The sequence below is a fragment of the Hippocampus guttulatus genome, chromosome 8 (genome assembly GCF_054856545.1).
Source record: "Hippocampus guttulatus isolate MCC_2025c chromosome 8, RoL_Hgut_1.0, whole genome shotgun sequence".
Lineage (NCBI taxonomy): Eukaryota > Metazoa > Chordata > Actinopteri > Syngnathiformes > Syngnathidae > Hippocampus > Hippocampus guttulatus.
In genome coordinates, this window is record NC_141268.1 from 5505020 (window position 1) to 5577108 (window position 72089).

At 42.6% G+C, this 72089-nt stretch overlaps 4 protein-coding genes across 8 annotated transcripts in view; all 4 read right to left on the bottom strand.

Moving 5' to 3' along the window:
• Positions 1-17844: 17844 nt before the first annotated feature.
• LOC147200923 (proto-oncogene tyrosine-protein kinase Src-like) lies at positions 17845-52930 on the bottom strand. 5 transcript variants are annotated; one of them, XM_086117290.1, is made up of 13 exons: positions 52661-52930; positions 42555-42833; positions 38115-38214; positions 36878-36895; positions 34160-34258; positions 33966-34069; positions 29814-29963; positions 29586-29741; positions 27347-27526; positions 26818-26894; positions 26581-26734; positions 25542-25673; positions 17845-22857 (listed from the first exon to the last, which is right to left on the bottom strand). In XM_086117290.1, exons 2-13 carry the CDS (start codon positions 42823-42825, stop codon positions 22649-22651), a joined length of 1650 nt encoding a protein of 549 aa, XP_085973416.1. In that variant the 5' UTR covers positions 42826-42833; positions 52661-52930; the 3' UTR covers positions 17845-22648. The 5 variants fall into 5 exon arrangements, with proteins under 5 accessions (XP_085973416.1, XP_085973414.1, XP_085973417.1 ...); XM_086117288.1 differs by adding an exon at positions 45743-45809 and having other exon boundaries at positions 33966-34258; XM_086117291.1 differs by lacking the exon at positions 36878-36895.
• Positions 52931-54853: 1923 nt separating this feature from the next.
• On the bottom strand, positions 54854-57659 carry manbal (mannosidase beta like). The gene is made up of 3 exons (XM_086118954.1): positions 57512-57659; positions 56787-56955; positions 54854-55154 (listed from the first exon to the last, which is right to left on the bottom strand). Exons 2-3 carry the CDS (start codon positions 56934-56936, stop codon positions 55044-55046), a joined length of 261 nt encoding a protein of 86 aa, XP_085975080.1. The 5' UTR covers positions 56937-56955; positions 57512-57659; the 3' UTR covers positions 54854-55043.
• A 1541-nt stretch (positions 57660-59200) lies between these two features.
• nfatc2b (nuclear factor of activated T cells 2b) lies at positions 59201-68233 on the bottom strand. Its single transcript, XM_086118497.1, has 10 exons — positions 68009-68233; positions 65690-66584; positions 65446-65617; positions 64757-64959; positions 64376-64548; positions 62888-63028; positions 62093-62148; positions 61831-61963; positions 61126-61701; positions 59201-60194 (listed from the first exon to the last, which is right to left on the bottom strand). Exons 1-10 carry the CDS (start codon positions 68100-68102, stop codon positions 60076-60078), a joined length of 2562 nt encoding a protein of 853 aa, XP_085974623.1. The 5' UTR covers positions 68103-68233; the 3' UTR covers positions 59201-60075.
• A 2406-nt stretch (positions 68234-70639) lies between these two features.
• cyp24a1 (cytochrome P450, family 24, subfamily A, polypeptide 1) overlaps positions 70640-72089 on the bottom strand; it is a 9406-nt gene continuing 7956 nt past the window's right edge. Inside the window, exons 11-12 of the mRNA XM_086118210.1 lie at positions 71246-71357; positions 70640-70978 (exon numbers count right to left, since the gene is read on the bottom strand). Coding sequence (XP_085974336.1) covers positions 71247-71357 — 111 coding nt within the window. The 3' untranslated portion in view covers positions 70640-70978; position 71246. The remainder of the gene's footprint in view (positions 70979-71245; positions 71358-72089) is intronic.

Consider the following 72089-nt stretch of genomic DNA (forward strand, 5'->3'; position numbering starts at 1 on the left):
TGCTGGACACAAGTGGTTAAAAAAGACCATCCATAAAAGTCAAGCCCCCTGCCACGAGCATCAACAGAGAGTCCGAATGGCTCTTAACGGCAACACTGGAAATTGAAGATGAATCGTGGTCAACTGAGGAATGTGATATGGAAGATTTCCCTCATCCCGGAGCTCCCCAGTAAGCATCCGCCCACCCCTCTTTGTGTATGTGTGCGCTTGTGTGTGTTTGTGTGTAAAAGCGCTGTCGGGAGGAGCAGGATTCAAGGACTGAGTCAGATCCTGAGCCACCTGTGTTATCCGGGGCTGGCCCCCATAATCCCCTCTGCCCTGTGTCTGCCCCCGCGACTAACTCGCACACATGCAGGCATGCACTTTCATAATTCAGACTTGTTCTCCGAGGTCAGGCGCTCACTGTGATCGATTTTCATGCTGTTTCAGCACCTTGCGCCTGACTTGTGCATTAGATAAATTCGCAAATTCCGAGTGAAGCAATTCAGATCTCAATCATCTCCGATTTTGACCTAAAATTCAAGGAATTGGTAATTTGCTCCATTAGTCATCTCTTCTGTAATAAGACATTTTAGGCTTTTTCATTCGGGGGAGAACGACAGAATATTATAGCGAGAATATTTTAGTGTCGGGCGGCCCGGTAGTCCAGTGGTTAGCACGTCGGCTTCACAGTGCAGAGGTACCGGGTTTGATTCCAGCTCCGGCCTCCCTGTGTGGAGTTTGCATATTCTCCCCGGGCCTGCGGGGGTTTTCTCCGGGTGCTCCGGTTTCCTCCCACATTCCAAAAAAACATGCATGGCAGGCTGATTGGATGCTCTAAATTGTCCCTAGGTGTGAGTGTGGGCGTGGATGGTTGTTCGTCTCTGTGTGCCCTGCGATTGGCTGGCAACTGATTCAGGGTGTCCCCCGCCTACTGCCCGAAGACGGCTGGGATAGGCTCCAACACCCCCCGCGACCCTAGTGAGGATCAAGCGGTTCGGAAAATGGATGGATGGATGGATATTTTAGTGTCATTTTGTCCTTACAGGGGTCCTTAAACAATTAACGTACCGAGAAATCTTGTTTGATTGCTATCAAATGTAAATCATGTATGCTAGCCAGATGGATTAAAACAACAGAAAGGAACATTTTAATGAGTTGCCAAATTTGGTAGGCATGTCTATCATGATTCATCCATCCATTATCTAATCCGCTCATCCTCATGACGGTCGTGGGCTTGCTGGAGCCTGTCCCAGCTGTCCCAATCGCAGGGCACACAGAGACAATCAAGCATCTGCGCGCGCACACTAGGGACAATTTAGTGTTCCAGTCATGCATGCTTTTGGAGTATGGGAGGAAACCGGAGTACCCGGAGAAAACCCACACAGGCACGGGGAGAACCTGCAAACTCCACATAGGAAGACCGGGGCTGGATATGAACTCCGGACCTCTGCTCTGTGAGGCGGACATGCTAACCAGTCGACCACCGTGCCGTTGTCTATAATGAGAAATTCTCAGGAATCAATGTCCGAAAAGACACAAAGTCTGTCATTTCAGTTTTAAGCAGCAATTTCCATTTCAGGTCTCTTGCCTCTCTTTCCTTCATACTGTGGATGAACGCGATGAGATTTTGTCCAATCGAGACCAAATTTGAGCCGGATGGCCAATGCTAAATTGTGAACATTAATAGTTTTTGTCATTGCGTAATAGCAAAGCGTGGCTGCAAAGTTGTGGAGGATTCACTATAAAAGACCTCATCCAAATGCATTGAAATGCAAAACTGCAAATGGGCCTTTGTGTCATAAAACACAGAGCTGACAAATGTTATGCAAATCCCTGGACACTAACTCGTTTCGTCCGTAACTTGTCATCATTGTTTCAAATATTTTAGAAAAAATATCATCGGCTCTGCAGTTATCCCTCATAACCGATTGGGGAAGAGTGCCTGGGTTAGGATTAGAGCAGGGGTGTCAAACTCATTTTTGTCGCGGGGCCACTTTGGAATTATGTCTTCCCAGTGAAAGCGAAAAAAATGTTTCATCATCATATCGTATTATTGTACACAAAAAAAAACATGCCTCACTAGTTTTGAAATCAGTCAAGTATTTGTTCAAGTGAGTGTAACTCAAAGTTATTGTTATTAAAGTTATTTATTAGTTATTAGTTAGTTATTAAAAAAAGTTATTGCAAAATCTCACAGTTATTTATTACATATGGCAATTTGAGATTTTCGTATAGATTTAAGCAAGGGTCATGGAAGTTGACACATGATTTGCTTTCACGGGCTACATAAAATGATGTGGCCGGCCGGATCTGGCCCCCTGGCTTTGACTTGGACACCAGTGGATTAGAGCCTGCATTTGTGCCATACTGAAGCATATTGCAGCGACGTACGTTTAAAGGGATGATGTGTTGTGCAATTCACATTAGTTTTGGCAGCTACATCCTCTGATGGATTAACCTGCAAAAAATTGCTCCTAAAATAAAATAATTGATGAGCAAAGTTGCTGCTCAAAGAAAACCTGTTATTTCTAGCCTTGAGCCCCCATGGCCAATTTCACTTTGCAAAATGACATTTGGGAGATATGTCTATCCCAAGCAGTACCACAAAAAGTCTCACTAAGCCATGCCTGAAAAAACACAGGAAGTCTGCCATCTCGTTCTAAAGTGGCCATTTTTATTTTTTTTTTGCAATTTGAACTGACATATTCAAAACAGCCAGAGAATGGTAGTTTTCGAAGAATACGAGTTTTTGTTATTGTGGGTGAAACATGGCTTCCAATTTTGATGACTCACCATAAAACACAAAATTCTAGGAACTAACATGGAATTTGGTTGTCTTGTCTGTTATGTGTAGACCCACAAAAGCCATTCTCAGAAAGACACACGAAGCCTGACATGTTCGTTTGAGGTGGCCATTTCAGGGTCTTTACTCGAGGGTTCCTTCAAAGAAGAACTTGCCCAAGTGATTTTATCTGTCTGATCGCAAATTTGAACCACGTTGCTGTATTAGACCTATGTGCAACACCGAATAAAACAACCCTCAAACATATTTTGTCTTGTCATGTCCGCAGCAGACTAATTGTTGGCGACACTAACCTGCCCGTCTGTGGCATCCGCCGTCTGGTGCTGGTGATAGAAGACAGATGAAAGTGCAAGAGTAGAAGTCGCAGAAGAAAAGGGAGGGGAAGGTTCCCAAAGGTCAGGAGCCAAGCAGACGACAGGTCTTGGCCGAGTGATTAGACATTATCAGCGTTGGACGGGAATCTTGAACACAAAGATTAAAAAGGGGAAAAAAATGAATAATGCATCTTGTGGGCGTATTCATATATTCATTTGGATTGCAGAGCCTCTTTTTGGTATAATGGAGGCCAAATGCCTTTTATCATCATTGGAATGTGCTGTTTGAGCGCAGCGCATAGACAGAAAGACAAGGAGCAGCCAAACCTTTCAATCACACGTAATCATTTCCATTCGCTTCATTTTGCTGCGGGCAGGCGAGGGGGTGGAATCTTTGGATGCTTATCTTCACACAGAATCTTCCCTCGACGCAGCCAATAGCTTGAAGTCACCAACAATTTGTTTCCAAGCATTTCGGTCGGCGTGAACAGACGCACGCTGATATTGAGTGCGATACAGTTTCCGTAAAAGTGCTTAAATTGAATCTTTTTCCACACAAAAACCATTAAAAGTGATTTGTGAGCTCTAATTTTTCAAAGAGTCTTACTTGTACTAATTGGATTGGACTGTTGTTCTTCGAATTGTTCATACTTGATATGTTATGATTAAGTTTGACTAACTTTCGTTGAATATTGTACCAATGTAAAAGGCTTGATTTGCGCTATTTTGGGAGCAGCGTGATCGCCACTGAGCATGAGTCCCAATTAAAAACTATCCAGAAGCCCCATGTTTAACCATTAATATAAATCACATCATATACAGCAGTGTTCAAATGCCCACCCATTTTCTGATCCGCTTCATCCTCACAAGGCTCGCAGGGCATGCTGTTGCCTATCCCAACCGTCTTCAGGCAGTCGGCGGAGGACACCCTGAACTGGTTGCCAGCCAATCGCTGGGCACACAGAGATGAACAACCATCCGTGCTCACACTCACACCTAGGGACAATTTGGAGTGTTCAATCAGCCTGCCATGCATGTTTTTGGAATGTGGGAGGAAACCGGAGTACCCAGAGAAAACCCACGGAGGCGCGGGGAGAACATGCAAACTCCACACAAGAAGGCCGGACCCGGGATCGAACACACGACTTCTGCACTGTGAGGTCGACACGCTAACCACTGGAATACCCGGCGCTCGGGATTGAAATTGAAATACAAATAAAAATGACATTCAAACAAACAAACAAAGTAGTTTTGCTTTTGCAGGTCTCCTGATAAAAAAAAAATATATATATATATATATATAGAATAAAAATAGAGAGGAAATAACGAGAATGTTTTTCATTAAAAGATAATAATAAATAAATAAACAAAGGTGGTCAAAGTATATCCATCCATCCATTTTCCGAACCGCTTAATCCTCACTAGGGTCACGGGGGGTGCTGGAGCCTATCCCAGCTGTCTTCGGGCAGTAGGCGGGGGACACCCCGAACCGGTTGCCAGCCAATCACAGGGCACACAGAGACGAACAACCACGCACGCTCACACTCACACTCACACCTAGGGACAATTTATTGTGTTCAATCAGCCTGCCATGCATGTTTTTGGAACGTGGGAGGAAACCGAAGCACCCGGAGAAAACCCACGCAGGCCCGGGGAGAACATGCAAACTCCACACAGGGAGGCCGGAGCTGGAATTGAACCCGGTACCTCTGCACTGTGAAGTCGGCGTCCTAACCACTGGACTACCGAGCCGGCCTGGTCAAAGTATAATGGTAATAATTATAATATACTACTACAGTGGCGCTTTGAGTTATGAAGCCACAGTGTCTTCGTGAGCTACAGCCTGGCTCGTGGAAAACGTGGACAGTAACGATTGTAAATGTTCTGACTTTGAGAGCTTAGAAATCTGACCACATGCCCACATCCTGGTGTGAGGCAGTCTGTGCCATAATCATTCCTAAAAGTTGCTTCATAACTCAACACTCTCTTCGTATGTGTGCTCTTGTTTAAACAGAGAGGAGCCGGGGGAGGTAAGACAAAAAAAAAAAAAAGACTGATATCTAAAAAGCTACAGCTGAACATCTGCTGTGCTTGGCTGACCCAGGATGCCTTCCCAGACTTCCACTCTTTGACTCCCACAGACACTTTTATCCACGTCTGGAAGGGGCGACATCCCTGACCTGAGGAGGAGGGAGAGAAGGAGGAAGAGATCTCGAGAGGATCGAAGCAAAAAGTAAAAAAACAAAACAAAACAAAACAAAAAAACAAGGTGGAAAAAGAACAAGGTTATGTGTGAGAAGCGGAAAAGGAGAACATGGGAGCTGGTCGTCTCCAAAAACAACAATGTTTGGGCCTCATGAAATGTTTATGATAGCTGAGCACTGTGCTGATTCAGTGATGAGCTCACACTGTTCTGGCAGCACATTATCTTCTACTTCTTGGTCGTCTTCGTCTTCTTCCAGGAGGGCCTTAAATAGCGGCTCAAGTTCTTGCAAAAGCAAACTCATTTAGGCTTCCAATCCAAACATTTCATACAAGCCTGTAGGATTTTTAAGGTCTTTGAGGAAAATACTGTACAGTACTCCACTTCTGGAATATTCCATCCTCCTCTTGCGGTGTGGCACTTCCATTTGCGCGGGCAGAAAAAAAAAATGTTTGAATTGAATTCATTTAATATTATGTGCGGCGGCGAGGACTTCGACTTTTCAGCGTTGCAATAAATTCAGCTTCCCAAATAATACCTCGACGCCAACGCAATAGCCTTAGTAGTCTTTTATTTTGAAGTTGGCTCAAGTGGTGGCGTGCCAGCAAGCTTGACTTTTCTTTTCCACAGTTCGGCTTGCCGATAATTCCCACCGACAGGCAGTGTAATTTATATCAGGGCGTGGCCAGGAATGGGACCAGTGCGACAACATTTCCGCATTGATTGAGATGTATGGAATGAATTCGTTTGAATTCATGCGTACACACAGATTCATGCAGCTGGATTTTTTTTTTTGTGCGGTATTTATTTTTTTTCGATTTGGCCATTCGCCATATTTTGTGTGAAAGTTTTGCTAGGTTTTCTAAGAGCTCAGTTGATTACAAAAGTGCAAAAAAAATATTGTGGTGTTAATTGATATTTTTATTGTGCTCCATGTAAAGTATTAACAAGTGGAAGGCCAATGACAAGAAAACGGATGCTGATGGAATCATGTTTGGTCACCACTTAAACAAAATGCCTCAACAATACCATGTGACTTATCCTACATTCATAGCTTAAATAAGGGATATTACTATTATGATTGTTGTGAAGAGGGACAGTTTTTTCAATAAGGCGCTCCCATTCCTCAACAGGCTCCAATGATGCTGTCATAAGCTTGTCATCCATCCATCCATTTTCTGATCTGTTTTATCCTAACAAGGGTCGTGGGGCGTGCTGGAGCCTATCCCAGCTGTCTTCGGGCAGTAGGCAGAGTACACCCTGAACTTGTTGCCAGCCAATCGCAGAGCAAACAGAATCACTCACACCGACACCCAGGGCCATTTTTGAGTGTTCAATCAGCCTGCCATGCATATTTTTGGAATGTGGAAGGAAACCCAGGCAGGCACGGCGAGAACATGCAAACTCCACAAAGGAAGGCCGCAGGCGGAATCAAACCCACAACCTCTGCACTGTGAGGCCGACATGCTAACCAGTCGACCACCGGCCTGCCCATTGTTAGATTTTTTTTTACTTCATTTTTATGCTTTATTTTATTTAGTAATGTAACATACACACACACACACACACACACACTGTTAAAAAAAAGGATATTTTTGGCGTGTGTACGACAAAGTGCTGTTGACAGTGAGGTTAGGCGTGAAATATCCTCCAGAAGTCGTCTTGTTTGTGTTGCTCTCCAGTTTCCATGTGGTCTTTTTTAACACAAATTAAAGCAATTTCAAAGTAGCTCTTTGTTGGATTGGCCAGGAATAAAAAAAATAAATAAAATAAATAAATCCGCTTATTATGTTCAGCTCTGGCTCCAGGCATCCTTATAGATTTGCCGATGTGGTGAAATAAGAATGATAAACTTCCTCCACTGCAGCGTTTCTTTTATCTAATACAGATCTGAACAAAGTACGGCCCGGGGGCCACATGTGCACCCCCCCCCCCCCTCACAGTCTCTGACCGGCCCTCACAGCGACCATGATGTCAAAGTAAAGCATAAAACATGCGGTGCTTTTATTTGAACTTTTGTGCATTTATTTGATGTGGACACGTATGGATGCTAGTGCACGTCAGGTGGCAAGCAGGCGTTTCATTTTGTGTCTTAAGTTTTTGCAACGCGGCAAAGTTTTCACCACATTTGGTGACTTTTCCTAACCCTGTAGCATCCAAAAAAAAAAGAGACGAACAAAAATGGCAAAAGCATTTAGCAGCATGCACAGTGGTGGGCCAAGAAGATTAGGCCTGATAATACTGTACGCAAATCTACAGTTTCATAGTCTGCACATTTTTACAGCATTAGACGTTAAGAATGTTTGTGTCGTGTTTTTCCTCCTACAATAACCATATTAAAACATCTTTTTCCATTTTCATACATTTTTGAAAAAGCTTCGGGGAGCCACTAGGGCGGCGCTAAAGAGCCGTATGCGGCTCTGGAGCCGCGGGTTGCCGATCCCCAGTCTAAGCAATAATATCGCCAAAACTGAGGTTAACGTTTTGGCTTCATCCTCAGCCAGCTTTCCTTTGGAAAATGGCCCATCCCTGATATCAAATGTCAGGAATGTATTTATTCATGTTTGTGTTTTAGTGGTTGTGAATGGCTGGCAAACAGTTGATTGTGTACCCAGCCTGCTGCCTGAAGACAGCTGGAAAAGGCTCCAGCACGCCCGCAAGACTCGTAAGGATAAGAGGATTAGAAAATGAATGGATGTTTTAGTGGCTAAGTAAAGGAATAGACCAATCTATTGAAATGAGGTTTTCATTTTCCTAAAATATTGACTTGTTTTTGTGCACTGCATTGTGGGCTGATGACATTTTAAATTAGGTTTGGACATACCGTACATTTTTTTTGCCGACCATGGGATGATGCCCTCTAGCGAAATGATAAATGCAACAATGGGGTTCCAGCTGCGTGATAAGTTGACCAATAGGATTCTAGCAACGTGATAAATTTAACCACTGGCACAATTGGAACAATAATGTTTTAGCTTCTTGATAGCATTTCAAACAAGGAACAACAACCTTTTCGTGAGGTGGGAAGTGGACCAATGGCATTCAAGCTGTGATTGCGGTTCAAGCTACGTAATAATTTGATAGCTGGCATTCTATCTGTGCGCTAAACCTACCAATCAATGACCAATAATGTTCGAGTTATGAGGTATTTTAACCAATCATTCTTTCGCTCGTTGATAGCAAAATGATGGGTGACCCAATAAACTTTTAGTTATGTGATGGCTCGTCCAATAGCATTCCAGCTATGTGAATGATAGTTTCGTGGTGTTCTCGCTGCGTTATAAATGGACCAATGGTGTTCCAGCTCTGTGATGGATCGACCAATGGATAATGACGCATAGAGAACAGATGGTCTGAAATGGTCATGTAGCAACAGGACATAAAAATGATGGAAAGACGGCAAGCGGATGGGGAGCAGGATGAAAGATAACACAAACAGGTGGTGTGTGCGTCCTTGCGGGTGACAAGTGAGGAAGGGAGGTGGAAAAAGGAGGATGAGCGGAAAGGAGTGGAGTGGTCCTGACAAATGGAGGGGAAATATTTAAAAAATAAAAACACCAGGCGCAATAATTGGACTGTAAAGAAACATCTTGACGATCACCTTGCTGCTGCAAGTTAGTCAACTTTTATGCCTTATGATTACGGGTGCACTAACAAGGACAATACTTTGGATGGACGGACGGACTGATGCAAAACAAACAGATACACTAAATATGCGTTTTGTACATCTGTGCACACATGCTTTATGCTCTGCGTGTGTGTGTGTATGTTCTCCATCCGCTATCACTAAGGCAATGAGTCAGTGTGTGTATTTACTGTTTTCACAGATGGAGCTTTGACACGGTCTGGATAACTGAGATAAATGACTCGTACCGCGACTCGGCAAATGGGGAAAGCACACACACATATGTGCACATACGCAGGGGATACACGCACACACACACTGATGCACAAATGTAGCAATAGTCAGCTGTTGCGCCTTGTAGCTCGCTAGGAGGGAACCTTTGTATTGATCCTTTTGAAATCATGACAAATATCATGTGACGATTGTATAAACATTAAACATGTCCTAAAACTCAACAATAATTGCAAACCTGTGTATTCTGGTGAAAATCTATGTATGTATTTTAGGAATCACACCATTGACCAAAATTCACTCACCAGAATTCTCCCAGCGACATGAAATTGTTTGGACTTTCCTAACATGACACATGAAGAAGTCCCAAGGAAAAGTGGCCAAACAAAAAAGATAAAGGCAACACTTTTGGTTTGAAGCAGCCATTTTCGGCAAATTCCATGATTTTGAAAAACTTTGACAAGGGAGTTTTTCCAAATTAGCCCCAATCAGAAGCAGGCATAGCAGGCCCATGGTGACATAACTGTGAATTGGAAAGCTTTGCTACAGTGGTTCTGAACCTGGGTTCGATCGAACCCCAGGGGTTCGGGGAATCGGTCTCAGGGGTTGCCATGGAGGTTAAGACACAGCCGACTCAACATGTCAATTAGTTATGACACGCCCGCTTGGCAAACACCGGCCGATATGATCACATTACATTGCTTGTGCAATCAGTGCAGCAGGAAATTTACTTCGCTCCGTAGTCAACGTGTGACTGTCGTGATAGTACGTCGTGTGATTTCTTTTTTCATGTTTTAACACATGCTAACTGCAAAAAAAAAGTGGTCGAGCAAAAAAAAAGTGGTCGGACAAATATGTACAACATGGATTCACATGCATCACGGAATGTGACGGGACTCAGCGTCCTATCTGCATGATTTGTCATGCCAAGTTGCGCAACTCTTGTCTCGCACCAGCAAAACTGAAGGAACACTTTTCGAATTATATTTTTATTTTTCATGAAGGGTTCGGTGAATCTACATATGAACCGGTACCTCTAACAAGTTAAGAACCACTGCTTTGCTGCCTGCATCGTCTCACGTGGTCGGAACATGGTGTGAAAGCTTGAAGATCATTTTGAAGGAGTTTCTATGAATATGGGCGTAAAATCAACCCCAAACACCAGTTTTGCCAGCTGACACTAAATTGTGGACATGTCCATCATAACTGCCCTGCAACTGTCCGGCAACCATTTCAGGATGTTGTGCAACTTTCGTCCTAACTCAGGTGGGATAGGCTTCAGCACCTTCACGCAACCCTGTTCAGGATCGGTATTTTTAAAAAAAATAGTTGGATTGATGTCTATCATAACATGATGAGCCAATATTTGTGTCAAGCAGCCATAGCCGAAATTGAACAGGAAGTTGGTCATTTTGGTTTGAAGCAGCCACTGCATCAAACCAAAGAAAACTCAATGGAGCTTCCTCAGGAACTGGTGCAGATGAGCCCCACTTAACAGGACGGGCTTCTCTAAATTTCAAAGTATGGCATTAAAGTTTGAGGATCATTTTGAGGAATCACCACAAAAAATAAAAAATAAAAAAAAGCGCGGATTGCTTAGCAAATGCTGTGTGGCTCACCAAAGCATGACATAAAATCCAACTGAACGTAAAATTACTCAACCGCAGCGTCCTCGATGCTCAGTAGTGGCTCTAGCGGGGCAGTCGGTGGAGTGAGGCGAACATCTGTGATCAATTAGCAGGCGTAATGAATGAGTTGACTTTAGTGTGATATAAAGCAGGTGGACGGGCACAATTCTCTCCCTGATTAAAACTCATCCTCCCAACTTTGACTGCCCCTTTGTGGACAAAATGGTCACAGCAAGCTAGGGTATATATTTGTCATGAGACAAAAACAGGATTGATATTATTCACTTATTCGGAAATAAAGTCTACTCTCGACATTGTTAATGTGGTAAAAGCAAAACAAAGAAATAAACTAACCAACTGACGCAGCAGCATATACTAAAATGATGATTTGGTCTCAATTTACTCGCAAATTTCATCGTTCAGTATGAAATCTGTGGGCCTGCTTTATTTATTCTGTTGGATGGCAACAGGTCGACATGTAGGTTAATAGCACCTTATCCCTTCTAGTGGAATAGCATTGTTCTTTCTACCTTATGTTGCTGCATGCTATGGCAAAACTGTACATGATGTATATTTGTTTGGGTAAGAAATTAAAGTATATACAGTATATATATATATATATATATATATATATATATATATATATATATATATATATATATATATTCATATATATATATAAAAAGCCTGGAAGGTAAAGGTGACAGTCGTGCCTGTGGTGGTCGGAGCACTCGGGCAGTGACCCTCAAACTCGATGAGTGGTTGCAACAGATCCCGGGAACAACATCGGACATCTCAGTCCAGAAATGTGCAGTGCTGGGAACAGCAAGGATACTGCGCAGAACCCTCAAGCTTCCTGGCCTCTGGTAGAGGACCCGAGCTGAATGAGGGATGGACACCACCGAGGGGGGGTGAGACGAGGAATTTTTTTTATTTTTATATACTGTATATATATATATATATATATATATATATATATATTGTTTGTGTAAGAAATTAAAACGTGAATATATATATATATATATATATATATATATACTGGATATATATATAAAAAAAAAAATCCTCGTCTCACCCCCCCTCGGGTGGTGTCCGTCCCTCATTCAGCTCGGGTCCTCTACCAGAGGCCAGGAAGCTTGAGGGTTCTGCGCAGTATCCTTGCTGTTCCCAGCACTGCACATTTCTGGACTGAGATGTCCGATGTTGTTCCCGGGATCTGTTGCAACCACTCATCTAGTTTGGGGGTCACTGCCCGAGTGCTCCGACCACCACAGGCACGACTGTCACCTTTACCTTCCAGGCTCTCTCCAGCTCCTCTCTGAGCCCTTGGTATTTCTCGAGTTTCTCGTGTTCCTTCTTTCTGATGTTTCCATCACTTGGGACCGCTACATCACTACAACGGCTTTCCTCTGCCCTTTATCTATGATCACAATATCTGGTTGGTTCGCCATTACCATCTTGTCAGTCTGGATCTGGAAGTGCCACAGGATCTTCGCTCTGTCATTCTCCGCCACCTTCGGAGGTGTTTCCCATTTTGACCTTGGGGTTTCCAGTCCATACTCCGCACAGATGTTTCGGTAGACTATGCCAGCCACCTGGTTATGGCGTTCCATGTAGGCTTTCCCTGCCAGCATCTTACACCCTGCAGTTATGTGTTGGATCGTCTCAGGTGCCTCTTTGCACAACCTACACCTTGGGTCTTGTCTGGTGTGGTATATCTGGGCCTCGATGGCTCTGGTGCTCAGGGCCTGCTCCTGAGCAGCCAGGATGAGTGCCTCTGTGCTGTCCTCCAGGCCAGCCCTCTCTAGCCACTGATAGGACTTCTTGAGATCGGCCACTTCAGTTATGGTCCGGTGGTACATCCCATGTAGGGGCTTGTCCTCCCATGATGGTCCCTCTTCCAGCGCCTCATCTTCTGTTCCCCATTGTCTGAGACATTCTCTGAGTACGTCATCCGTTGGAGCCTTCTCCTTGATGTATTAATGGAGCTTGGATGTTTCATCCTGGACAGTGGCTCTTACACTCACTAGTCCCCGGCCTCCTTCCTTTCGGCTTGCGTACAGTCTCAGGGTACTGGATTTGGGATGGAACCCTCCATGCATGGTTAGGAGCTTTCGGGTCTTAACGTCCGTGGTATGAATCTCTTCCTTTGGCCACCTTATTATTCCTGCAGGGTATCTGATCACTGGCAGGGCATAGCTGTTTATTGCCCGGGTCTTATTCTTGCCATTGAGCTGGCTTCTTAGGACTTGCCTCACTCGCTGGAGGTATTTGGCCGTAGCCTCTTTCCTTGTTGCCAGTTCGAGGTTGCCATTGGCCTGTGGTATACCGAGGTACTTGTAGCTGTCCTCAATGTCTGCTATTGTTCCTTCAGGGAGTGAGACCCCTTCAGTGCGTACTACCTTTCCTCTCTTAGTCACCATCCAACTACATTTCTCCAGCCCGAATGACATCCCGATGTCGCTGCTGTAGATCCTGGTTGTGTGGATCAGGGAGTCTATGTCCCTTTCGCTCTTAGCATACAGCTTTATGTCAACCATGTAGAGGAGGTGACTGATTGTAGCTCCATTTCTGAGGCGGTATCCATAGCCTGTCTTGGTGATTACAGTGATCCCTCGCCACTTCGCGGTTCACTTATCGCGGATTCGCTATTTCGCGGATTTTCATAATGCATTTTTTATTTTTTATTTTATTTTATTTATTATTATTATTATTTTTTTTTTTTTTGGTGCATTGTGTTCTGCATTCTGATTCGCTAAAAACTCACTCCCGCTTCTTGTATCAAAACATGCTACGAATTGTGCTATCATTTTGTCGTCTCGTGCAGTTATGTGTACGTACATAAAACAGCTTGGCAAATTTACATTAAGTTGGCCAAATTATCTTGTAATTTCGAACATCTCCTAAACCCATAATGTCGACGAAACGGCCTGGACCGACAAAAGCACCTGCGGATGGGCCCAAACGGCGGAAGATGCTACCTATCTCAGATAAAGTTAAACTTCTGGACATGCTAAGGGAAGGTAAAAGCTATGCAGCCGTTGCTCGCCATTACGGAATCAATGAATCTTCCGTTCGTTACATAAAGAAGGAGGAAAAAAACATAAGGACGACAGCAGCAGTCAATTTTAATACGAATGCAAAAAGGGTTGTAACTGTCCGCAACAAGACCATGGTACGGATGGAGACGGCATTAGCTCTGTGGATTAATGACTGCAGGAAAAAAAACATAACCCTGGATACAAACGTTATCTGCACAAAAGCGAGAATGCTGTATGAAAACTTTGCTGTCAGTGACGGGGAAGAGGGAGAGGATGCCGGGCCCTCAGCAAGTGCTGCTGACACAGTGGGAGAGGATGCCGGGCCCCCAGCAAGTGCTGCTGACAAAGTGCCAAGCGCATTTAATGCAAGCAAGGGCTGGTTTGAAAAGTTTAAGAAACGCTTTGGACTTAAAAATGTTTGTCTGCACGGTGAGATGGCGTCTGCGGATACCGCTGAGGCAGAAGCCTTCGTGAACAATAAATTCAAGGCGATCATTGAGGAGGGGGGATATAAGCCCGAACAAGTTTTTAACATGGATGAGACTGCCTTATTTTGGAAACGAATGCCCTCCCGCACCTTCATCATGCAGGAAGAAGCCAAAGCCCCAGGATTTAAAGTTCACAAAGACCGTTTGACCCTGGCTATGTGCGGAAATGCCGCAGGTTTCATGATTAAACCGGGGCTGATTTACAGGTCTAAAAATCCCAGGGCGCTGAAAAACAAAAATAACGATGATTTGCCTGTTTACTGGATGTACAATGCAAAGGCTTGGATGAGCGACGATGAAAGAGAAGAGGGAGAAGAGGACACGAGAGATGAGGAGGATGGACTAACGCTTGGTGGCTTAGCAACCATGGTGCGAATGGCCACTGAACTTAAGCGAGTAGCTGAGGAATGGGACCCTTTGATGAGCCGTTCATTACAGTTCTCCAACGTAATCGATGGTGGCATGTCGGTGTACAAGGATCTTTTTGCAAAGAAGAAAAAAGAGCGACAACAGCTGCCTATCACTATGTTCTTCTCCCGAACAAACACACCTGCACCGCGGGCTTCAGAAGAAGAGAACACTGCAGAGCGCAGTCAGGATGCAGCGGCCCAGTCTGAAGAGCAGTGAAACGGCCTACACGCGAGTCACTGTATTTGTATACATGTAATAGTTGCTAATTGTAAAAAAAAAATAAAGTTTTCTATTTCGCGGATTTCACTTATCGCGGGTCATTTTCGGAACGTAACCCCCGCGATAAACGAGGGATTACTGTACTTGGCTTAGGGGGTTCAGTCCTATGCAGAACAGCAGTGGGGAGAGTGCATCACCTTGGTATATGCCACATTTGATGGACACTTGGGTAAGTGGCTTGCCATTGGCTTCAAGTGTGGTTTTCCACATCCTCATCGAGTTCGCAACGAAGGCTCTTAGGGTCCTGTTCACCTTATACAACTCCAAGCATTCAGTGATCCATGTATGTGGCATCGAGTCATAGGCTTTCTTGTAATCAATCCAGGCTGTGCACAGGTTGGTACGTCGGGACCTGCAGTCTTGTGCGACTGTTCTGTCAACCAGGAGCTGATGTTTGGCTCCTCTGGTATCTCTACCAATGCCCTTCTGTGCTTCGCTCATGTATTGATCCATGTGTTCACTTATCTTAGCCGCAATGATGCCTGACATGAGCTTCCATGTTGTGGAGAGACAGGTTATTGGCCGATAGTTGGATGGGACTGCACCCTTTGAGGGATCCTTCATGATCAGGATCGTTCGCCCTTCGGTTAGCCATCCTGGGTGAGTCCCATCCCTCAGCAGCTGGTTCATTTGTGCTGCTAGGCGCTCATGGAGCGCTGTGAGTTTCTTTAGCCAGGAGGTGTGGACCATGCCTGGTGCTGTCCAGTTCTTCATATCTGAGACTCTTTCCTGTATGTCTGCCACTGTTATGGTAACTGGGTTCTGTTCAGGGAGGTTGCTGTGCTCCTCTCTCAGGGTCACCAGCCATTGTGCACTGCTGTTATGTGCAACCTCCTTCTCCCATATGCCTTTCCAGTACCTGATGCTGAAGCGTATATCAGCTCATTGGTTTCCGTGATCGTTACGGTAGGGATCGCCCTCAGTGCTGCATTCACACTTTCCATGAGACTTTCAGGTGGTACTTCACATAGCCGTTGTAATCGGTTTCTAGGTTGCCCAGCTTTCATTCTCGCCATGATCTTAGCTTTCAGGTCAGTTGCTGCCTCGCTCAGCATTTCATTCATTGGGGCTGGCCTCCCAATCTCATCATCTGCATTCATTGGGGCTTGCCTCCCAATCTCTGGTATGACCTCCTCCTCTGATCTGGCAGCCTGGGGCCCTTCACCATGGAACCTGCGTTGTACCTCATCAATCTCAAGTTGTGACAGCAGTTGCCGTTTGTGGATGTTGGAACACTGAGTTACTAGTTGTTTCGTGGTCAACCGTGACTGTGGGTTTCGAAGTAACCATTTAGCCCACATTCTCTGCATGTAACCCCCCTGACTAGGGTTGCTTGAGTAGTAGCATTCCAACAGAGCCATGTTATCGCATCTCGCCCATCTCCGCTTTGTTCCAGTAGCCCATTTTTCATCAAGGTGCTCTGGTTCCCCAGCACCTGACGCAGACCTTGACGTCATGTCATTCATTTTATCGTCTCTCATCATTGTATGAGGTAGGCATTAGCGTGAAGGATCTTGCCCAAGGACCCACACTGGATGGTGTTATGTGCTCATTTTTTTTTTGTTGCCCCAAAAAATTGTTGCCCCCATATGTGTATATATATATATGGAGGGGGGGGGGGGGCGGTAGTCGAGTGATTACAGTAGCACGTCGACTTCAATTCCAGCTCCGGCCTTCCTGTGTGGAGTTTGCATGTTCTCCCCGTGCCTGCGTGGGTTTCCCCCGGGTCCTCCGGTTTCCTCCCACATTCCAAAAACATGCACGGCAGGCTGATTGAACACTCCAAATTGTCCCTAGGTGTGAGTGTGAGCACGCATGGTTGTTCGTCTCTGTGTGCCCTGCGATTGGCTGGCAACCGGTTCAGGGTGTCCCCCGCCTACTGCCCGAAGACAGCTGGGATAGGCTCCAGCACCCCCCGCAACCCTAGTGAGGATAAAGCGGTTCGGAGAATGAATGTGTGTGTATATATACAGTATATATGTATTTATTTATTTAAATATATATATACTGTAGTTTATAATAAAAACCATTAAAAAATATATCTAAAAAGCAAACGGTATTATTTTTCAAATGAGCTGTTTTGTTTTTTGCATGGTTCATTTTCCCCATTTATTCCCCCCACCCCACATCCCCCAGTAGCTTTAGTAAACATTTTCATTTGCATTCGCTTTTTTATTCATTTACATAAGATGTGAATTTCGTGGAAATAAGAAAAAAATGAAATAAGCAATTTTGAATTGTATAATATAGTTGGGGCCCGGTGAGCCGGTGGTTAGTGCATCCGCCTCACAGTGCAGAGGTGCAGGGTTCAATTCCGGCAACGGCCTTCCTGTTTGCATGTTCTCCCCAGCCTGCGTGGGTTTTCTCGGGGTACTCTGATTTCCTCCCACATTCCAAAAACATGCATGGCGGGCTGATTGAACACTCAAAATTGTCCCTAGGTGTGATTGCGAGCACAAAGGGTTGTTTGTCGATGTGTGGCAGCCAGTTCAAGGTTTCCCCCGCGTACTGCCCAAAGATAGCTGGGACAGGCTCCAACATGCACCGAGATCCTTGTGAGGATAAGCAGATCAGAAAATGGCTGTATAAGATAATGACATAATACAATTAAAAAAAAGAGAATTGATATATTACATGTTTTGGGTACAGAATCTATGAAATTGGCCATTCTACGCGACATCTTCTTACTGGTAAATTAGAATACAGTATATTTATTATTACTTTTGTTACTGTAGTGAATGTCATCACATGATGCCAAATGTGATGTAAGAGTCATAAATTGAACTAGAAGTGGCACATCAAGAACAACTCACACACGTACACATGCGAACACACGCACTTATCAAAACACACTTAAAATTTAATTTATTGCACATTTAAAGAACAGAAAGTGGCATAATTCCCATTTCAATCAATACACACAAAATGAAACTCTCACCTTTCTGTGGTGGCTGTGACGTCTGCCTGAACTGCATAGATTTCTTAAAAAAAATAAAAATTAATAAGATTCAAACTTATAACACCGAGACATGTGTGAAATCATGGCACGTTTTCCAAACACACCGTGGCTTTATTCACTCATCTGCTTTTTTTTCCCCCCTCCAGTGAGTCACGCACACACACACACACATGCACACACACGCACACACACACGCACACACACACTCAGAACCAACAAAACAAAGAATAAAAATAAAACACCGTTCTTGGAAATACACGTCAAGCCCAATTTATGTTGTTTATATGGGTCAAATAATTAAAAAAAATGAAAATACAGTAGCATCTCATTAAAACATCCTGGGATCACATTTTGTGAAAAAAAGCAAAACAAAAAACAAAACCTCAGTCGAATAAAGTAGTACAGTAATTACTTGATATTCACAGTCATTGACAATACTATTTACATCTTTGACCTCATGATTTCAAAATGTTGCTCTTGTCCAAATACTTCCAGGGTTGGGCAACCTTGAGCCTATTTGTAAAGTTCTCAGATGGCCAACAACATTTCTGAGATTTTTTTTGTCATGTATTGTTTCGTCAAAATAGTTCAGATATTTGATATTTTTTCTTTGTAATATCAATAATGTAGCCCCTCATTTTTAATACAAAAAAACAGACTTAATGTAGAAAATGTATTGTTACTAATGTCATTTCAAAACCTTTTCCACCATTAATGTGACATATAACCTGTACAATTCAATCGAACAATGAAATCTTCTACGAGAAGATGTGAAAATGAACAATTAAAATCATGTGGTTGCATAAGAGTGCACACGCAGAATTGTGGCGGTGTTCAGAATTACCAATAATAGTAAAACTCCTGTTGAACGGGAGTCATCATACACCTGTCACCATTTCAAGCTCTTCTGATTCACCAAAATAAAGTTCAGCTGTTCAAGTTAACGTGTCCTGGACATATTTTTGCTTTATTTATTGAGAGTTAATCACGCACTTGAAATGGTGGCCAGTGCGTGTTGACTCCCATCTAACATGAGATTGAATGTGACTGATGTTAACTTCTGAACATTTCCACATCCCAGTTGTGAGAGTGTGCACACTTGTGCATCTTTGTTGTTTAATGTTACTTCATCTTTTGAAAAGATTATTATTATTTTTTCCTTTCTGGTGTGTTGTACAAGTTGTAGTTCACAAGTAGTGGATGACGTTTTGAAATGATTTTGTCTTTTTACTTTTATTTTTTAATACAGCACAAAAAAAAAAGAGATTTTAATGGGGTGCGTAGGCTTTTTATATCCACTGTCAAACGTCTGTTTAGGCCTGTTTGTATGTTGACTCTTATTGCTGCTTCTGTCGTCATTTAGGTTGGCGGCAGCCTAAACTGCTCCTATCTACGGATTAAACAAAAAAACAAACAAAACAATGCAGTGAGTAACTAACAGCCAACATAAATACGTATCCGCCATTATGGTACAAAAGCAACCCTTGGAGCGCTACACTATGTACAGTGCGACTACTTTGGATGAGATGTACAAAAAAAGTCTTTGTTAAGCAGGTCAATGGCATCCACGGAGCTTAAAGTAAACACGTTGAGGAGGATGTACAGTACAAATGCAGCACAAAAAGCATGCTGAACTGCTTTCCAAATCAACACATGAGAACAGTTTTTTTTCCTTTTCTCAGCTTATTTCCTGCTGACACACTGAGGCCTACTGCTTGAATATTTCCTCTGCACTTGGGACAGGAAGCCAACGACTCGGGCTTTATTTTGAAAGCATATGTCGGCTCCCTTTCATAGTAAAACAGACAGCAGTTGAGTCCTTTTGGCACAGATGCAGTCAACACTTACGGCATCGCGAGCTCGGCCGGCCGGGTATTAAACAGAAATCCCATCTGCTACTTGGAGAAATGTTTGAGGAACATGAACGGCAGTCGAGCGGCCATTACTAGTGACGAATATGACGGGCAATGTGACGTTAGAAACAGCGCATCACCGCTGTATGGAAAACCATTTGAGCATTTATTCGATACCCAACTTAAGGTCCGAGGACAAGTCGGTGCAATAATAGAATAACTATGGCACACTTGTAGAACAATTGTATCTTAACACTACTACTAAGACAATTGCGCATTACTAGTAAGGCAAAACAGAACACGAGTTAACATTGGCAACGATACTTGTACAACTAGTGAAGCACTGTTAACGAGAAGAATTTTCGTGGCAAAATGGCCACCCCCCTGAGATGGCTAAAAATGAGTGGATTTTGCTGCTTAATTCGTAGTCTACAAACGTAACATGAATTAGACTACAGAGAATGACACTTGCGAGGCCGCACAGAACAAATGATTAGACCTCTGCTTTAAAATGGGCATCAAGCAAATAAATGCTCAAACGGCATCCCATGCATTCGTTTTTATTCCATCCATGATATGGATGCTCCGAGTGCATTCACATGCCAACAACTTGGGCCTGGTTACGAGCAGGGAGCAAGTGGCACCAGTCGAGGGGAAAGAAAAACATAACTAGTAAGTCAGTCAATCTACTACTGCGCCCGAGTGCACTGTATTGTCTTGCGAGCATGGAAAAAGAATGTACTAGCACAGGGCTCTTGGATATCAAGAATATGGAATAAATGCTCTCATGACTTTCCATACTGCTGCTCATCATCGAGTTGTTTTTAGAATGCAGAACCTCCAACGTCAAACAATCCCAAAAGGGTTGAGGGGACAGTCAATATTAGCGAATCCGGTGCGACTTCAGCAAAGTCAACATCGAAATGATTAACTTCAAAAGGTGTGTGTGTGGCGGGGGGGGGGGGGGGGGCGGTGATGAGAATTGGAAAGTTTGGAAAAAAATGTATCACGATAACACCAGGTTGACCAGTGATCCAAACTTTTGTTGATGACTTTGGTCAATGATCACAGAATGCACAACAGAGTCCCCCGACACCACTTTCGGCAATTGATATGGAATTGAGTGACCAAGTGTAGTTTAAGAGGACACACAAAAAAACTCTCAAGGACCCAGGCTCAAATCTAAACAGGAAGTTGTCCATTTTGGGCGAATTCAAGAATTTATACTTTTTTTTAAAATGACCTGTCGAGGTAAGGTTTTATGCTAGGAAGTGTTTGCTTCTGGAATCAATTAATTGGGATTAGTTTGTCACAATTTGAATGACTTGAAAGGTCAACTAGCGTCCTGATAGTGTTGGACTTTGGAGCCTTCAGCAAAACAACCACTTATCCATCCAATTATCATGTCAGCTCAAATGAAACAGCGAGCTGTATTTTATGTGGAAACATGTCTTCCAAATCAAAATGAAACCGTTTTGGGCCCTTGTCAAAATCTGTAGCACTGTTACAAACACAACATTTAGATCTGATCCTCGTGAAAGTACACCAAAACACCCGTATGTGTGGGCGGTGACGGTGGACGGGACACCTATGGTCAAAATGCTTGCTATTGTCTTTTGTCTTGGCCCGATTTGAACAGAACCCGACTGAGACATTTTGGTTCAAGCAAGTACGCCTACTGATTATCATGATTGCGATCATTTCCGTGTAAACATGAAGGAGGTTGAAGACGCAGCAGCACTGCATTGAAAACTAGAGAGACTTTGAAAGGTCACACGGGAGTGGAATCACTTTCACTCGGAGACCCCACAAAATGGCCAAGGGATGGCCCGCAAAATGGCTCACCTGAGCCGGAACTGAATTTTCACACAGAACCCGAAAAATCCGGGTGTGCTTTCTCAAACACACCACCCCGCCATTAAAATATGAAATGCCGTCAGCGCTTAACGATTGCTTTTGAGAAAACGGGCTGCGTGAAGTGTTTTCCAAACTTCACACTTCTGTCCCGCCTTTCACACTAACACCTTTTGTTAGGGCTCGGCTTGCAAAATGCCGGGAATTTTCACATTTGGAAACTCTCATGGCAATAAGTAAAGGATCTACTAAATTGATGGTTTATTTTTGATAGATTTTTTTTTTTGCTTTGTTTCGCAAGCGAGCTTCAAACACGCTGCCCCGAAGTCTGGTGAAAACAACCATTTGAGCAACTCGAGTACGGTGACTGTTGTTGACAGCAATCTGTTTGAATGTCTGCTTAAGACAGAAAAACAAGTTGATATTTATGCTCAGTTGAATGTGATACATTTCCATGAAACTACCCTCAATTTCCGGTTGATTATCATAATACTGTACCCATGGAAACGTTCCAATTTGGAATCATTGAAAAACTCCCCAAATTGACTTCCCATGAAAACTTCAGAGCAATTTTCCACCCCAATTATGGCTCTGATGGCAAAATTACCAGGACCACTTTGTCCCAAACCACACGTGATTCCGGACAAAAGTTGCCTGCTCTTACAGTGCCTTTTGCGGGCGGAAAAAAAAGTACCGTAAGACCGGGGGATGGTTTCAGTAGACTTTCTCTCCCCTTTAGACGCAGTGTTAAGACCCTTTTACGTCAGTCTCGTGCCTTACTCCTCAAAGCCTGAGTGTGTCCTGTACAAACTTGCAGGTCTCCAGAAAGTCCAAAAAGAAGCCTCTCCGGGTCCATGATGGCACAGAGGCTTCCTGGCAGGTTTCTGTCTTCCTCTGAGGTGGTTTAGTGCAGACTGTATGCGTTTTGTGTGTATATGTGCGTAGCAGTGTGCGTGCATGACTGTGTGTGCGCAGTTCTATAGGTTCTCCCCAGGCTGGTACTGGGGTTCCGTGGAGGTGAAGTAGTCCTCCAGAAAGCCCTGCAGGTATTCAAAGGTGGGCCTCTCTTCCGGGTCCTTCCGCCAGCAGGAGAGCATGAGCTCGTGCAGGGAGCCGGGACACTCGGACGGGCACGGCATCCGGTAGCCGCGCTCCACCTGGTCCAAAACCTCGCGGTTCACCATGCCTGCAAAGGGAAGTCACAAAGACATTGGTGTCAAGGAAGTAAGTCGAAGTGAAACATCTCGACTGACAGACGTGCTACGTACCGGTGAGGAACTAAGCTAGCCTGGGTTGTTAGTGGGAGTTTTGCAGAGTCTTTGCCGCATGTGCGCGCACGCCTGAGGTGCGTGTTTTGCATTTATTTTTCAGGCTAATGTTATAAAATGAGTTTGAATGATAAAGCGGGTGCGCAGATTAGAGAGAGCTAAACAATGATTTTTGTTTTAAAAATTTCTTTTAAAATAACGCCTACCGTTCGACATAAGTTGTACATCGGGAAATTGTTATTATTTACTTGCGTTGAATGCCAATCACCCACCAAAACATATTTTAGCATTTAACAACAACACAGTTACATAAACAAAGATAATTGTGTAAAATGTACATGAAATTCACAACAGTAGTATTATGGTGATTGTCCAACGGTCCATACAGAATAAAATTTTCAGTTTACAAAAGATCTTGATTCAGGTGCTCTTTATTATTTCTGACTGTGTGAATTTTCAGTCTTTTCTTCCTGTGACAAGCTATCCGACATTACAAAATAATTGCGTGCCACATCTTGCCAGCAAGCATCGAGCATAGGATATGACCGTCGATGTTGGGTTTTTTTTCTTCTTTTTTCTTTTCTTCTTATTTCTGAACATTAAAAAGGGCAATGCATGGCTTCCTGTTCCTGAGGACCTCCCATTGGCCGCAAAACCCATATTTTAATTTAAATTCAGCTTGTGTTGTGCGCTTGGTACAAGATTTATCTTGGTAAGGAGAAAAAAAAAGCACCAAATATCCATGAAAAATTGTTCTTTGCTTCTATCTTTCACGTTGAGCAAACACGTAATTTTTTTACAGGAGACTCATGCCCACTGCGATGGTGTGTTCATGTTACACTGAGAGTGGGAATTTAGAGCGCTGGACACCATAACAGTAGAGCTACATGCTCGCAGCACTTCCCGACTTCACAAGCGTACTACAAATCCCTAAATATGGCGCTTACGTGAGTAGCAGTTAGTATGAATTCTATGTGGGGCTTGTAAGATTTGTCTGCCTTGCTGAGTTGGAGTTCCGACTGCAACGTGTTTGTGTAACACAGTGTTTCTCAAATAGTGCCCCCCCCAGGGCTGAGGTTCTGTCAAGGGGGGCGCGTTTGACCTCGGGGAACATGCTTTTTTTTTACTGTTCTAAAATAACGTGCAGTTGGACCTCCACTACCTTAGGAGCAGTGGTGCTCTCATTGGCAGAGTTTGCGCAGGGAGCATTCTCAGGGAGGAAATATGGCGTAGCGCTTGTCTTCAATGTGACTGCGGTGGCAGACGAGGAAAGTTCGATGTGCTTACTGTGTCTAAAAATTTTGGTAGCGGACAGCATGAAGCCAAATAAATTAAGGCGTCACAAAGACATTACACCCCAATCACGCTGATACGACGCTTGAGTTTTTTTCAGCGAAAACGTGCCGAATATTGCCAACAATCATGCCGCTTTGTGACTGCTACTTCAGTCAACTAAAATACAGGTCCCGGCTACACATTGAGCAGGAGCCGAGAGTTGCTGTGTCCTGCGTCAAACCTCGCTTCGAAAAGCTGTGCATTGCAAAACGTGCTCATTGTAGCCATTAATCCAGACATCATTTTGATTTTTAAAAAAAAGCACAAATTCTTTTATATATTTTTGTTTTGCTGGTTAAAGTTTTTTTTTTTAAATATTGTGCTCCTGAGATAATGTCGGTGATTAGTTGGAGTGCATTATTAGTTATTGAGTTTATGTAATTTTATTTTTCAGTATCGTATGGTTTGACATGGTCAGTCAAAAAATATTTATTGTTAAATTCAGGATTGAATGTTATTTTTGAATTTCAGGTGCACTTTAAATCTTTTCTGTTCCAGTTACTAAAGCTATTCTTTGTTGTAAATTGGTCCATATTTCTTTCTTTTTTTATTCTCTTATACGTTAATAAGGATACAGTGTTGTGCAAAGGTGTACTTATAACAATTTTATAGACAAATTATACTATTTATAGTCGTGCGGGGGGGGGGGGCACGAGATGTTTTCCTCTTCCTTGGGGGGGCATGACAGAAAATAATTGAGAACCACTGGTGTAACGTAATCGCATCAATAGTGTTTAGCGCAACATACGCAAAGCAGCATCAATGTTCTCTGTTTACCGGAAATTTGATGTCGCCTTACGTGGTGGCACAAGTGAAGGGGATGGATCATGGTCATCATACATAAATCGTCCCCAGGGCCATCTGCGCCCAAGTACATTGGACATGTTTGAAGATGTGCAAAGACTGACAATTATGTAGTGCAGTCATGCCTCGTCTATCGCAAGGGTGATGCTGCAGATCACTCCCGCGACAGACAAAATCAGCAGATGTAGCGACCATATATTATTTGATCATTGATAGATTTTAAATCTTTATGCAGATTACACATACTGTACTATACGTGAGGTTGTGGTATTATTTCTGTCCACATGGGGTCGCAATCTTCACGTTACACTATACTATGGGTGACCAATGTGTATTTGATTTTGGATTAAAATAGCCTCAAGAAAAAAAAAAAGCAGTGAAAGCACATCTTGTTCGGCTCTTTTCAAATTCAGCATGTTGGTGTTTAGAGCCAAAAAGAAGATGTGTTTGTGTGAGGGTTTACCTGGATAAGGGACTCGGCCTTTCGTGGCCAGCTCTGTAAGCAGCACCCCGAAGGACCACACGTCCGACTTGATGGTGAAGCGTCCATAAAGAGCCGCCTCGGGGGCCGTCCACTTGATGGGGAACTTAGCTCCTGATGAATTATGAGGAGGGGGAAAAAAATGACATTCAGCCAAGCCAAAACATTTCTTACCTGTAAAATTCAAAAGTCAGTGGATGACATTTACGATGATGATTTCTAAAAGAACCTCGACGACTTTCATGCAGACATCTGGCAAATCGACAATGTCTGTTTAAGACATTTCGATAAGCATTAAATTGATTAAGACGGCGCTGGAACTGAGATGCGTCTATTATATTCAAGTTTACGGCATGGCTGTAAGACCATACTGACACATATTTCTTTAATACTAAATTTTACAAAAGAAAGGACTTGTTTTCCAACCCAGTTTTACAACAAATCGGAAATATGGATCAGTGGTCCATATTCAGTGGTCAATTTTCACCACTGAATATCTTGAACAGGGTTGCGGGAGCGTCCTGGAGCCTCTCCCAGCCGACTTCGGACGAAAGGCGGACTACACCCTGAACTGGCCGTCAGTCAGTCGCAAGGCACATGGAATATGGATCAGATGTAGAAAATGATGACTGAAATTTAGTTCTGACTCAGCATATCCACAGTGCATTCTTTAAAATAAAATAAAATCCTTCTGTGTTTAGCAAGAACTAGTGATTTTTGTGAAATTTGGGCACCTGTGGATGCGGGTTGTTTCTTGTGTGTAAACAGCCGTACCTGATGTCTCACTTGAAATGTACAAGGGGGTGGGGGGACAAACATTTGAGATCAGCATGAAATTTGAATTGGGCAACTTGGCCTGCAGTTTTTAATCCAACCGACAGAACTCCTTAAATAAATATATAATTTTTTTAAATGGGCAAGAGGTTACACACAGACACACGCACATGCGCACACACACACACACACGCACGCAATCCAACAAGGAAAACTGCACAGTGGAGAAGACGAAGCTAAAACGCACCCTGCCTGGCAGTGTACTCGTTATCTTCGATGAGTCTCGCCAGGCCAAAGTCGGCCACCTTGCACACCAGGTTGTCTCCCACCAGGATGTTGGCGGCGCGCAGGTCTCTGTGCACGTAGTTCATCCTCTCCACATACGCCATCCCCGCTGCAATCTGGATAAAAGGCGCAACAGAGAGGATGTGGTTGCGTTGGTGTCGCAGTGGAATTATGGGATGCAGCACGACAGAGGCCCGACCTGCGCTGCCATGTCCACCAGCTGAGGCAGTCGAAGCATTTTGCCTGCTTCTCCTTTGAGGAAGTCGAGTAAGCTGCCTATGGGGGTGAGATAAAACACCATTTAGAAAGAAGTTTACATTTAGTTAAAAGGATCTAATTGAGTCGTACACATTTGCCCCCTATATTAGTCAGACCCAATCCAATATTTGTTTTCCCTGTTAAGCCACACGAGAGGATCAAAATATTCGAAACAGCTCACAGCAAGCAGCTTTGCGCCAATGCAAACACCCAAATCAATACCTGAACGCTACTCTCGTTTTAACAGGCAGAATTTCTGATGCAGCACTCATTTCACTGATGGATCTGTACCTAATGAAATGGCCAGTGAATGAAGTCTAATGTCGCCATCCAGCCTACCATCCATTTTAGACAGCACCTTTCCTCATTCGGATCAAGTGAGTTAGCTGGCGCCTACCCCAGCTGACTTTGGTCTCCAGCCAATCTGAGGGCATTCATGAGGTCATAATAAAACATTTTTTAAAAATGACCTTGGCTCATATATTCGGTCACGATGTAGATGGGTTCCTCGGACACCACGGCGTAAAGCTGGACCAGCTTCTCATGCCTGAGTTTCTTCATGACCTGCGCTTCTTGCAGAAAGGCCTCTGGTGACATAGTGCCCGGCTTTAGGGTCTTAATGGCCACCCGTGTCGTACCGTTCCACGTGCCTGACCAAAAAGAAGAACAAAACCAAACATGTTAACCTTGTAGAACCTGTCGTCAGGATTATCTTTGTGGGATTTTGCACCTGCCACAGAAGCCAAATGGTAAAAGGGACAGACTGTTAGCCTAAAAGCATAATTGTCTTAGTCATTTTTAACCATTTTCCAAAAACAAGAAAAACAACAAATGCCTCAATTCATCCTTTGCAGATTAAATTGACCTGGATGACTGGATTTACACAGCCATAAAAAAAAAATACTTACAATTACTTTAGTATTTTTTTTATTGACAAGGTAAGAGTATGTTAAAAGTGACTTCGGCTCACAATTATTGTGGCATATTGAATTTTTAATTGCGTGTACACAAATCAAAGGGTCGAGGCGAGCAAATATCTTGTCCGCGTCTGTGATCAAGTCGTTCTGCATTTGTATAACAGTTCCCCTTCACACCAAATTTCTACACCCATGACTTAACAGCTCGCCATGACACTCGTTGACTAGCGTAATTCGGTGACTTAGCGATGAAATTCTGCCTCCATGAATGAATAAATGAAACGATTTTTCTTTGATTCTCATGGTGGTGTTCACTTTTCTTTTCAATTGCTGGGCTACAATGGCAATACTTTGTCCCCAGTCATCACAGTCAAAAAAAGAAAAACAGGCAGGATTAACCATGGCATATTTTTGTGAGATAGGATCTTCAAAACAGCAATACGAGAAAAATAGGGAGAAAACTGTGCTGCAATTGGTCATCCTTGGGGTGTTTAAAAAAGTATGCTGTAGACAAGCTTTTTTGAAATAGGTTTACACTGGTGAACACATTTTTTACAAGTTTTTTAAATCAGATACAAATAAGCTTTTCTCGATGACGTTTTTTGTTCTGATTCTACCCCAGTTTTTTTCCCCCATCGCATATCAGATTTTCGTAATAGTAATAATAATATAAACAGCAACAATATGTAATCGAATTATATATTTATTAATATTTATGAATTAAGATTTAGGTTCAGGAACAGTTGGAATATATTTTTTATGAGTCACCGCTATAAATTCCAACGCATGGTAAAAGGTGTATTCTGCATGCTTTTGTCTGGCAAAGTTTAAATAAACAAATAAATAAATAAATATACTTGAAATACCCAATGTGCATAAAACATTTTTTGAAGGCAGCATTAAAAATGCCTTCAGGGACACGCAAAGCAATCGCCTCGAATTTATTGCAAGTAGCGAAAACATGAGTCAGTGACATAACCTTAGAATGTTCATAATTGCCTGTACTGCGAATTTAAACCATAAGTATTTCAGTTAATAAAGAAAAGTGAACAACTCCTGGTTGGATTTGAAACGTATGCTTCTAACTATGTAAAACCTTTTCTTTTAGTTCAAAATGTTTTACTTTAACTACAAACCTGTGTCACATTGTGGCCATAGGTAGAATCCTGGTCGGTCGTTGCATCTTTTGGTGGGGGATGCCGCAGGCTAATTTTGTGAGCTAGCTCGGGAGATGTTCTCACATTAGTTGCCGTGACTTCATCTTGGTCTTCTATTTCTTCTTTTCTTCTACCATCTTCTTTTGGCGGTTGGAAAATACTTTTGGTGCATAACTATCTTTAGCATGTGGTTAAGGTGAGCCATTTTAAACTATAAAGAAAAACGATTCCATATTTAGAAGTGGAAGTTCCGACCACCATGAGTGGGCAAAGGGGATTTTGGGTGAGAGTCTGAGATCTACTGTTCTTGGTCTCCGGTTTTGTAAAATAAATTTCCACCAAAAATGCGACTTGTAGTCCAATATGACTTATAGAGGTTTTCCTCTTCATGATTTATTTGTGGACTGGTGAGATTCACTGGTGGGAAATATACGATATAAGAAGATTAATGCACCCATTTCAGGGACATTCTTCTGCCCTCTGCTGTCTACTGGAATTGAGGTCAAAGTGCCCTCTGGCTCATATTGAGAATATCACATAACCAAGCTCAGACAACCGGTGAGGTGTGTCTTAATTAGCATTACATTAACTAAGGTGTGGACATAGCTTTGAATACAGTGCAGTGCAGTTCTTACCCATCCAGACCTCTCCGAAGCAGCCCTGGCCGAGTTTAAGGTCAAGCCGGAGGGACTCTCGAGGGATCTCCCAGGCATCTCGAGCCAGACCCTGCGTCTGAGGCTTGGCTACGGGGCACACGTCGGTCAAGGCGTGGCACAGCCCATCGGAATGCTCTGTAGGATGAGCAATGTGAGACGTCAGGGAAGGTTTCAGAGCTTTTGTGCAGTAAGCGTCTGCGTACTCACTGCGATAATGGAAGACTAACTGCTGCAGGCTGGTGAACTGCGTGCGGGACGTGATGTAGAAGCCGCCGCTATCCAGCTTCCTGATCTTGTAATGTTTCACATTCAGACCTTTGGTGTTGTCATAATCAAGCACCGAAAGGCAGTAAGCTCCTAAAGAGGAAAAAAAATGTATAGAGAAGGAGTGGAACAATATAAGCGTGTGAGGCATTTGGGACAGCTGCTCTGTGGCGTTTCCCCAACAGCTGCACCGGGTCAACTTCCCGCTGGGTCCTATAGGAGGCCGAAGAATGCGATAGTGCCATTTGCCCTCGTCTGTCGATGCGCTTAAGTCTGTGATTTAGGAGAATGTCACGATATTCTTTTGCCATTTCTTTTTGTTAGGGCCTAACTCGCGATGCACCGATAGCCCTCTTTTTGCAACAGAGAACAAGTACAAGTACCTATAGCGTACTTATCGATGCAGAGTACAGATATTTGATAATGCCGTAATGTCTTGGAATTGTGAGAAAATGCAATTTTTTCCACGATTGGCTTGGCAATCAGTTCAGGGTGTACCCCGCCTTATGCCCGGAGAGAGCTGGGATCGGCTCCAGCACACCCGTGACTCTTGTGAGGATAAGCGGCTCACATAATGGATGGATGGATGTTTAATTTCATCCTAATATTGTTCAAAACTGCAAAACACACTCTTAATACTTTTTATAGCAAACATTTTGACATGTTTTTTGGCAGGTTTTTATAACAGTATTCACTGATTGACGATGGCGAAAAGAACAAAAATGAGCAATTGGCAGAAAATGGTGAGAAAAGTGTTTTTCCTCATAGACATATTTGTTCACATCTAAAATTCCAACAGGAACTGCTATGTAACAAGAAACATGTTGTTATTGTTTTTTTAGACAACAAACTAGTTACAGCTGAATCAACAGTACCTCTCTTGGGTGTCACCAAGTAGCACACTTCAGTTCACATCAAATGCTGAACGGGAAATCGTTCTTATATGATTGCAATATAAGGATGGATGGATGGAAGCATTTGGTGGCTCAGGACAAATGCTACTAGTCATTTAAATACCGCAAGGCTATTTCCAGCAATGCCTGTAAAAGGCCACTTTGTGACAGAGTTGCAATGGATGGGGTGAAGTGTCACTCCTGAAAATAGACTATTTTCAGCGTGTGTCAATTGTCCAAAAATTCATGAACCTTGGGATATTTTGAAAAGTACTCTGTCATAGACATGATATTCAGACAACTAGGAACTGCTTTAAATTGTGACAAAAATACATGATAAATGTCCTTTCACACAAAATGTCAAGCTAGTAAACCCACGACTCACCCTTTTACCACGTTGTTCTCATAGCACCAGTTGATATAAACAATGACGGCAGGTGAGTCATGCATCTTAGTCAGTATGACTCGATTCAACCATAATGCGACATACAGTATCTGTCGCCATATGAATCACGTTCGACATCTAATAAGACTCCCTCCTTCCTCCCATTATATTTCCTTCTACCCCTTCAGCCTCATCTTTGACTCTCATGGTGAAGTGGGGCTTGTAGCCGCAGGAGAGAATTGCAGCACCCTTGTAGACTGACCTACTTCTGACACTGTGATTCACCCCTATCTATTCTCCCCTCCCTACCTCGCACACGCGCTTCCTTCAAAAACAACCCCCTCCCCAACCCTCCAAAGTGCTGCTGTATGTTACAGGCAATGCCAACCCAGTAGAAGCACCGCCACAGGCTTGGAGAACAAAGGCGCGGCGCCACGGGCCTGAGCGAGTGCCTCCAATTGATATCATTACGAGCGTGTGTCTCGTACAAATTGTCTCACTTAACATCTCGGTAGCTTTGCATTAACTGCGATGCACACAGAAGTCCACCGGGATTGGCGAGACGTCATTACTTCCTACTTTCTCGTTATTTAATTGCCCAGCTGGGGCTGAATAGGAAGCCGACTTTTTAATGTGGGAATTGTACAGACAGCAGTTGTCATTAGCAACCTTGTATTCAACCTTCAGTTTTTCCGCATTTTGTTTCATGTTTCAGCCTTATTCCAAAATTGACTCATAGTTCCCTTGAAATTCTGCACACAATACCATGCAATTATCTTTTTTTCTCCAAGATTTAAAAAAAATATATATACAGTACATATATATATACAGTATATATACATATATATATATATACATATTAAAATAAATCTAATAAATCACATGTACTGCAACTTTGTGAGGACGCTCAAAATTAATTTCTTGGTTTGTTTCATATCTTTTATCTCATTGGCCAAATCCTCAAAAAAATCTAAATAAAATGCCGTGGAGTGCTGTGAATATTTTCCGGATGCAATGTACCTTCAGGCTTACATACATATTTTACAACTTTGTTAAAATGCATTGATACTTCCTCACATATTTCATGATAACGTTACAATTTTTCACTTTGCACAATACTGTATGCTGCCGTCTGAACAGCCCATTAAATTGTTTCTTTTAACAGTCTGCAGTCACGATGTGCTCAGACGTGACCAACAGAAAACAGTCGAGAAAACGTGTGTGGAATTGATTAATACGAACGCGAAAGGGCATGTGTCACTTCAATGACCTTTCTTTCTGCTTGATTACACATGCTCAGAGGCTCCTACTGTACATACAGGCAGTTTAAGTGGATACTCTAAATGTGTAACAAAACTGACATCTAACGCTCGAAGAAATGTGGTAATTTTGACTTCAAATGAGGGAGGGTCCCTGGATTGTTTTTTTTTTTGTGTTTAAAAAAACAAAAACTACACAGCAATTTAAAGAATTTGAAAAAAAAAAATACACACACACTTTCAACTTCCCGGACGAGATATAGTGGCATGCGAACAGCTCGGACCCCAAGCATTGTTGTTGGCTCTGGCAGGCGCGGTAGACGGCATAAGGCAACGTAAACAAAAGCGGGACATCCGAGCCGAGCTATGGCTAAGCTAATCTCTAAAAGTGAAGATAAGTGGTTCAGGAAATAGATGGATGGATGGCAAACACTATGACACTGCACTGTGTCCTCCTGAAATTGTTGCAAGACAAATTACCGTGATTCCTTGGAGTGTAGCTATAGTGAGTGATATTTTTAATCATTTGTTTTTATTTTGGTTGTTAAAAATGCATGAAAATGTTCCAGTCGCGCTAAAATGTTTGGGGCCCTGCCTTTATTTAAAAATATGCGTGTGTGCAATGTGCATTGGTGAAATGTCACTGCTAGTAGCTAACAATTTGGAGAGTGACTTATTCTTTGAAGCATCACCATATATACAAAACGCGAGTGGGGTAACAACAAAACACGAGCAATTTTATTAATGGGTACTGATACACATTAGAGCTTTTGAGATTACTCATCACCTCACTGTCTGAAGTGACAATGGTTCAGAGAGTAGCCAAACTTGTGACTGTACGTTGGTTGCTGACCCCCCCGCTACATGATGGAAGCTGCAACAACAGATATATTTGTAGTGTCAAAAAAAAAGTTATCGGTTGTCAATATTGGTTTGGAGAGGCGGGAAATTAAAAATATCAGTAGAAAAAAAACAGTGTACACACATTAGGGATGTGTGTGTGTGTGTGTATCCATCCATCCCTCCATCCATTTTCTGAACCGCTTTATCCTCACAAGGGCCGTGGGGGGTGCTGGCGCCTATCCCAACCATCTTTAGGGAGTAGGCGGGGGACACCCTGAACCGGTTGCCAGCCAATCGCAGGGCACACAGAGACAAACAACCATCCACACGTCACACTCACACCTAGGGACAATTTAGAGTATTCAATCAGCCTGCCATGCCTGTTTTTAGAATGTGGGAGGAAACCGGAGTACCTGGAGAAAACCCACGCAGGCCCGGACAGAACATGCAAACTCCACACAGGGGTTGGAATGGATTTCCATTCATTTCAATGGGAAAAGTTACCTCGATTTATGAACGTTTTGAGTTACAGACGGGGACAGAGAATAAATTAAGAATTCTGCTGGCCAGGCGTCATTGGTGACAGCAATTTCTTATGCCACTGCGCTTGCGAGTTCATTTTGCGCTGTTTGCAAGCCTAAAACGTCACATGTCCGTCCCACTATAAACTGATGCACTCTTGTATCCCATATACCAGACATTGGTGGAGTCTCACCTTTTGTCGTCTCACTCTCCCTCACCAGGAAGGTTCCTCGTCTGTTCTGTAAATTCAAAAGGATCCTTTCTGAGTCTCGCCGAGTGATCTTCCCAAAATACCACCTGCCAAAAGTGGGCCACAGAAGAAGTAGTACAGTTTGCTTCCAAAGGCAAGGCATTGCTATACAGTGCAGTATATCAGGTGGGACGTACTCTTCTGCCTGGATGGAGTCTGACGGTGCCACGTAATTGCTGGGGATGTAACCGCTCTCTCCGGTCGTCAGGGAGCGAGCCAACCACCAGTCCCCTTCTCTGTGATGGCAAATGCAGACAAAGAAGATAAAAAAGGAAATTATGGAAAACTCACTGGTGCCTCCTAATCCTCCGACATTCTGTGTGGCTTTCATAGCTGTTAGGTGACTATAAAGGTCAGTTGTGCAGACAGAACAAGCTACCAGGATTTAGCGATAGAGTTTCCTTTTTTTAGAGTTAGCTTAATACTGTGTCACCTTGACTCATCATCGCCGAAAAGTGCTGTCTGAAGAGAAGGAAAAAGGAAGCTTAGCACATGCCGACCCACTCACTGCAGTTCCCAGTTTTTTGACTGGAAGTAATTATTGGACACTTTATTGCATGTTGGGGATGAGCACCCAAATACATTTCAGCAATTAAAAAATAATTTATACTCCAAACTAAAAAAAACAAAACATTGGTATGCTTACATCACCACTCAGAGGAAACAAATTCCACACACTTAAAAAAAGTCTGTTTTATAGTTTCGCGCTGCGATAACTGGCAGTGGTACACAACTTACAGAAATTGTGTGGATGCAGATAAAATGATGCACTAACTTTCTCAGCCTTGGCAACCTTACCCTATTTACTTACCAGCAAACAAACATTTCATGTGCGTATAAAGAATTGACTTTTTTTTGAGAATTGGTTGAGTAGTGGTAAACAACATACAGAAATTTATCCATCCATCCATCCATCCATCTTCTACCGCTTATCCGGGGCCGGGTCGCGGGGGCAACAGCTTTAGCAGGGAAGCCCAGACTTCCCTCTCCCTAGCTACTTCTTCCAGCTCTCCCCGGGGGATCCCGAGGCGTTCCCAGGCCAGCTGGGTGACATAGTCACTCCAGCGTGTCCTGGGTCTTCCTCGGGGTCTCCTCCCAGTGGGACATGCCCGGAACACCTCACCAGGGAGGCGTTCAGGAGGCATCCGAATCAGATGCCCAAGCCACCTCATCTGGCTCCTCTCGATGTGGAGGAGAAGCGGCTCGACTCTGAGCCCCTCCCGGATGACCGAGCTTCTCACCTTATCTCTAAGGGAGAGCCCGGACACCCTGCGGAGAAAACTCATTTCGGCCGCTTGTATCCGGGATCTCGTTCTTTCGGTCACGACCCATAGCTCGTGACCATAGATGAGGGTTGGAACGTAGATCGACCGGTAAATTGAGAGCTTCGCCCTTTGGCTCAGCTCCTTCTTCACCACGACAGACGATACAACGTCCGCATCACAGCAGACGCTGCACCGATCCGCCTGTCGATCTCTCGCTCCCTCCTGCCCTCACTCGTGAACAAGACCCCAAGATACTTAAACTCCTCCACTTGGGGCAAGATCTCTCCCCCGACCCGGAGGGGGCACTCCACCCTTTTCCGACTGAGGACCATGGTTTCAGATTTGGAGGTGCTGATTTTCATCCCAACCGCTTCACACTCGGCTGCGAAACGCTCCAGTGAGCGTTGGAGAGCCCCGTTTGAAGGAGCCAACAGCACCACATCATCTGCAAAAAGCAGGGATGCAATACTGAGGCCACCAAAACGGACGCCCTCAACGCTTCGGCTGCGCCTAGAAATTCTGTCCATAAAGATTATGAACAGAATCGGCGACAAAGGGCAGCCTTGGCGGAGTCCTACCCTCACTGGAAACGATTCCGACTTACTGCCGGCAATGCGAACCAAACTCTGACATCGGTGGTATAGTGACCGAATAGCCCGTATCAGGGGGTTCGGTACCCCATACCCACGAAGCACCCCCCACAGAACTCCCCGAGGGACACGGTCAAACGCCTTCTCCAAGTCCACAAAACACATGTAGACTGGTTGGGCGAATTCCCACATACCCTCGAGGACCCTGCTAAGGGTGTAGAGCTGGTCCACTGTTCCACGGCCGGGACGAAAACCACACTGCTCCTCCTCAATCTGAGGCTCGACTTCCTGACGGACCCTCCTCTCCAGCACCCCTGAATAGACCTTACCAGGGAGGCTGAGGAGTGTGATCCCTCAGTGAGTGTGATACAGAAATTTAGGGAATACAAAAATACTGAAGTGGAAACTTTGCCAGCCTTGGAAACCTCACGCCATTAAATTACAAAATATTATATGGTGACATAAAGGACTGCAATGATAGGTGCACTAGTCATGTAATAATAGAAAATTGCCAGCCTCATTTTGCCAGCCTCGTGAACCTCCCTCTAATTACTTAGAATCCGTTTTATACTTAATGCAACATTTGGGACACTGCCTATCTCATGGGACACAGCATACAGAAATGGAGGGATTGCCAACATTTTTGATGCGCTAAAGGACTCCACACCATGGTTCTTTAGCATGTCAAATGTTTTTGTTGGGTCGTAAATATTTTACTAACCAACGATCGATATGTCCAGTGCTTCAACATTTGAGGCATTAGTCGTATAGTGGTACAAAATGTATAATGACTCAGGGAATGCAGATGTATTGACGCACTTTGCCAGCATGGGGAACCTCATTCCATTTAATGAGCAACTACAGTATCTATTACATTGTTATGTGCAAAACATATTTATCATGCCCATCATCTCTGTACAGCATTAGTCTGGTTCAGCATTAGTGCGGATAAAAAGGGTTGCAAAGGATTTGTCTTTTTATTGCAGTAAGGATTACTGACCTGAAGCTGTACTTTTTCCTAGGAGAGACCATGAGGCGTGAGAGAGCGAGATAGATAGAGAGAGAGAGAGAGAGAGAGAGAGAGGGAGAGATAACAGTCACAGCAGACACATCAAAACACAGCAAGGCAAGCAACACTCAGACAGACAGCGGAGGCGGAGAACACGCGGTGGGACGACACAGCGGGGCCGACATACTACGTTACATCATTTCAGTACAGAAGACCCAGGGAGCATCCTCGTGTACATTTTCCAATCGAGGAGTTGTGGATGCACTTGATGTTTTATTTATACACTTCGAATATTATAGATTCATCTTTGTTCAGCCCTAATATGTCGTCCCAACCAGCAGATAAAAGAACAGGAAAAAAAACATGGCAGGAAGCTACGAAAGGAACCCAGTTGAAGAAAAAAAGATCCTTACATGGCCTTTGCTTTGATTACCCGTCTTAGAGAAGCATTTATCCTTATAATGAGAGTTTCACTTTTTGAATTAAGCTTCTAAAAAAAATTCAGTCTTCCAAGATATTGTAATTTAGAGATGCATCTGTATTTACATTATTGAAGTTGCACTGCATCAAAATGAGACATGTTTCTAATATTTGCTCAGCTACCGACATGAAAGGGCTGAAAAATTACAAAATACCTCCTAGCACAGTGCACTTGATTTTGCATATTTTATAATACATCCAATAGTGCCTTCAGATATGAGTTGAATTCTTTCTGTGACCATGCTCATAGCACCAAACTGTTGTAAATCATCTCTCCCCATTGAAATGAATGGGAAATGTCATTAATCTGTTGCAGCCTCCTCAAAACCCCAACCCCTTTGTAATGTATTTTTAAATAAGGAAAACAGCACTTGAAAATCTTGTACTTTTAGTCAATCTTAAATTTGCAAATCAAAAATAAAAATGAAAAAACAAAACTCACGAGTTGGGTCACGCATATCTCAAGGCACCACTGTATTGTCATACAAATCAAAACTTTTATTTTTATTTTTGTTAATACACTTGAAGTCAAACTCACTTGATTGCGTCTCTACAGAAGTGATGTGGCCAGCGAGTGTACGGATTAGCAACAAGTGGGATGACAGAATTGTGAACATCCTTCAACGCTTACAGTTTGTTTTGGTGCGTTTCAGCAAACATGCATTGTCCAAATCTGTTCACATTAATCTGCGGTATAAGAAAGGAGGAGGGGGAAATAAAACACACAAGGTCGACTGTGGGTTCTTACGTGTTGTTGACAATCTGCAGTCTGTCGCCTTTCCGAAAGGTCAGATCGGATGCTGTCCGTGACTCATAATCATACAGAGCCACAAACGTAGTGACACCTCCTGCAAGAAACCGCACACCAAAAGGCGTTTAGGGATCAAGATGGTTAAGTACAACTACATGAATATTAATCCTATCAGGCACATATAGTCCTTAATTCTAATGTAATATAAATCCATAGTTATTTTCCATACACTCTATGTGTACATTGAACAATTTGTCATGGCTTGATGAGAAATATTGACATGCAGACTGCAGGTGACCAATAACGTGTGAAGGACAAAGCTCCATCAACTGTCTATCGTAGGGTACATAAGGGCCGAGAAAATGTATTTGCACTTGTCTCAAATTCTTACCTTTTTTACCCACGTCAATGTTTAAGATTATCAGACAAATGTCCATATCAGAAAACAGATAACCCAAGTAGCATACAATGGGGTTTTAAATGGTGATTTGCTTTACGATACAATACAGTGTAGCGCTTTCACAGCTGTAACAAAGTGCTTTTCAGAACACTTATCATCAAATAACAAAAGAATAGAATCACACATAAGATAAGACATGGACACTCATGCAATCTTAACCACTTTTCTTGCATATGCTTTGTTGTTTGAAGCAGTTATAGATGAAAGAGGAGAGAATCAAAGTCTGTTTTCACTGGTGGATCAGAGACGTCATGCTCAAAACGTGCATCACGTCCCACACGTCTGCCACAAGCTAAGATTGAAACTAAACAAAAAGCTATAGCGTCCATTGATGGAAAAAAAAGAGATTGTTTCACTTCTCCCGTCCCATCTAAATCCACTTCAATTCCAAGCGCCGACTCTCAGTTCCAAATACGCACGCCTGACCCTGTGTGATAAAGTACTTGCTTCCATTGTTAAATCACGAATTCACTCAACTCAACTCAACCCAACTGTATTTATAGAGCACTTTCAAACAGCCATCGCTGCATACAAAGTGCTGTACATGGAACAACTAACATATACAACAGTAAAGCAACAAATCGGTAACAAAGACGGTAGAAAGCACCGAACAGCAAAACCAAGAACAAATCTGAGTCATGCTGAGTCAAATGCCAAAGAATACAAGTGAGTTTTGAGGTGGGTTTTAAAGATGGGCAGCGAGGAGGCTTGTCACGATGGCTAATCACATTTTCCAGTTCCTTCTCACTGACCACACCCAAGCCTGAGTACCCCCAGACCTGTTCAATTAATAAATCACCTAAATAGAAGCAGTCTGACAAAATTAAGTCAGCCAAAAGCTCTCAAAAAGCTGCATCATAATGCTATGATGGATCCAAAGAAATTCAAGAACAGATGAGAAAGACGTACAAAGTCATTGCTAAAAATTTAGGACTGCAGCGAATCACGGTAAGAGCCATGATCCAAAAATTCAGAAAGCATGAAATGGTGGTGACCATTCCCAAGAGTGGCCAGCCTACAGAAATTAACCCAAGAGCACAGCAACGACCCAGCCAGGAGGTCACAAAGTAATCTAAGTTGTCTAAGGAAGTGATGGCCTCCCTTGCCTCAGTTAAGGTCAGTGTTAGTGACTCAACAATGACTAAGAGACTGGGCACAAATGATATCGATGGCAGAGTTCCTGCCTGAAATGGGGAAGTGTGTGTGCGTGTGTGTGTAGTGGTATGTGGCTGTGTAGGAGCTAAAAGAGGATATAGTAAAGCAAAAATAAGCATCCTGAGTTTAGTTTCATGAGCATAAGGAACAAGTGCCATAAATACAGCCATCTCTGCAGTGCAGCCCCCGTCTCTCTGTTGTTTGTTTCGCGACCGACTCCCACCATCGCTGGCAACTGACGACACTAACGGCGAGCCACGAATTACAGCATTTCTATCCATGTAGTGACATCCTCTGCATCTCCCAAACATGTAACAAACTGCTTTCCCAAGGTTGCACTCTCATGGATTTATGTGCACTGCTACCTGTTGAAGCTTGTTGGCGAATGGACCTCATGAGACAACAAGCGTGACTGAGAAAGGTTGCGGGACACCACCGTGTAACTTGCTGTTTGGGGAGATGGGTAGTGCCTGCTCGTGTTTCAGAGTAAAAATAAATAAATTAATTTAATTTAATTTTAAAAAATCAAACCCACAAATCTTCGGATTGAGAGACGACCACTCTGTTACTGAGCCATGTTGATTTTATTGTATCATATAGTATTTATTTTATTATTTTTAATTTAGCAGTAATTGTATTAATTGTAACAAAGCGGCCAATGTATGTAGAAATGAGTTTTAATGGCTAAATTGAGCTGTTGTATCTTTTAATCAGGTAGATTTTGTAGCCCAGAAATCACAATACTGTATTAGGTTTAGGGGGGCAAGTACTTTTTCCACACATGGCCCAGTACAGTAGCTTTGATAATTTTTTTTCCCTTTAATAAATAAAATCATCATTTAACTACTCCATTTCATGTTAACTTGGCTTTATGAATTGTTTGATGATCTTCAACATTAAAGTGGGGAAACTATGCAAAAAAATAGTAAGAATTTGAGAGGAGTGCAAATATCCTTTCACGGCACTAGACATACTGATTTTTAACATTTACCCTGCTATTTATTTGAATATGAGCGATACGAATATGAATATGAGATAATGTCTGCGGACCAGACATTATTAGAAGTACCAAGACCTAAGCGTAGGCTCAGAGGGGAACGAGCCTTTTCCGTTGCTGGTCCCTCTCTTTGGAATGAACTCCAATTGAACATTCGGCAAGCCCCCTCGCTGCCCATCTTTAAAACTCGTCTCAAAACTCATTTGTATTCTATGGCATTTGACACGGCATGACAAACAGTAAGACCTGAGTCTTACTGTTTGGTGCTTTCGACTGTCTTTGTTATTAATTTGTTGTTTTATTGTTGAATATATATTTGATCCATGTATAGCACTTTGTATATAGCGATGGTTGTTTTAAAGTGCTCTATAAATACAGTTGAGTTGAGTTGAGATGAGCGACCACACTCATGACGAGTGGAAAAAAAAAAAAAAACGGGTGTGTTGTATTCGGGATGACCAACACATACCAATATCTCTAATTGGCTATTGTCCTGTTTCACAAAACAATCATGTCTGCTTTTCTTTTCTTTTTTTTTTTGTGGAGGGGCGGGGTCAGATCTTGGGGGTGGAGAAATTACGCTTAAAACATCCAACAACACAGGATAATCGGTCAGGATCTTTTCAAGACATCCCAGGATCTGGCCTTTGCTGACCTTGTTCGGACAGGACAAAATCGGCCCGATTATCGGTCTGTGCATGCTGTTTGAGCAGCTTTTGGCCACTTCCTTTGAAAGATGTTGCAATCCAAAAGCAAAACCTGATGAATATATGTGAGGAGACAGCAAAAATACACTTCACTTCAAGACTGCTCACTGGATGGAGCAATATTAGCTGACCCATCTGGCCAGTCTAGACACATTAAGGCTTAATGTCAAGTCTGCAGAGCACTGAGCAGCCTTTTAACGTCAGAGCTTTCAAGTCTATTTCACAGCCGAAGGTTGGAGAGGGGGGAAAAAAACAGTACTTCCTCCTCCGCTGTCGACGTGACTCAACATTTCAGAGAATTGACATTAATAAAAGCAAATATTTTTCTCTGACGTTTGTTAGTGAGCAGAATTCAACACAATGGGCCAACAAAGAACATAAAGTGTACTTCAGTTTCCATTCTTCTTCTTTTCTTAATGCACCTTAATTGGAAAGGTCAATCACATGTGGAAATCATGTGGCCAAAAAGCCAGTGGAAAAACAAAGCACACGCAGCGCTAACCTTGACTGCACCCAGACCTCACATGTCTGACACTATTTTGTGCATTATTTTTCATGACACATATTTTTTACCTTAAGGGCACAAGGCTCCTATGTATGAATGATTTTTGGTTTTCACTCTAGTTTTGGTGAAATAGTGAAAATGTTAGCCACACATGGAAAATTAATCTATTAAGTTGCAGATATGCAAAGTTTCTGATCCGAATGAGCATTTTGCAGGGTCTAGGTAGAGGTGTGCACTCCACCAGGTCACATTGAAAGTTGTTTTTTTCTTGTCAAAATCCTGCAGCAAAATGCTTTGACCAAAAACGAACCAGACTTTTTCCCCAGTTGAAACCCACGGTAGAGATCCTCTTCTAAATCTATATGATATTTTAACTGTGTGTGTGTGTGTGTGCGCGCGCGCGCGCAGGCGTGTAGTGCAGAGTGTAAAAAAATAAAATAAAAATTGAGCTTCTGGTTCTCACTTGGAGGTTACCAGGCAACCAGCAAAGAAAAAGTCATTGTGGGTCACCATGAAATAATTGCTTCCCAAGGAACAATACGGTGGCTCTGTTGAGTCCCCGTCTAAGACTGGAGAAAAATTTGGTGCTATGCAATGTAACTGGAAAGCATACCTGACAAAGGTCCTCTCTGAGGCGAAGTGACCGTGCCCGTGTGGTCGACTCCTCCGAAGAGAGCAAGCTCAGGGGTGTTGGTGGGCGCATGCTGGTACCCTTGGTAACCTCGCCGCCCCGTGCTCACCGCAGGACTCCTGTTCGGGGTTTGGGTCTGCTGGGCGGGGCACAGGTGGTGGAAGTGTCCGCTGTCTGAGCCCGTCCCGATGGTGCCGTCCACGCTCATGGAGCGCTGGCCCGGTTCCTTGGGCTTGCTCTTGCCAGCCCCCATGTGCAGACCTGGAATGACAGCCAGTGATGGGTCAGGATGTTGTAGGAGCAAGGATGACTCGTCTTTCTCCAACTTACACCTGATGTTGGGTTCAGCTCAGCTTTACTAAATTTTAAACCCGTTGTCTCTTCCTCAAGTGAAGACGAATTTACCGGTACTGATGGATTAAATCTACACACAATGGAACAAAGAGCAACAAAAACTTCCTTTATCGCCCTGACCACTTCCTTTTTTTGCGTAGAAACGATAAATCTCAAGGGGATAAAAAAAAGAAAAAAAATCTAAGTCTTCAATTGACTGCCCGATTTAACTTCTATTTGCATAAAAGCCTACCCTGCAATACTATTTAAGTGTACCATGCTATATATAAGTAATTTGTAATCAAGGTGTCAAAACCCCTTTCAGTTCCTGTCTAATGAGCTGACTGAATTGTACAAAGTTCACTGATGCAGTGATATTCACAGTTCACCGTGACGGAAACTATAAAAACAAACCTCAAACATTGCTACCGCATTAGCAGTGTGACTCCCATCTTCGTGTCATCCATCTATCAACACAATACATCTTTATTTATATTGGCCCCACCAAACGGAAGCCTTGGAGCGGCTCCAGGTTCAATTCAAACTGTTTGATAGCCAAACGGGGCGACCAGGACACCTTGACAGTGTCAACACACAGACGGACGAGGTAGTTTGCCGTCTGTCGAATCAATCTGGACCGAATCAATGCGCATTAAACAGAAGGAGAGTTGAAATTGTGGTGAGCCAGGGTAGTTAGTTACAACTTGGAAGGACAATGGCAGTTATATTTTGTGCTTGTCAGTATGTCTGCCACGGAAATTTTTACTGGCTTTTGTTTGTTCATGAAAATAATTATACTGGCACACCAGCTCATCCGTGATTGTTTTGCTTGGGTACAATACAAGTATTTTGTTTTGCCTGCATTTTTTTTGGTTTGTTTTTGTTTTTACCATGGTAGCATGTTACTTAATAGAGTTGCACAATTTTCAGACAAGGAGTGCGATAAAAAAAGGAACCCTTAAATTTAGGTGAAGACAAGGCTTGCGCATCCGGGACTATCTTTTAATGTAATCAACTCGAATCCATGGAAAATGGCCTACGTCATCTTGTCCTTGTGGTATTTGGCAACAACTTTGGAATGCGCAATGCCTCCCCCTTAATGTTTTATGGTAATTCTGACCACCGGGAGAGGGTCGGTTTGTGACAGACTACAATGCATTACATACAAATTCTTACATCGCCATCAGAGGAGCATAACTCTGTCGTGAACAGAGGACAGACTGTACTTTGTTCTTCTAATGTATCATTTTAAACTGCACAGTTAATCAAGCTGGGGGCATTTATTACTCTCGAGCATGATTGTTATGTCCAATAGAGGAGCGCAATTATGACTATTCAAACACACAAATGCAAACCCAACTCGTTTGTTTTTCGCACACAGTTCCTCTTAGGTTCAGATTTACACAAGTTACAGGGGAGGATCTATGACTGCAACTGACACATGTACACACCTACTTTCCGTATGCCCTGTCCCTTTTACATTTTTATACTGGTAGCTCTACATGACGGGTAAATGCAAAACTACCTGGCACAACTTCTACACGTATGTACTGGCCGATGACCACAACTATTCACTGTTTTAACACAAAAGGTATACACAGAGCACTTGTTTTCCACATAATGTTACATACTGTTTCATATTAGTGGGTAAGTTTGAAGGAGGGGGGTGGCGGCCCGATGGTCCAGTGGTTAGTGTGTGCACGTCGGCTTCACAGTGCAGAGATCTTGGGTTCAATCCCCACTCTGGCCTCCCTGTGTGGAGTTTACATGTCCCGCCCCGGGCCTGCGTGGGTTTTCTCCGGGTACTCCGGTTTCCTCCCACATTCCAAAAACATGCATGGCAGGCTGATTGAACACTCAAAATCGTCCTTAGGTGTGAGTGTGGATGGTTGTTCGTCTCTGTGTTCCCTGCGATTGGCTAGCAACCGGTTCAGGTTGTCCCCTGCCTGCTGCCCGAAGGCGGCTGGGATAGGCTCCAGCACACCCCGCGACCCTTGTGAGGATCAAGCGGATCGGAAAATGGATGGATGGATATACTTTGACCACCTTTGTTTATTTATTTATTATTATCTTTTAATGAAAAACATTCTCATTATTTCCTCTCTATTTTTATTCAATATATATATATATATATATATATATATTATATATATATATATTTTTTTTTTGAATGAATGAGTTTGAAGGGGGATTCCATCACTCTTGGGAATGATTGTTCAACCCAGTCAGAGGACCGCATCTTGCAAATGTACTAATGTAATGTCTTGCCCATTTCCCTACATTCTCTGTTTTCTTATGTCCAGCGTTGTGCAAACCATTAAGCTTGATGGTATAATCTACCTCTGCTGGTCATGATGGTTATGCCATTGCAGAGGTCTGCATCTTCCATTCATACAAACAGCTTGTCGGTTTCCTGTATATGTTCCACTTATGTACAGTTTTATGATAAGCTAAAAGAGAGAATCTAGCACTATCATGATTGTTGTGCCCTGGGAAAGGACAGCAGCTTGTGAAAAGCAAAACTTCCACTCTACTAGTCAGGAGTGCAATGTTAAACTGCAAACATATAACTGTACAAACATGTTGGCCATCTTATATGTGCTCAACTTCTCTTCCATATAGTTTTACACAAGGTAGGAGGGAATAATCGACAAATGTCTCAACAATGCTTCCTTGTGGAAATTCCAGCTCCTTTGTGTTGAACGTATCTATTACAGTCAGTGGAGAATGCCGGCGTCATCCCGACAAGCAGCGACAAAGACAAGTTAAGTGCATCCCCAGAAAGCTGTGACATTGTGTGTGTGTGTGTCTATATGTATGGATGTGTGTGTTCGCACCACAAGAGCAGACCTCCCTCTGGGAAGCTGAAGATGACTCATTGCGAGACCAGCTATTTCAGGCGGGCTGAAACAGAGACAGTCACACACGCATGAAAACGGCCTTGTTCCTCCTGTGGACGGAGGCACTCTCAGTTCCAGACAGTGTTTGCACCAATGTGTGTGCGTATGAGCAGCTGTTCCCTAGTCGCTGGGAAGCTCTCGCACTCAACCTCGGTAGCATCTCACATCCTTTTTCCAACACTTGCGTGTGGGTTTGGTTTTTTTTTCCGACTGAGTGCTATTAACAAACGACGAAGGAGGAAGTGCCGGCGGGCCATAAAAAGAATGTGGAGGTGCCGGCGTATACAGCTCAATGGGCTTTAGATTTAATTTATTTTAAATATAACATGCATGTCAAATGATAAGGAGGGACCCCTGCTGATGAAGTGGGAGAATGTAGGCGTGCGTTCTCCAGAGATTTGATTCAACTCTCGCCAAGATGTGGTCTTAACGTCCTTCAGGGGGTGAAGGCATCCTTGTGAGTGCAACAGTGAGTCACACAGCGACAAGCCACAATAACAGGTCTGCTGAAAGTGAAAGTGATGGACCGGAATGTGTGAAATGTGTCACGTATCAAAAGCTATCCATCGATTTTCTATATCGTGTTTGCAGGTGAGCTGGAGACTATCCCAATTTACTTTAGGGCAAAAGGCAAATCACACCTTGGACGAGCTGCCAGTTGAACAATGGGCACAGAAAGAGATGGATAACCATCATTAATCCAACCATTTTTTGTACTGGCTGCCCTGTTCATAATTGCAGGTGAGGTGAAGTGTGGTCGAACTCACTTTTTACGAGAGAAGTGGGATAATCCCTGAACTGGCAGCCAAATCTTTACATTTTAATTAACTGCTCTAAAATGTATATTTACTACAATGCTTTTTATCCATCCATCCATCCATTTTCCGAACCACTTGATCCTCACTAGGGTCGCGGGGGGTGCTGGAGCCTATCCCAGCCATCTCCGGGCAGTAGGCGGGGGACACCCTGAATCAGTTGCCAGCCAAACGCAGGGCACACAGAGACGAACAACCATTCACGCCCACACCCACACCTAGGGACAATTTAGAGCGTCCAATCAGCCTGACATGCATGTTTGTGGAATGTGGGAGGAAACCGGAGCACCCGGAGAAAACCCACGCAGGCCCGGGGAGAACATGCAAACTCCACACAGGGAGGCCGGAGCTGGAATCGAACCCGGTACCTCTGCACTGTGAAGCCGACGTGCTAACCACTGGACTACCGGGCCGCCCTGCTTTTTATTTATTCATTTATTTTAATCTGTGGCAGCAACGTCACTGGCAGAGCAACTAAATTCTCTTGTATGAGATGGCAGAGGGTACATATTTAACCTATGTATTTTTTGTGACATTTTTGCTTGTTGGTGTTTTGTGAGCCTTGTGCCTTACATATAGGCTGATCTCGGGAACAATATCTGAGTGTTCCAAGGATGATTGAAAACGTACTTTCAAAGAAACACTAGAACAGCCCACTTAAAAGCATCGCAGTCTGCAAACTGTATGTAAACATCCGACCTCACACCGCCAAAAGAGCCTCTCACTTTCTCCCAATATGGTGTCATAGCAAGCTAACATCAGAATACGCCGACACGCAGCTCCGTTCATAACTTGGGTATAAAACAGGGATGGCGATCCTTCATCAGAGGACGGATATTGAAGACAGCAGAGGAACCTAGAGGACGGAAAATGAAATCGAAGCTGGGCGGGAGAGGGTTTGTGACACTTTATCAGTTTGTCCACTCGTGTAAAGAATGTGAGAGAACCACATGTGACACTCAGAAAGAATTATCAGTGAAGACACCTGAGCAGTGGGAAGGCATAATGGGAGGATGAAAGCAGTGGTAAATAACTCCTTGATTGAGGTCCGCGTGTCTTACATATTTGTGCAAAATCAAGTATACTTGGGAATATTAATATGGGGTGCCACAATTGAACTCAAGAGTACTTCCACAAGCACTCACTTTTACGGAAGACACAGAAGCGTATACAATTAGTCTGATGAAGTGGGTGAAACCAAAACATCTGACATCAAGTGAAACCACATCTCATACAGTTGAATCTCAAAATCTGAATGTTCCCAGAGGCCTTACATTTAGGAAAGTGGATTAAATTGCACATATGAATTAGGAAATAATAAAAATTTAATTATGCATGAAAAAAAGTGTTTTTAAAGGATGACAAGTATCACAGAATGAATTGTGTTTGGCACTGGAGGTTTCATGTAAACATGGAGTGTTTTAAAATCATAAGTAACCATCGCTTCAGTTCTCAAGCTTGTCTGATCATCAAATCACCAATAGTGATCAACGTTCAATAACAGCTAACCTTGAGAGTTCTGGAACTTGTCTACTGCCGTGTAGGAATGGAGAGGCTGCCAAAACGGGTATACTGGTTATTATAATGACAAACAGCATTATGTAACTCTACCTAGTTATATTTCAAGACAACAGAACTGTGGACCTCTTTACCCTTCTCCCCGCCCCCCTCCCCTCCATCCAGCATTTATAATCCCGATGTGAACATTTGGCCGTGACAAACGTGAATGAGTCACAACAGACGGGAACAGTTGCTGCAGAGAGCGAAGGAAGTCACCGCTGCCAATGTTGCAGTCCAATGAGAGCTTCGCAGTAAGGGGGTGTGCAGGGTGGGGTGGCGACTCAAGATGAAAACATTCACATACATGTTTGCATTTTAGGTCCAAAGTGGGTTTTAACTGTATACCCATTTTTAACATCTTACCTGACTGTTTAAAATATAAGTGACCTGACACATGGGGAAAAAAAACATCTCAAGTGTTTTACTTCTCTTATACTGTGCAATTTATTTGAGATGACCAACACCACAAAACACCCACATAATACATTCACTGAAATTGCGACATTTTCTTCCGTCTGTCATAGTACCAAGACTGACCCACCGTGAAAGGTAGGATGATGCTGCAGGGCATTCAGACTGTCGGAAAATACAAAGAAGAAAGAGTAACAGTAGAGGAAGACAGGCTAATCTTGTAATCCTGATCATTTTTACTGCAGTGAATCATTTGTGAGACAACACTTTAACAAAACCGGTTTCTCTTCTGTTTGTGTTAGACATCAGCTAACGGGCTACCTGTCATTGGATCAGCCAAACTCTGTGTTGACCGCTTAGCACACACATAAGAATTTGCCAGTGTTTAAGTTGAACATTGTCGGGCCGTTTTATGAGCAGATAGGGGAGAAAAAAATAACTCTTAACACACCCCTCATTTCAGGATAATTGGCCTGTATAGTCTTTTAGAACCATCTGATAATTGGGGCTTTGCTGACTTTTATCAAATGTGGGGGTGACATGCTCAAATTTGTCCTGATTACCTGTGCACAGCTTTACAATGATGTGAATAAGTCAAGAGAGAGACAAAGAATGGGTTGTTTGGGGCAAAAATGAAACACTGCATTGCAACCCAGTGCTTTCCAATCTCATTTTGTCTGCCGACCTTAAGGACTTTTTTCTTTTTTTTAGAAAGTTCTATCTCGCAGCACGTCAAAAAGTGGAAGACAGGCAGAGGATGCTGGCATTTGCCTGATTAAAAAACACTTCCCTTTCCGACCATCTGCGAGTGCGGGCTTTGGCTGCGAGTGTTGCCTGTGTGCAATGGTTACTAATTCTACGAAGGAGGTCAGAGGTTGAATGCGAGTTCACTGCGGAGGTGCCGCGCTCTTTGTCAATAAATGACAGCATGTGAACTGAGATGTCAATATTTGACAAGACCAGTTAAGAAGTAAACAAGCATGGAAGGTTTCGTGGAAATCTACGGTGTTGTGTGGGTGGGCAGAATAGTTGATTAAGTGACTGTGAAGAATTCAGTCGCGCCTTTCTGTCATCTTGCTGGGTTGACTTCTTTCCTCGATTCTGTGTTGGTGTTGTGCGTACAGAATAGTAATGCAGAAAAAAAAAGCCTTTCAGGCAGTGGAAATGATGCTACGACAAAGGTTGTCGCACTTCTCATACCTCAGAAGGCGGAAAATTTGATCAACTTTGCCCCCGATTCTGTGCGTATGCGATTTCGACGGGACAGTAACACTGGAGAAAAAAGGCGGACACCTGACGGCCTTTGCAGGTGTAGCGCCACCTATGACAAGTCTGATGATACTACTTCTGAGGGCGGAAAATTGTCGGCTTAACTTTGTCCCACATTCTGTGTGGTGCCCTTTACATAGAACGGCAACAAAGATGGCTATTACAATCAGTTGCTCACCACTGATACTATCTCCGTGGGTGGAGATTTGCCAGGTCGACTTTGCCCGAATTCCACATTTATGCTGTTTCCACAGAACACTGACATGAAAAAAAGATGGAAATATTAAGGTCTTTACCTGCATCAGTTACAGCTCTGAAACTATTTAAGAATGCGGAAATGTGCTCGGTCAAATTAAATCCCTTGATTCCGTGTCACTGGCATTCAGAGAGAATAATTACTTTTCCAGGCAGTATAAACGGGGCACCAACAATACTACCTCCAAAAGTTGAAAATTGCTGGGTTGACTTTTCCTTCTGATTCAATGTCGTTGCCATTTGTACAGAAAAGCATGGGAAGAAAATGGGAGGGCTCTTCCAGGCAATGTTAAAAGGACTACTGGTAGATAGATGTCATCCTACATCAATAAAACCCCCGACGATGGAAATTTGCCTGGTTGACTTTATCTCTCCGAATCATTGTGAATGCCGTTTACACCGACGAGTGACACGGAAAATGTGCAAAAAAAGGAAGGCTTACACAGGCAGTGAAAAGGACACAGCAAAATGTCATCCCACATACTACCCCTGAAGATAGAAAACTGCCCGGTCACCTTCACGCCCCCATTCTGAACAGTGACACAGTAAAATCCTTATAGACAGTCTCAAGTGGGCGAGTGACTGCTCTCCCCCACAAATATAATGTATACTTCTATGATAATTCGACAGCCAAAAAAGGGGGAAAAAAGCAACAAATAACCAGTCCTACGACTGTGGTCCTTGCAAGAGAAAAGGTTACCAAAAGGTAAAAAGTCCAATGTTGTGTGTCCCCTGCCTCACCATCACACCGCTCTGGTGATTCGCACATCCCATTCAGAGCCTAGCCTCGAATCGGCTTTCCTTTCATGCAAATGAGCTGGAACTCATCCAAATCCCAGCCAAAAAAGTAAATGTAAATGGATTTGAATCATCATTTGAATTTTTATTCCCATAGAATTATTCCGGCTGTGTGCGGAATCATTCACTCATTCTCTACTCCCTAATCCCCATACAGGGACTGATTATAGAGTTCACCATTGAGTACAGTAAAAATCCGTATGCCACATAGGGATGTTTATATGCAGTGGAGCCCCACTATTCATGAAGGATAGGGAAAAGCAAAAATCTGTGTATAATTGATGCCCATTGTAATGCATTGGGGGGGGGAAAGGTGTTTACCCCCCCCCACCACCCCTCCCCAATACTTCTAAAACGTTGATAAACATTCGATCCACGTTTCTCCCTTAAAAAACGAATGAATTGAAAAGCTGTAAATGTTTTTTTTAAATAAATAATATATCTCTAATATTGTACTTCATTAAAATACAGTAAAGACAATTAAATATAATTCATACTTACATATGAATGGTCTAACAATTAGCCGCATGCAGTTGAAGCCAGACGGCAGGCATCTTACGCTGCCACTGGTACTGGCAACTTCAGTTTTGTTTTGTTTTATCAGTGTGTGTTTTACACAATGATCCCTGTATGGAGTAATGAGAGCCTCTCAAACTCTTAAAGAATGAACATCAATGTTTTGCATCGACCGGAGCAAGGAAATGTTTGAACTGACTTCCTCTTAATCTAAGTGGACTTTACTATAGCAAAACTAGTTTGACAGTTATATTGAACAAGGAGTGGCTCAGCTTCAAACCTATTTTTTTTTATTGTTTACTATTCGTAAATTGCCACAACGGTACCACTGTGTATCTTTGTGACAGCATTCATAGAACTTGTCTGACCTGTTTTTGTGCTACAGCTCATGAATTTGTTATAGTGAAAATTAAACAATACCCTGGAAATGGAAAAAAAACCCACGACACTATATCATTATGTTGCTTTTCAAGTGACCATTGAATGTTCACTACTTTTCAAGATGCATTGTGGGATACATTGAGGAAACGACTGCATGTAGAGGATAACCTATGTGTTCACAAAACATCATTTAGAGCAGAAGAACAAAATCAACTAGCCATAATAGTGCTCTATACAGTAATGAAAAGGAAGTGATTTCAAACAGCCCAGTTGTTGGTGAAGGGGTGGGGTGCTAGCTGCCAGCCGGAGTAGCAGCTGTCAAAATCACATACTAGAAGGGGGGTTGGAATTGGAATTTAAAAATAATTATTAAAAAAGACAATAAAAATGTTACATACGGACACCGCATTCCAGAACATGTAAGATGGTCGGGGTTAAATTAACAGAACCACATACAGGTACATTAAAAAAAAAGAGTGAAAATGCTGCCGAGGCTTGTTTATTCGACCAGATGAGTCGAAACAGGTGCTGCTCCATTTTGAATTTCAATGGATTGTTCTCTTTTTTTTATTGTTTCCCCCACAGTGTTTTTATTTTTTCCCCGCCGTGAAATGACCGTGGAAGCCCGTACAAGCGTGATATTTTGCCTGATACGCGTCGCTTTTATTGTGTGTCAGGCTCGGAGGGGGGTGTCGGAAACACGACAACATTGTTTGTGGTCCGTCGGCTTGCTTGAATGGAACCGGCCGAATGATTGGACGCTCTAACCACGTTTATGGGAGAAAATACGCAGTGGCTCGCTTTTTAAAATAAATAAATTCTATGCCCATAATAATACAAACAGACTCACCGTTTTTCTTGAGATAAAGCCCAACACAAATCAGAGACGTGTTAATAAATCCTCTCGCTCGTCCTCATTTGACGAATAAGTGCACGTTGCTGTGGAAACGCTGGTGAATCCCATTTAGCGAATTTCGATACAATCGGATGCAGGAGGAGGAGGAGGAGGAAGAAGAAGAGGAAGCGGAGGTCATGGAGTGGGGTGCATCTTCTTTTCTCGCATTGGGTACAGTACACGCCGATTGTCAGTCAGTGGGCCGGCGGACAAAGCTGCCTCTTCTACTACGTACTACGAAGAGTAGCCCTAGCGGCGTGTCCGTGTGTCGACGCGATAGGAGGAGGCATGCTGATTCGAGTGTGGAGAAGACATCACGGCTCTTCTAAAAATCCCTCCCAGTGGTCAGGGTTGATATTTATTCCACAAGACGCACAACACAATCCGCAAATATCTATCTATCTATCTATCTATCTATCTATCTATCTATCTATCTGACCCCCTACCTACCTACACACCTAGTTACCTACCTACAGTGGCTATAAAAAGTCTGTACCACCCGTTCAAATGCCCTATTTTTGTAATACCAAAAATTAGGCTGGCATTTTTCCTTTTTAAACGATTCCCATCGATAATGTGACCTATATAATCTATACAGGTCAACTTAATTAAAAAAATACATCGTTTTGAGAAGGCAAGTCAAAATAACTTGCATGTGGTTGCACAAGTGTGCACACCTCATGGTAAGTGGCCAGGCTGTCTTCAGAGCTGACCACTCGAGGTAAAACTCATGTTCAATGAGTCAGCACACACTTGCCACAATTTAAAGTGCCTGTGATGAATCACAAACACAGTTAAGATGTTTTTGTATGCTTTCCCAGATTTTATTTTTTATGCTTTCTGGCAAAAGCCTGAAGGTGTTATGCTAATAGGGGCTGTTATTTGGAACTCTTCCTAATTCCCTTCACCTTGACTAAGTTCCTAGTGCAAGCCAAAGAAAAACAACCCTAAAGACTTATGTTGCCACCAACTTTCTTTACTGAAGGTATGGTGTTGTTTTGTAATTGGCTGTGTTGTGATTGTGCAACACATACACTTTAGTAATTGTGGCCTAATGGTCCAAGCTCTGTTTCATCAGACTTGAACATATTTTTCCATGTATGCATTTGGGAGATTCCAAGTGTATTTTTGCTAAATGTAGGCAGAAATTGAATTTTTTTGTAGATAAGGCTTCCATCTTGCCAAACTACTCCATAGTCCAGATATATTGTCTGAAGAACAAGGAAGATTGTTGTCAAAACTACAAAAGAGCCAGTACTTGCCAGAAATTCCTGAAGCTTCTTGAATCGATAAGTCAACATTTTTGCAGTCGCTGGCCAATTAATTTTTGTCAGGTTTGAATTAACATCCAGTTCTGAGGAATGTTGCTGTTGTGCAATATTTTCTCCACTTGACGACTGTTGTCAGTGTGTTCCATGTTTATTTTATCTAATGCCTTGGAGATTCTTTTCGATCTTTCTCATGACTTATAGAGCTAAATAATGAGATCCCTCAAAACTGCAAAGTTGACTGGCGCCTTTGTGATGGCAATTATCACCAGCATGCTTCTCGAAAAAACAAATACCGGTTAATAGAAGTTAGAACCATTCTTTAAAAAAACCAACAACAACATCATTTCATTCACAAATATGTACCGGTACTCCAAAATGGCGTGGAGTGTGCGAATGAAAGGAAAAAAAAAATCTGCAATAATTATGTTTGTAGTGAGTGTCATTAAATATCGCTTTCCTACTGTAAAACAATCTACTCCTCTGTTGCAACTGTGCTTATCAGGAAGTCATGCCATCCAAAATGAGTCAACAGCTGTGTCCCAATTCATTTGAGGGTCGATGACATCTTAACACTGCTGGACATTTTCAGTCAAAGGCTCCGAAAATTGCAGACTCCTTTTCCACATCCCAAGACTATAGATGTTACATCACAACCTTAAAATGCTTGACGTAATACTAAAATGTAGCCACCTAATTGTGACACAAAGTGAGGGCGGCAACATGTAAAAGGCTACATTGTGCTCAATCATGAGGAAAGTCTGTTTCTGAAGGTGTCACCTGCATTGGGAAAGATCGGTTACAAAAAGTCAGGATATTACATCACTGAGCTGCAGTAAAATAAGCCACATTATTTCAAAGAACTCTGATGGCCACTCTATGCATTTAATTGCAACGTTTATTTAAAAAAAATGAATAGCAGTTATTGAAAAATGACAAAAACTGTGGTTGTAGACACAGACGAAACAGAATGTCAATACTGGTAACCGCAGTGTCTCATGTACTTGGAGTGACATTGAAGAGCAATAGGGATTAAAATATGAAACACACACTTTCGTGGCAATGCAGAGCTATCGCTTCTTTTTGCTCTCCTTCTTGGATTTCGGTCTAATTTGAGGCACTGCTCCTTTGGGTTTCTTCGCATGATCTGCTGCCTTGCTGTTGGTGGATTCAGTCTCCTCCTACACACGCAGAACAAATACAAAAAAGGATTTTTTAAAAAATGACAGTGGTGCCTTGACTTAGGAGTTTAGTTGCGTGACCATGCTCGTAACTGAAAACACTGACATTGCAATTCATTTATCACCACTAAAATGAATGTAAATGCTTTTAATCTGTTCCACAACATAAACGTTTGCATTGTTTTATTTTTAAAGCAAAAGAAAATGTAGTGTGTGGGTGTATATATATATATATATATATATATATATATATATATATAGCTATAGCTCTTTACAGTATTGTGCTTTATAAAAACATACAATTATAATCATTTCATAGACTATGAAGAACATCAGGGCGGCCCGGTAGTCCAGTGGTTAGCACGTCGACTTCACAGTGCAGAGGTACCGGGTTCGATTCCAGCTCCGGCCTCCCTGTGTGGAGTTTGCATGTTCTCCCCGGGCCTGCGTGGGTTTTCTCCGGGTACTCCGGTTTCCTCCCACATTCAAAAAACATGCATGGCAGGCTGATTGAACACTCCAAATTGTCCCTAGGTGTGAGTGTGAGCACAGATGGTTGTTCGTCTCTGTGTGCCCTGCGATTGGCTGGCAACCGATATCCCGAAGACAGCTGGGATAGGCTCCAGCACCCCCCGCGACCCTAGTGAGGATCAAGCGGTTCGGAAAATGGATGGATGGATGGATGGATGAAGAACATCAACAGTTTGTGCATCATGATAAGGGCATTGTGCTGTTCTGCTGTGCAAACATTGGCCACGAGGGGCAGTACAATACATACAGACGGTAGGATAACGGATGCATGGAGATTTGATGATGAAACACAGATCATCTTCTCAACTGTAAGTCCTTTTTTGCATGCATTGGTCAGTTGAACACTCTAAATTGTCCCAAGGTGTGATTGTGAGTTTGTATGGAGGTGTGTCTGTATGGTCCCTGCTAGAGAGCTGGGATAGGTTCCAGCATGCCCACGACCCTTGTGAGGATAAGCAGTTTGCATAATGGATGAATGGTTAAAAAACATATGCCTTTGATTTTTGTTGTGTGCTCCGTCTTGCATGGAGTGATACCACTTTTCCGCAGGTGTCCTCCTGCAGCGCTTCATCTTATTAAATGGACTCTTGCGCTGTTCCAGTATAACACCACAATATTTGTTAATAGCTGCTCAGTCGGGATCCATTGCTGCCTGATGATCCTGGATTCTCAAGGTTTGTACATATGGGATTTTGGAGTTTTTCCTTGCCCTTTTTGGAAATTAAAATCAGGGGATGTCATTAAGGTTTGTCAACTATCTGTCAAGGCCCTCAGACTCTGATGATGAAAGGCTATATAAATAAATCTGACTTGACTTGGCATTTGTCTTTAAAGTCTAAGTTGTTTTAAGGATTATAATTACCGTAACATTGATGCTGATGTCTCATTAGCCCATCTATCGAATTCTGCATTGTATGTTAGCATTCAAGTAGTGTGCATTCATCAGGCAAAGTTTATGTTTTACTATATTCTACATGGAATTGTTTTATATTTACCGTTAAACTTGTTGTCCTCAATGTTTTTTTCACCTCTACAGTATTTGAAAGTGGTTAACTTGTATTTACACACCCGTACGAGTGTAGGAAAAAAGCATGTTCATACCTTTTCGTGCCCTTTCGAGGTGGGCACAATGATTGCCAGGATGCAGATGAGCTGAAAGATGGCACCAAGAAAGAGGCCATAGCGCAGGAGGCTCTCGAGAAAAGTTGGTTCAGGAACTTCTGGGGGAGACAGGTCCATTTCTGCAGACATTTTTGCTGCCTTTGGGAACCTAAGGAACACATGGGAAAAATTTCACAGATTCCCGGACACCAGAAACTAAAAAGTAAAAATGCAGATGAATTAGAATTAGACAAGTCATGTTTATTTTTTTGTCATGTTTGATAAAAATACATTTGTATGCTTAGACGTTGTCCTGTGGGGAGTAAATTACGACGCTACCAAGAGTACCCTGAACGCAACAAAGAGGCTGCCTTAAATGAAATGGCACGATGTGACGAGAAAGACTATTTCTAATCCTGAACACAAGCGGGAATATTGTTCTGATTTGTGGAAAAAAGGTGTATGATCGTGATAAGATAAACCATTTCCACTACATTCCTGACCTATTTGTCGAACAATATAAGCCCAAAATCGATCCCGAATGTCAAAAATTACTGTCGATGTCCAAACAAGGCTAGTTTACGACGCTGCTAACTATCCCCTGAACGCAACAAATCTGCGTTTACAATAATAATAATAATAATAATAGATTTTATTTATAAGCGCCTTTCAAGACACCCAAGGACACTTTACAATAACAAATACTCTCATCAATTAAAGCTTACCAGAACTGTGAAAATGGTTCTTTGTTCCAAATAGATTGAGGATGAAAACGCAGGAAAGCGAAAACTCGTAGAACACAAAGCAATTTTGAGAAAAGTTGGCCCACAGATGAAAATACAACAAATCCTTTTTCACAGGAAGTGTCGTAAAGTTCCCAACGTATTTCCGGTTTGTCGTTAGCTGTCTGGTTGTCGCTTACTTCTCAAATGTCGTCCTCTAACGGTGGGATGTAGAATTGTGTTTCACGGTCACTTCGCTTGTGTTTGTCACGGACTGTTATTTCAATGTTTTTGTTTGTTGTATTTAAATGTGCTTTAGTATTTTATTTGGTTGGTATTTTACAAAGGAAGTGAGCTTGCATGCATGGAATATACCTGTAATTTTTGAAAGGAAGCCCACAAGAGTAAATTAAATAAATATAACATTTGAATCTGACCTCTCCATCAGAACAAGTTATTTCTCCATATCGCATATTTCCACCAGTGATATAACTGCTGATTTCTCATCCGAGTTCTTTATGCTGGATGCTTGCAGCATAAAGATGGCCTCCAAGGGGACCTTCTGCAACTTTCCATGTATGCTCTAGTGATCACATTTAGACAGTGCAGATGTAAAAATATTTTTTTTTAAAACGAAATGAGGAAGGATAAAGGCAAAGTCTGTGCCAACAAATACACCACTCACCAATGGGACATTTTTCACCTTTGCCTTGGGGATGTATTTGATCATCACCTTCAGGATACATTTGGTTAGCATTGGGAACAACCATATCGTGTCTTTGTAGAGGGTAAATACAGTGCAAATCTCCTATTTACTGGATTATAATCCGTTTTCCTGTGATCTGCATAAACCGGGGGTCGGCAACCTGCAGAGCGACATGCAGCTTTTTAGCGCCGCCCTAATGGCTCGCTAAAATGGCCGGATTTGAGTTTGGTCCGTTCTTGTGACACCGTTTTAACAGGCAGTTCTGCAACTTTGACCTTCTGCCTCCTTATGCACGTCTCCAATTGGATGCCAGATTTTTTTCTGGATTCCTTTAAATTGCGCAGCCGTAACCGGTGACCTTTTGGCTTTGACTCTTGGCTTACTTGTGACAGTGTTTTGTTTTAGGTCATTTTGTTTTAGGCCAGACCCTCTCCCGGTCCTTGTAGCCTTAATTTTGTGGCTTTGGACCCATGCTTCCTTATGAGCATTTCAGGCTTTGTGCAAGAGTTTATAATTGTCCCTTCAGCCACACTAATCTTCAGTGATAACTTTGTATCTCTGAGTCTCTGCATCCTTTTGATGGTTTCTCTTTTCAACTCAAGTACAACTTTATTGTCAAATGTGCACATACAGCACAGATGAAATTTCCTCCCTGTTAAACAGACAACAGATAACAAGAGAAGAGAAGCCACCATTTGTGTGCGAGCCTTTTGTTTGCTCCCTTTGGCAGTTAAAACTGTCTAGGTGTCTTTTACTTCCTGTTCACCAGGCATCGCATCAATCTTCCTGTTGAGCTCTTGAGCGGGTATAACCTCAATTGCCATCACTGTTAATTCACTGACCTTCAGGTTTATGTCACATGCATCATGTAATTTTGCGAAATGTTTGCCATTTATAACTTTCTCTCAAACACATTTTCTTGGTTCTCTGCAACTGATACAAATACAGTAAAATAAACATGAATATTCAGCATAATATCATTCAAACACTTTTTAACCATTTATTTAACAGTCTTTTGCCTCATATCATTTTCATCATTAAGTATAAGACATGCCCTGGCTGTGGAATCAGATCACCCCAGATGAGATAAAACCATTTCGCTTTCAACACAGTTTGGAATGATTTGTAATTCACAGACAGGTTTGTCACACTTGATTCAACTTCCGGCTAAATTAGTTTAGTTAAGCAGGTTTCTGCAGCATTTTAAAGCAGCTGCCCAATCTTTTTATAGATAGATAGCTATCTACATCTCTCTCTCTCTTATATATATATATATATATATATATATGGTGCTGGAGCCTATCCCAGCCGTCTTTGGGCAGCAGGCGGGGGACACCTTGAACCGGTTGTCAGCCAATCGCAGGGCACAGAGAAACAAACAACCATTTGCGATCACATCACACTCACACCTCGGGACAATTTGGTGTGTTCAATCGGCCTGCCATGCATGGTTTATATATATATATATACTGTATGTATATATATATACTGTATATATAAAGAGAGAGAGAGAGAGAGAGAGAGAGTTACTATACAATAATATACCTGTACTGCACATAGGCATGCTTTGATTATTAGGAATTTAACACCTCCTCATTTATAAGATAAGATAAGAAAACCTTTATTAGTCTCGCAATGGAGAAATTCCCAATTCACAGCAGCAAAGTTATGAAAGGAAGAAGTAGAACAACAAAATATAGGAGCTGCTGGAAAGGCAGCCACTCTCGTGGTGCCATATTGAAGTCAAAATAACAAAAATACACGTACATAATCACAATCAGATAAAAGGAACTACTTGTAAAAGCTGACTTAAAAATCACTGATGACAACATCAAGAATTCATGTCGGTGATGAGTGGGATTTATTTTTCCCGATGATGTCGTGATCCCGAATTGTTGTGGTTCTTCTTAAAGCCGGGGATGCCGCATGATCCAGCGTCGCTGTGATGGTCTCTCAAGTCTCTTCGTATGATGTCATTCACTGCAAAAAGCAATTAGCAACCTTAGGATTCAAAACAACGAACCAAAGCAGAGTTTCGAACTCTTTTTCAACACTGTTTAACCTGTTCAATGCCACAAGGAATATTCAACTTGGAATATTTGCAGTTACATTCATATCCACCAGATGACAATGTTTCATTTATTTATTTATTTATTTATTTTTGCCACATTTCTGTAGTTACTAAAATACATTATTCCTGAAAAGATTCAAGAACAGGAATTAAACAGACGACACTGATGGACGTTATTAGACTTTGTACCACTCTGCCAGTCTAGCTGAAACACTAAATAGACACTGCGGCTTTGTTTGACACCGGTTTGGCTACTTGTATTTGCATATATGCAGTACTTCCCTTTATTGTGCCCACAGGGAAGATAACAACTATTTTGGTTCTCAGACAACAAGATCAGTCTGCAGCACTTGCAACGTTTGTTATGACGGTGCTTTCTTGACTTGGGGAAGACAGTGTTCATGACACATCTGCAAGTGTGAGTTGACAAGTGAAAGAATTAGTAAAAGCGAGAGTGACACAGACAGGAAAGTCAAAACCAAAGGACTCATAGACCACAACTCAGCATTTGCAAGCAAACGCTTGCAATGTGCCTGCTAGCTTTGCAGACTCGATCGCAAAAAAAAACAACACCTCAGGTTTTATAGTTATCTTTAGGTTACATTTCAAATTCATGCTATGTAGTATAATGACAAAATACTTTGTTCTTAATTGCATAACATAATCACTTAAACATTAACCCTATTAGCTGTCCACTGTAGTAACCACTGTCCCTGAAAGGGTTAAATGTGCCGCCGTACATGCTTTCAGGTACATTTGTGAGGTGTAAACCTGGTGATTGCTGTACTGCGATTGATTCCATCTTAGTTTATTTCATTGTGTGCAAGACGAATTAATTACCGTCTTCCAGGTAGGCACAGCTGAGCTCCTCCTGTTTTACTGGAATCCGCTCCAGAGTCCGAGCTTCCTGGTTGGCTGCGTTTGAGCCGGTCTGGGTTAAAGACTTCACACAAATGTCACTTTGGACGAATCTGGAAGGCGCCAACTTCCATACAGACGGCACAACTTGCACAGAACGTTGATGTCTTGTCGATGAATAGGCCTGGAATGTTTGTGTCACCTGAGGGCCTTGATTTAGTTTGGCTGTCGCGGTTTTGACACTGGAACCCTGAGGGAGATGGAGTGAGGCATGGACAGTGGAAGGGAATGATGCTTTAACGATGCTATCATGGACAGTGGTAGCATAGTTTTGAGCTTGGTAAAGATCTGGTTTGTTGATTAGATCGCCTCTCCTTGGCTGGTAAAAGATTGGTTGGTAATCCCATGGATCTGATGCAAGCACACTAAATGATTGAAGACTGCTCTCCTTCTCCAACTGATGGAAGGGTGACTTGGCTTGTGTGTCAGACCGAAGCTGAGTATCGGCGTAATCACACAAATTCACCTGCCAGTCATCCAGTGGCTCTGTTTTAATGTCTGGGGTACAAAAAAGAAAGCTGCTTAGATGCCGGTAAGTGGAAGAGATGCTGCAGGCCTATTGAGTGAGGGATACGTGGACTCATGTATTGTATTTCACTCCATTGCATTCATTGCTGAAATAAATACCTATGATGGGGGTGTAGATGAAATGCTGAGGTTCACTGCGCTTCTTCTTCCCATTGATGACATAGAAGTTGACTTTGGCTGGGTAACAAATGGTTCGATCTCGATACGGAGGGACCTCAACCATCAACATATTCTGGAAATGACAGTGAAAATGTGAGATGATGAAACGGTAGTGGTTGGAAGCTATGGAAGATTGTCTTCCAGCTGAATATACATGAGAATGTCAGGAAGACAATTATTGTGCGGCTACAAGCAAACTCACAGATTGGCTTTTTTCTCGGTCTGCATTTGCTTCCACCTCCCAAATTTGTTGACCATCTGAAAGATGTGAACATACACTTGTTGAGAAAAGCTCGTTGAGAAAAGCTAGCATGCAAATGCATTGAAACAGTTAACTCTGCCTTCGCTTTGTTGTTAAGTGGCGTGTTCAACTTGCCCACTTGATTAACTCACCTGACCTTGCTTTTTTTCTCTTTCGTTCTTTCTTTTTCTTTTTTTTTTTAATCCAAGTCTACTGTTTCTTACCACATCCTGTTGACTGAAACCCACACATGCAACCATGAAGCTCTTCATTTAGTTGTCAACAATGGGCTAGGTTCATTCTCACAAAACCGGCATGCAGGAGGAGAGGAGGATTAAACATTTCCATGTCAAATTTTACACTCCTCCGCTATTTGATGAGATCCAATACAAGATCTTTATCAAAAAATCTAGCTGTTTCTTAGGATTACATAAACATTGATATTTAACCCGTGGTTTAAAACATGGGTGTAGGATGTTCAAGGTGTTGTAACCTACAGTTTGAAAATGTAAGTTTTGGATGGCAAGGTGGTGCACTCTTTCTTTTTGTATGAACAAAATCCAAAATGATTTTGCGGTAATTTGCTTCAGATGTTTACTGTGTCTCCTGTAAAAGAAGTCTGGTTTAATGATTAGACACGTTTCAGGTGTTTGTGCTCAGTAACATTGCAAGGTTCTTTCTGTTTTCAAATGATTACTCTACATCCTTGTGATTTAAGACCTAACATGATATTTCTCTTTCACACTAATGTCTGACCTTGTGTTTTTTCTGAGAACATCACTCTCGAGTCATATGTGAAGTTCTTCCCAGTTAGTAGCATTTGTTGCCCACCAAGTACTGAGCATCGGTCGAGGTTCTGCGTCTTCACCAAAGGAATCTCCTGAGCTGAATGCTGGGCTGAACAAAAACAATTTCAAGTACAATGTTTTTATTGCAACATAGTAATAGCAACACCCAGAATAGGCGTTCTTAGTTTACCGTTCTTTACAAGGAGTAATGTTTCAAGGGTACTGTACAGACAGCACGCAATTGAACTAGTTTGCACATTGGTGTATGATTACATCAAAATGCAGAATACAGAAGAAGACAAGATGAACTTATGAACTACTCTTGCATTTTCATTCTTCTACATCCACACCTTTGATGCCTTGCATCTTTGCATACATTAAAGCCATGAAAAGCCTTACCTTCAAGTCTGTATCATATTTATTTTTATCCTGATATATTATTACAAAAAGTCTGAGGACTCGGGGATTTTATTTGATGCTGTGCCATGTGTTGGTACGACATAAACAAACTAAGAAACAAAGAAATAAAATCCTTGGCTCTCTGAATCCTTCAATTTTGAGGAAGGTAAAATTCTTTGAATACTTTAAAACTCAACTTTAAATATAATTTGAAAGGTCAATGAGGAAACATATTCGAGATAATGCAATAAAATAAGAATATACTAAAATAATAGAAACGTAAAGAATAAAAACAAATACCTGTACCGGCATGTTTTGACTAATGGGGGCAGCCTGTTGTCATGCTTGGATGGAGTAGTAGTTTGAATGACAACAGAAGAGGTTGTGATTGAACTCTATTAATAGAACTCATTTTTCACAGATTGGGATGAATTTGTGCCTTTGAGTAGTGTTATTTTACCTGTGTTTATGTGTTTCAACAGCGTTGGTGTGTGAATGTTTCGTTTTTTGAAAGACTATCACTCCCAAAGTCAATGCTAATTTGGCGTTAGCATATGAATCGGATCCGCCATTGACTTTAGCATTAGTGCTAGTGATGTTTTGCATTTAAATACACAGCATGTAGAAATGTGTTGTGTGTTTAGTTTTACAGTAAACTTCAACTGAGCGTCATGAAACATCTTAAATCATGCTTAGGGGCAACAAAATCACAACCGCTACACACTTGCTATGCGAGCAACCTGGTGTATTCAGGGTACTTTCATAACTTCGGATACTTACTTGTGCACGCTCTACTCGGCACATTTTCTTTATTATAACATTTTAAAGATCGAGGGAAGCCAAAATTGAAATTATGAAAAACATTTCGATTCATCGCCATACTATTGTGCATTCTGACCTTGGAATGGAACTCTTATGATAAACTGAGGCCCCTTATAGGATAGGCAGTACAAGTTTTACTTGAATTGAGGTCTCGATTTCAAGGCCTGGTAGGTCAAAAATGTAGGACGTGATCACACCCAATGCAACAATGACTTATCTTTTGCTACATCCTTACAGCATTCGATTGGATGGGAGGCCACTTGAAGTGACACCACTTGGCCTCCAGGTTGTGGTATGTGAACGCGAAACACCAAACGTACGCAAGTGTTTTTGCGACCGATGTCAGTCTCGCCGTTCCGCAGCTCGATGTCAGCATTTCTCTGCTTCAGAATTCCGACGCAGTCGATTCTGGGAAACATGACAAAAGACCACCAGTAAAACAGGATTCTGTGTGTTGCATGCTACATTTCTATCAGCAGTGACATTAAAATATGTTTTTGGTGGTGTACGCAGTTACATTCATTCTGATTTAAACAACCTTACAGACACTGAGGAGGTCAATGAACCTCAGCAAGTTTGAATGTCTCTGGGAACTATTTCTACATCGGCGACTTACACCACTCTCATGTTGTTCTTAGGCTGGAGTGTGATTTCTAGCACTTTGGTCCCGTTGACCATCCTCTCCTTGCTCGGCGTAGTCACGGTCTTCCCGGTGATGCGGTGGGCCTGGTAGAACGCGTGCGGTTTCAGCATCTTCTCGTCGGCTGTCCCGATGAAAACCTGTAGACTCAGCGGAGCTGTGCCCCGATAACCGTGGAGCTGATGGGCGCAATGAAAGCAGTTTAGAATCACGCTTGAAATGTGGCTCACTGACAAAAGACATTGATTTGAGTAACCGAAGAACAACTTCACACCACTAAAACCTTCCGTGTCACAAGTGCATTGCTTTGCATCAAGCCAGGAAAAACAGGAGCAACAGCTCATTAATTCCTTTGCCAGACCAGTCGGCAATATTTACATTTAATTTGAACATAGTTGCTAGTGTGCTTACAACCAGCTTCAACAGGCATATCATGATCATGGACTTTGTGGGACTATGGATAATTTGAATTTGCATGGCTGTCTGTCTTACAAAGACACCGTGTTTTGCAGGAACTGCTCTTGTGTGTGCACAATCTCACTTCTGCTTATTTCTAATCAACGGATGGCAGAGACAAGAAGTGAGAGTGATATTTTTTCCGTCTTAGTTGCTTGATGCTCAAGCATCAAACATCACAAAGATTTTCAAGGGATCAAATCAAGTACCTGGACTTCAGGGTGTCCACCATTTGGTGTCTTGACAGGTCCGCGGCTTCCCTCGGTCTCGTAATGAGCCCTGTGGTGAGACCTTGGCTGGGATGTGATCATCAGCTCGTACTCACTTGACTGACTGGGCAATGACCTCTCGAGAGGTGGTAGAGGTACCAAGGAAAGACCTCTTAAGAAGAAAGGAGAAATAAGAAAAGAGATACTTGATATTCTTTAAATTTGAGATAGAAACGTAACACACCCAAATGCTCCAAAGTGGACTGGATGATGAGGCCATTGAGTTGGGAGTACACAGAAACCTCCAGGCCTGACTTCAGCTCCTACCCTGCCAACCCTCTGCAGCTCGTGACCTTCGCTGTACAAGCAATCTGGCCTTGGGTTTTTCACATTTGTCCCTTGCACCACATCTCGAGTTAAGATGAGGCTGCTCACCTTGTCTTCTGGGCAAAGCCCAGAGGCCTGAGCCTGGGTCTGGTGCTCGCCTGGAACCCGGCTATGGTGAAGGGGGTGGGAGCCCAGCAGGTTGGAGGGCGAGGTAATGGGGCTCGGGCTCCGAGAGTGTTGTTTGACAGGAGTGGCCCTTGGATAAGGCAGGGTCTGGTCGTGGGTGCGCTTGCCTTGTGGCGACGCTGAGCGGCAGCGTCGGTGGACGAGTGGTGAGGTGACTTGGCGCTGGGACAGGAGGAGGAGCTCATTGCTGAAGCTATTACCTGGAGTGGAGTGGGTGGAAGATGTTTGGAAACCCTGGAGAATGGGGCAGAGATCTATGGTGGACAAATCCATGGCACATGTGCCTTTGTTGGAAGGGGAGATGCATGGAGAGGCTGATAGAGAGCACCCATCTCCTGGCCAGCCTGTGGAGGAGTTGCTACTAGCGGGGCTTGCACACTCCCGGTAGGCTCCAAGGGCTTTGGAGCCAGGGCTCTGCTGTAAGGCTTGAGGGGTGAGATTGTCCCCCGACGGAGTGATCTCAATCCTTGGGCTGGGAGCCGGGATGATCCCTTGTATTGTTGCCAGGCCCATGGAGTCGAACACGGTCTCTGCTGAGCTTTCTTCAGCTGGGCTATTCCAGGAGGCATCCTTAATAAATCCGGTGTGATGGTTGACCTCCAGCAGGGCGGACTGATCGGCATCATCTGTCAACATAACCAGTGATACTCATTTGCCCTCAGATTTTATTATTGAACAACTAAAGCTATTTTAGTAAATAAAATAAAGTACTGTATATTTTAAGTGGGGTAAACCAGGCCTTCCCTTGTGATCAAAGTTAGCTAAAGCGAGCTTATTAGATGTCCCTAGAACTTTATCCCGACCGATTATCCTGTGGTGTGGGGTGAATCAAGAGTCCCCGATCTGCTCGCAAAACTGTCAGAGCCGACAATTGTTAGTGTTATTTCCATCCATTCGTCCATTATCTGATCCGCTTTATCCTCACAACGGTTGCGGGGGGTGCTGGAGCCTATCCCAGCTGTCTTTGGGCAGTAGGATGGGGACACCTTGAACAGGTTGCCAGCCAATCGCAGGGCACACGGAGATGAACAACCATCCGCGCTCACACTCATACCTAAGGACAATTTAGAGTGTTCCATTAACCTGTCATGCATATTTTTGGAATGTGGGACGAAACCGGAGTACCCGGAGAAAACCCACGCAGGCCCGAGGAGAACATGCAAACTCCACACAGAGAGCCTGGAGCTGGAATTGAATCCTGCACCTCTGTACTGTGACGTTGACTTGCTAACCACTGGACCACTGGGCCGCCCGTTAATGCTATTTATACCTGTAAAATATTTACAATGGCAAATCTTGAGTTGCGCCGAGCCACGGAAACTGTGATTGTGACATTAGTTGGAATGATAGTCAATTCAACGCTGACCTGAAGCTCATGCTATTGCTAGACACAAATAGAGGGGTAACTGGTTGTGTAGTTACCAGATAAACTCAAAATTAGCCTTGTACATGAAGCCAAGATATTAAAAATCGGAACAGGTTTCTTCTGCTTTAGCCACCTCAGATTTGTAACAGCTGATATAATGATCATATAATCTTCAATACATTGAGACCTTCACGAATGCTGAACTGTTAATGAAAATCAAGAAGTGGCATATTATTCTATGACTGTTAGCTTGTAGTCTACTTCCTGGTCTGCATACTTCTGGTGCCATTATTATAGGAGGTTAATGCTTCTAAATGATACCATGAGAAATTGAATGCACCCCTCGCAAACAGCAATGTGTGTGTGTGTGTGTGTGTGTGTGTGTGTGTGTGTGTGTGTGTGTGTTTGTGTGCAATGCTGTGAATTATATGTGCCCAACAAAGTCCCCTCACCAATCCTAAATTCATGAAATACGATTCAAATGTTTATTATTCTATATGATGAGAATATAGGGGGGTAGGTGAGGTGAAATACAGGTGCTTCTCTAATTTAAAAAACATAGCCGACATACACACTAATAGAAAATGTATCCACACACAAGCTATTAATTATTAATTGTAGCGGTTAATCAATATGTACCTGCACTAATTTTGGTATGTAGTTTGAAATTTAATGGATGCTCACCTGGGATATAGCCAGCAGAAAAATCCTCACCAGGTGGATTATAGAGAAACAAATCTGAAAAGTCCAACTCTTCCTGACTGATGTCAGTTGCCATGTCCACCCTCTGATGTATTTCTGATGATATTATTTCCAAGTACTGTACGAATAAAGTCCCGACGACAAGAGTCAATAATGTGTGATATGTTTTGTAGTTTTGCGGAGGTGCTTGACTCACACAGCAAACTTCCTGCCACTGCTTAGGGTGTGTGTGTGTGTGCGTTTGTGCGCGCGCGCCCGTAGCGTGAGTGTGAGTGTGTGCGTGCATGCCCTCTTCATTTTGACTGTTTTGATTTCCTAGAATGAGATCTTTAATGAGGTTGTTAAAATTAAATTGAATCTTAAATGATTTATTTATTTTAAAAAAATGAATCCATATCGATTATTTTTTGACCCCTAGAGGACAGCATTGCACAACTTCTTCCCACGTTATACTCTATTGTTTTCAAGTGGCTGTGCTGGATACTTACCAAGTAACAATGTAATTGCACAGTGGAGTTAGTTTTAATTTGGTGAACTTGTGTGCGCAACAAAAGATATTTTCCAATTTTATGATGATTACATCCATCCATTTTCAACACCGCCAAACTTGAATATGGTCGCTGGGGGTGCTTAGCCTAGGTGACCGAGGGCGGAAGGCAGACTCCACCCTGAACCGTTCGCCAGTGAGTCGCAGTGTACAGATAGAGACAAACAGGCCTTCACACCCACATCCACACCGTCTCTGAGTGGGAACCGGTCCTACGTTGCCCAGTCACAAGTTAGGCGAGTGTCCCACTACAGTGTAGTGACTACACTCTCAGTGACTATGATTAATACAGTGAGTGTATTTTGAGGATGTGAGCCATCAGTTACTACATTTGAGAAAAAATCACTACCATGTTTCAGCATTATGTGATGTTACATGACATGATAAGTTCATGAGGTTTATCATCTTCGAATGTCTTTAAATCCTCTTCAAGTGATAATGTACAATTGATTTGCAGTACTATGCAAATACGTATGTATGCATATGTTATCCGTTGTGGAGCATATAAAGGTTTTCAAATACTGAAGCATAAAAGTACTTTCACAACTTGTACTTACAGCATTACTTACTATGCACCAATATGAAACATCTTAAGCTTTTTTTCCTAGTCCATTCCATATTCATATCTATTCAAACGCGAATATGCAGTTTGCTCAACCAATTTACCCATCGTCGATGCCTACCTATCTGTTTCGTCCAGCCGTCTGTCCGTTTGTCCGTCCATCCATGCATCGACAGACAGACCTACTGACTCGTCGATCCATACAACTATCTATCCCATCTATTGACTTTTGGAATGTTGGATTTATTCAGGGACGGCAAGGTGACCGACAAGTTAGCACGTCCGCCTCACACTGCAGGTTTCGATACCTGTGTGGAGTTTGCATGTTTTCGCCATGCCTGCGTGGGTTTTCTCCTAGTACTCCGGTTTCAACCCACATTCCAAAAACATACATGGCACGTTCATAGAACACTCTAAATTGTCCACAGATTGTAAACGTGAATGGTTCTTCGTCTATGTGTGCCCTGCGATTGGCTGGCAAGCAGTTCAGGGTGGACCCCGCCTATTGCCCGAAAACAGCTGGGATAAGCTCCAGCACCCTTGTGAGGATAAGCGGTTCAGATAATGAATGGATGGATGGATTTATTAAGCCTGTGTTGAAAACTGAGTTATTGCATTTAAACACCAGACATGAGACTAATGTGAAACCTTCACCCTCCACAATCACTGATACTTAAACCCCTGTAATTGTGTATTTTTACACTATGTCTTATAACATAAGCTACTCTGAATGCCCCTTCTTAAACGAAGCATTCAAATCTCCTGTAGAATTATGACTGTATGGCATTATTTTCCTGATGTCAGACTTTGGATGAAGATTAGCATACAGTATGTACACACACATGCTGCATTACAGTCAACCTAAATTGCATGCATTACACGTCTGGTGAAATAGCCTTTCAAACAGGCTTTTGGTTATTATGACAGACTCACTTAGATGTGTTTAATCCTAATCGTGGGAAGTAATTCAAACAATGTCCAATCGTATATGATGTTTCCTCATCTTCAGGGTTTTGTTGCATTGGAGTGTCATATGGTCAAGCACAGGGCGTCATCATATATCTTAACGTACTGCAAATCAGACTAATGTAGAAATGTTCATTTCGGTGATTCACTTCAAAAAGTAAAACTCAGATTTATGAAACACAGTTTTCCCCTTGCTGTAAGTACAGCAGTAAAGATACTGTACTTGCATTTCTTGGACCTTTCTGCTCACCGTTTGCTTGCCTCACACACACAACCACTGAAAGATGCCCTAATAAGCCACTTAATTGTGTCATGTAGTTACAATATACAGTATATTCGAGTTACAATACGAATATGCTATCATAATTACCAGAAACGGTTTTATTTTTCATGGTTTCATGTGCTTATTTCAGTGTGCATCTCTCAGAAGTAAAACACATCCTCGTGCTTTGTGTTTTTTTTACTGCATGAAAATGGATACATAATGTCTTAAATACCCGGACAAGTTTGTCTGTTTGAAAAGCACAAGAAAACTATGTTGTACTTATTCATGTTTTTATTTCCGCAAAATAAAATAGGTCATATGTAAAACAGTGTACCTTGTAATTGCACTTTATATACACAATGGAAATAAACATGGGCACAACAAATACATACAGGACGTTAATAGAGTTAAAGAGAGCTGCCTACGCTTAATTTGTACACAATAACTGCTACTTTAGCCATCAACAGTCTTGAGTAATACCTTTAAATAAATTTGAGGTATTTATGGTGTGATTACATGGTTCTCAATTTTGTGTCTTTCTATATACAGAGCAGCAATACGGAGTCAGTGGTCCAACAGAGGAACCGTCTTTCCATTGAAGGAATACAGCGCCTGGAAGAGGAATAAGAAGTTACGGATGAAGCAGGGTACATACATACTGACAGTCCAGTTTGATTAATAGGAAAGTAGTAATTGGTTTCATTTAGATAAGGCGGCCCTGTGGGTGTAGAAAACCAAATTTTCATCCGCTCTGTTAGTGGTACCACCCACACCACAAATAGTTTCACCGTGTACACAACAGCCAGGCTAGTGCTATCCTATCAAGCTTGGATGAGAGGCGAAACGTAAATGTACCAAAGTGAAGTGTTCCTTTCTCACCTCATCTCTTGATGAAGGCGACTGGTAGTTCTCTGCTGGGAATCAACAATCCAGAGTGGATCACGTCAAGCCGCTCCTCGTCCGTTGCCACTATCTCGTAATCTCGGACCAGCTGACGGGAAAGACAATGAGTCAGTGAATACGTCCGTGGAGACCAAAACAAGTTGTCCTAAGTTACCGAGCAGTTAGGTTGACTTTGGTCTTGTCAGCTAGTTTTCATTGTATGACACCGAATGAACTGACAGCAAAAGTCTGAATATGCCTCCAACTCTATACCACAACTTTGTGCTCTGTGTAGGCTTTTCTTTTCTTTTTTAAACAGCTGTTTTATTCACTTTTATACCGACACCCATGCTTCTCCTCAGTGCTCTAAATGCAGACATATAAGTGGCATATTTATTTATTATGTACTGGCCTTTTTCTATTTATGGAGTTTATATATATATATATATACAGTATATATATAAACTTCTCCATTTCTGGTCAAATTTCATAAATGACTCAGTTTGTTGATAACGTGCTCTGAAATGTTCCAATAAGATACAATGATGTATTTTCACAGTCAGTGAATCATTTTACTGGGCCATTAAACAGTCGAAGGATGAGTAGATTTACTTTTTTCCACTATACCGTCAAGAAGTGAGTGGTTTTACTTTGTTGTAGTCATCCTGTGAGTCATTTCAAGACATTTTTGTTGTATCATGTGTCCTGAAGTTCCTAATAATGTGCTCTGAAATGTACTTCGCACAGAGCATGAGCCCAACGACAGTACCAATTCACTGCTTTTTTGCTCAGGTCAAAGCCACAGCTCTGATAAAAATATTGCTTTTGCACCATCTGCTGG

What these genes read in the sequence shown, in the direction of transcription:
- LOC147200923 (XM_086117287.1), bottom strand. Translation starts at nt 42,825, where the DNA reads ATGGGGGCTGGCAAGAGCAAGCCCAAGGAACCGGGCCAGCGCTCCATG. An exon ending in GGAGAGTGAGACGACAAAAG is followed by an intron (nt 29,964 to 33,965) that starts GTGAGACTCCAC and finishes TTTCCTCTTTAG; the next exon opens with GAGCTTACTGCCTTTCGGTG. An exon ending in CGAGTACACTGCCAGGCAGG is followed by an intron (nt 25,674 to 26,580) that starts GTGCGTTTTAGC and finishes ATAATTCATCAG; the next exon opens with GAGCTAAGTTCCCCATCAAG.
- nfatc2b (XM_086118497.1), bottom strand. Translation starts at nt 68,102, where the DNA reads ATGGCAACTGACATCAGTCAGGAAGAGTTGGACTTTTCAGATTTGTTT. An exon ending in TTCTGCTGGCTATATCCCAG is followed by an intron (nt 66,585 to 68,008) that starts GTGAGCATCCAT and finishes TTATGTTGACAG; the next exon opens with ATGATGCCGATCAGTCCGCC. An exon ending in CTGTGCCTACCTGGAAGACG is followed by an intron (nt 60,195 to 61,125) that starts GTAATTAATTCG and finishes TGCTTTTTGCAG; the next exon opens with TGAATGACATCATACGAAGA.
- manbal (XM_086118954.1), bottom strand. Translation starts at nt 56,936, where the DNA reads ATGTCTGCAGAAATGGACCTGTCTCCCCCAGAAGTTCCTGAACCAACT. An exon ending in CCTCGAAAGGGCACGAAAAG is followed by an intron (nt 55,155 to 56,786) that starts GTATGAACATGC and finishes CTGCGTGTGTAG; the next exon opens with GAGGAGACTGAATCCACCAA.